Source organism: Triticum urartu, chromosome 2A (genome assembly GCF_056163025.1).
Source record: "Triticum urartu cultivar PI428250 chromosome 2A, HENAU_Tu73, whole genome shotgun sequence".
NCBI classification, from domain to species: Eukaryota; Viridiplantae; Streptophyta; class Magnoliopsida; order Poales; family Poaceae; genus Triticum; species Triticum urartu.
Window position 1 is genome coordinate 68971925 of NC_141874.1, and position 71545 is coordinate 69043469.

At 45.3% G+C, this 71545-nt stretch overlaps 4 protein-coding genes and 1 pseudogene across 11 annotated transcripts; 4 read left to right on the plus strand and 1 right to left on the minus strand.

The window, feature by feature from the left end:
- Positions 1–31770: 31770 nt before the first annotated feature.
- On the plus strand, positions 31771–33609 carry LOC125535658 (peroxidase 2-like). Its single transcript, XM_048698730.2, has 3 exons — positions 31771–32051; positions 32556–32747; positions 32840–33609. Exons 1-3 carry the CDS (start codon positions 31842–31844, stop codon positions 33395–33397), a joined length of 960 nt encoding a protein of 319 aa, XP_048554687.2. The 5' UTR covers positions 31771–31841; the 3' UTR covers positions 33398–33609.
- Positions 33610–34192: 583 nt separating this feature from the next.
- Positions 34193–34564, plus strand: LOC147983818 (uncharacterized). Its single transcript, XM_087540877.1, has one exon. It carries the CDS (start codon positions 34193–34195, stop codon positions 34562–34564), a length of 372 nt encoding a protein of 123 aa, XP_087397003.1.
- Positions 34565–37745: 3181 nt separating this feature from the next.
- LOC125535659 (peroxidase 2) lies at positions 37746–39635 on the plus strand. Its single transcript, XM_048698731.2, has 3 exons — positions 37746–38035; positions 38167–38343; positions 38856–39635. Exons 1-3 carry the CDS (start codon positions 37835–37837, stop codon positions 39417–39419), a joined length of 942 nt encoding a protein of 313 aa, XP_048554688.1. The 5' UTR covers positions 37746–37834; the 3' UTR covers positions 39420–39635.
- Positions 39636–41662: 2027 nt separating this feature from the next.
- On the minus strand, positions 41663–43211 carry LOC125540986 (peroxidase 1-like; annotated as a pseudogene).
- Positions 43212–46883: 3672 nt separating this feature from the next.
- On the plus strand, positions 46884–53449 carry LOC125535660 (uncharacterized). 8 transcript variants are annotated; one of them, XM_087543148.1, is made up of 7 exons: positions 46884–47511; positions 47596–47660; positions 48071–48305; positions 48395–48484; positions 48621–48694; positions 50353–50421; positions 52859–53448. In XM_087543148.1, exons 3-6 carry the CDS (start codon positions 48098–48100, stop codon positions 50395–50397), a joined length of 417 nt encoding a protein of 138 aa, XP_087399274.1. In that variant the 5' UTR covers positions 46884–47511; positions 47596–47660; positions 48071–48097; the 3' UTR covers positions 50398–50421; positions 52859–53448. The 8 variants fall into 8 exon arrangements, with proteins under 8 accessions (XP_087399274.1, XP_087399276.1, XP_087399278.1 ...); XM_087543150.1 differs by having other exon boundaries at positions 47599–47660; XM_087543152.1 differs by having other exon boundaries at positions 46884–47492.
- The last annotated feature ends 18096 nt before the right edge of the window (positions 53450–71545 follow it).

Genomic DNA, 71545 nt, shown 5'->3' on the forward strand with positions numbered 1-71545 from the left:
AAAATACTCATGTAATTTCGAAAAAATATATTCATTCAACAAGCAAGTGTTCACATATATTAAAAAATAATTATCTATTATGCTTAAATAAAACGGACTAGAAACCAGACAACAGCAAAGAAAAAACGTGCGAACTCAAAGTAATTAACGCTTGTGAAGCAGCAACAACGTTGAACTGGCGGCCCTTGACGGTGCAGTGTGCGTCACTGCTTCTATATAACGCCAAAAGCGTGATATAGGAGGAGACCTCCGCTCCGGCGCCTAAGGCGCAAACTGGAGAGCCAGAGCTCACGCGCGGTTGCTCGCAGGCTCAGTCTCCCGCAGGCCGCAGCCAACTGTCTTATCCTCGGTCGCTTGCAAGTTTTTCTTAACACAATATAGACGAGCGGATGCTTATATATACGCATATATGATTACCTCTATAAATGCATGCGCGCACGTGCTATGCCTGTAAGTATCTCTGAGAGACTGAGCCGGCATTTTATTTTAAAATTGTCGAAGTCGCTACTGATGCCTTCGTAGTCGACATGACCATCTTCTCCCACTGAATGAGATTGAGCATGCACGTTTTTTTCCTTACTCATAGGGCGCTCGTTATAGGTTGGTACATAGATTCTTTTATCCTTGGGAGCATGTGTGAAAAAACAAACTAGTTTTAAAAAAGCTCGGCTATGTTATTCTATAATTTAAACATTCATGATGTTTTAGGAAAACCATGAATTTGGGGGGATTTTTTTTAAAAAGTCATGAATTTCGAAATTTCACATTTTTTTGGAAAAAAATCTTGAATTTGATATGTTCATGAATTTGAAAAACTATTTTCAATTTTAGAAATCTCATGAATATGAAAAAGGTTTATGAATTTGAAAAGGTCATGAGTTCTAAAAAACTCATGAAATTTTCAAAATCATTAATTTGAAAAATGTTCATGGATTTTATTTTTTTTATAAAAGTTTTAAAAAAGGAAAAATAAAAAGAACTGAAAGCTGAAAATAAGAAAAACATAATAACCAACCATTGCTTCTAGAAACTATCCAAAACTGTTGAAAGCTTGCAACTTCCGAAAAACAGAAGCAGTTCAAAGCTATATTGGGCCGAGCCATGCACCGGTATAACGTTAGCGTTCACCGGATGTGCGCCCGTACCAAAACACTTCGTAACTGGCATAATAAGCACCTAATATGATCTTCACAACTTTTATGTTTTTCGCCATCGTCTAGTGATCATCATAGTTTTGTGAGAATAAATTTCCTCTCATTCTTTTGGCGGTGTCATGAGAATTGAGAGTTTTCTGTCCTCGCAGATCCGATTATTCAGATCTGATGAGTTTATATTGTTGTGTCATGCCTTTTTTTTTTTTGTTGTTCTGATTCTTTGTGGAGATGAAATCTTTTATCGACACCATGATGAAGATACAGTGATTCATGACCTGCACTTCTAGGAGATCATCCCCTGCCCAAGTACGTTCATCGATCAAGGCATTTCATCTTTTTGGATGGACGACTCAAGGCGCTTTCAGAAACCAGGTAATGTTCGTGCATGTGAAAGAGTGACAACATCGTTGCTCCAGTCCAATTACAACCTTTTTACCGAAGTTTTTGGAGTATTTATTCGAGCAGAGATTGACGCCGTGAAGAAGGTGTTTTCAAGAGATTTCATTGTAATTTTTAGTCATAGGAGTTACTTTGTATTTTCTTGAATCTTAGGTTCAAATCAGTGTACCTGCAATTGTTATGAGTATGAATAAAGGTACAAATGTTTTTTAAAAATATATAAAAAGTAAGCACCTAATAGGATTTGCCATAGGATGTCAGGAGCAACATATAGAGGGTACCCTCTGGTTTTGGATGCGAGCGGGCACCCGGGGGCGCACGGTGGTGCCCCCAGCTGCCGCCACATGTTGTGCACGGGCGCACCCATGAAAGCACTTTTTTTCTTCTTCTGCATGTGTTTTTGTTTTTTGGATTTTGCTTGTTTTTTCTTATTTTTTTTGTTTTCCTGGTGTGAAGCATATTTATGCTTCTTGGAAAGTGAACAGTATATATGTGCTTCACGGTGAAGCATAACTGTACTTTCGCGTAAAGCACAACTGTGCTTCCCGAAAAAAAGACGCAAGATATGCTTTCGATTTTTTTGTTTCTGATTTTTTTTTCTAGTTTCGAGTTCTGTTTGATTTTCATTTTTTTGGTTATCGGTTTTTTACGAGGACTACAGTTCGTCACACTTATTAACTAGTGATCTAATTTTGAAAATATTGACAAGATAAACACAACGGTGAAAATGGTTTGTGATTTAGACAAACGGTTCAAGAGAAAAGAATATTTTTGGAAAATGAATCTACAAATAAAAGCACAAAACATCCTGATTGTGACAAGTGTCGCAAATGCAGCGTACTACTTCTCACCATAAAAGAAGGTGGAAGTGACCTTTGTAAAGAGCACCCCTTAATTAGGGATTTCGTAGGAGATCTCCTTGTCCGCGTAATCAGTGTGAAGCGCCACCATACTCCCTCCAAAAGTACCAAATGCCTTTTTTTTGCGGAAATCATCAGATGTGTTATAAAAGTTCACTGGAAGTACAAAACATTTTTAACATAATAAAAAATTATATCAAGATTCCAAGACCATCGAATAAACACTACTGCCAGTAGAACGAGTCGCCGACGCGCCGCTGTCACAGCCCCCCTACCAGAATCGGGCTGACCTTCTCGGTGACAGCCGGGATGTCTTCGTGCATGTGCACCTAAGGACCAGCGCCGTGAAGCCACAATCGTCGCTATTGAACCCTTGCATAGATTTGAAGAATCTGGCACCAAATCTGGCCATATCACGAGAAGCCCTAACATGATTCAATGCCGGAGCTTCGTCGACGACATCCAAAGGGACGAAGTCGAGGAGGACCTGAGCCTGGAAGACATACTCAAAGAAGAAGCACCGTCGTCCGCCTGAGTGACACACCTGCGAGGACTAACAAATGTCAACCTAAACTACTAACTAGAGTGGAGGCACCAAGATTCCCCTTCTCTCCATCGGCCGCCGGAGCGGCAAGCAGAGGGAGGCGAATCCACGGGCTCACAGATGAAGTCTGGAGGGAAGAGTCGTTTGCCATAGCTGTCTAGGGTTAGGGTTAAGGACCAAATGCCTTCTTTCCTCGTGTCTACTTTTATTTTTCTCTTCTCCTATTCAAACTAGCCTCTATTTGTTTTACTCTCGATTTCAATTCATAGGATATCTGGAGGATTTAAACTCTTAGAAATTCATTTTATATATGTCCTTTGATTCGTATTCTTGGGAATTTTTTTTCCTGAAAATTGCATTTGCAGTATGTTTTAGATGAAAATTTCCACTATGACTTTACTTCAAAGGATTGCCCCTTTTTCTTTCTTTTTTTGTTTGCATGGTTTCAAAGGACTGCCTACAAGTGTAGATTGCTCGTGCAAATCCTCTCTTCCTCACTTGTTGGATGCTTGGGTCGTTGCTTTATAATATAAAGCGGGGAAAAACCCTTTTTCTTAATCCTATCTTCATCGGGCGAATAGTCATGCATGGTACCATACATTACCAGACAATCATGGGGCTCTCACTGACTAAATGACACACGGCCGGCACAAGCTCGGCATTGGCCACTCATTGCGACGGCTGAAAGATCGATCAGAGGCGGCAATCGAGCCAAACGACTCGGTTTGAATTCCTCAGTTGCTTCCGAAAGCGGCCACAAGATAACCACTTGCCGGCGGCCGGCCTCACGGGTGCCACCCTGAAACCGACGTGTGCCCAACCCACGCATGCACGCTCACCCGTAGTGCCACGCACACTAGCTAGCTCTCCTTCCATTCGTATATAGCTGCAGTTTGCCGGCGTGAATGGCGATAGGTCGATCCTTGGATCCATACGGCCCAGACAGGATCACCGGACGTCGCTGGTCGCCTTCCGCTCTCCGTTGAAAACTCAGCAGGAAGCTGCTGATTGGCATCCGATGAGAGGACGAAGCTACTGCTATTCATACGAAAATCCAAATACGTACAGATCAGGAACACCAAATACAAATAGGCCTACGGGGTTACAGCAAGAGGTGTATGGAATTTTCGAGACTGAAAAGTTGAACACATACGCACAATTGTTCGACCAGAAGCTCACGCACGGCTCAATTTTCAGAAGAAATATTAGCACTAGCATTTAGAAAGAAAGAGCTGATAAGTTCAGACTTGACAGATACCTGAATACATTCAGAATAGTTAACGTACCAAGTGGCCATATGTGCCAAGTAGCAGACGATGGAGGAGCCCCTTTTTGTTGCTGCGCGCGATATCACTGCCGCACTCACTATCCACCAGTCACGAGAGGATAATTCTATTTTTGACAAGATCTGACCCTTTTCGCGTCATGCCAACCGGGCCGTCGTCGTCGGTCGTTGCTGCTTCTGTCTGCTCCCGTGGAAAATTTAAGAACCGAAGAACGAGCAGGGCCGCGTGCTGAAAACGATCGGATTATGAATCCATGCATGCATGTTTGGTGCGAGATCGTCCTCCGTCGCCGTTGTTGAACGGATGGATTGTTCTGCAATGTTTGCATTTGCAAAGTGACAAAAAATATATTTTGAAACAGTTCTGCCAACTGATTATTGGAAAATGTAGTCGGCCGGCCAGCTGTGGCGACGGGTTTAGGGTTTGAAACTCGTTAAACTAGCGACACTCACTAACAAGCGTTACCCTATTTTGGTTAAGCTACGAAGTGTTGCATCCTGTGGGATGAGAGTCAGCCATTGGATCGGCAGGAGGGATAGTCACCGCTTGGGACGACAACCTCATGTCTTGCACTAAAATGGTTGCTAGCTCTTTTGCGTTAACCTGCTGGTTTGAGTCGCGTGCCGATGACCTCTTTTTTGCGGTCACAAACGTGTACGGCCCTTGCGACCACGCTTTGAAACCCACGTTCTTGCAATCGCTCATTGATCTTAAGACTGACATTTCCTGCCCCTGAACCATCATTGGTTTGAAAAAGGGTTTCCCCCCGCTTTATATTATAAAGTCATCGACCAAGCATCCAACATTGGACCATCATTGATGACTTCAACATCACGCTTCGGCCATCCGACAAATCCACCTCTCACTTCAATATGCCTGAAACGCATCTCTTCTCCTCAACCATAAATACTCTTCAGCTTCAGGACCTTCCTCTTCTCGATCGGCGCTACACCTGGTCAAACCAGCAGGAGGTGCCCATCCTCGTTCGGTTGGACCGGGCGCTCGCAAATGTGGCATGGGCTACAAAATTTCCGGACACCCCCCTTTCTTCAATCACCAAGACAACCTCCAACCACGTCCCTATTCGCTTATCGGCTACAACATCTATTCCTAAGTCTATGGTTTTCCGTCTGGATCGCTCAATCCTAAATGCTCCCCTCTTCAAGGAAAAGGTGGTTACTAACTGGAAAGTGTGGGCCCCCGCCATGCCCACCTGGGCTCTGCTGGCATGCTATCCTTAAAAATTAAACGTACGAGGGACATGGCCAAGAAGTGGATGTCCAACCGCCGATCTCCCAGGATCCTTGCCCTTAACTGTCACACCACTATTAATTTTCTTGATAAACTCGAGGAGGCCAGACCGCTGTCCCAGCTTGAAGCTGATCTCCGTATCGCCGTTAAGCTCTCTCTTCACCGACACAACGCTACCATTGCTGCTTATTGGAGGCAGCGGGCAAAAATTAAGGACTGCATTGTAGGAGATGAAAACTCGGCCTACCTGCATATTTGTGCGTTGGCTCGGCAGCGGAAAATCAAATTCAATCTCTCACCCATAATGGCATTACTTACTATGCGCATTCCGACAAGGAGGCTATTCTCCTTTAATTTTTCAAAAACCTGGTGGGTGTGAGCTCCCCCGTATCTACCTCTTTCGACCTCGACAACTTGCTGCTTCCTTCCTCTTTAAACACAGCCTAGACTACTGACCTCTCGAAACACTTTACCATGGACGAAATCAAAGATGCCCTTTGGGCCATGAAAGACGATGCCAATCCTGGCCGGATGGTTTTGGCCCAGCTTTCTTCAAATCCAATTGGGACCTAGTCAAAATGGACCTTCTAAATCTGCTAAATGATTTTCATGGCGGATCTCCAGCGCCTGAGCACTGCACACATCGTGCTTCTGCCCAAAAAAGTGGACGCGTCTAAACCTGAAAACTACCGCCCGGTTTCTCTCCAAAACTGCTCAGTCAAGCTGGCTTTGAAGTGCCTCTCTATACAGGCACAACCACTGATTGGTCAACTCATTCATTGTGAACAAACTGGTTTCATTAGGGGACGCGGGATTGTGGAAAATTTTGTCCATGCTTCTGACATCGTTCAAACATGCTTCAAGCGGCGGCTGCCGGCAATTGTTCTCAAACTCGATTTCCACAAGGCCTTGATTCGGTATCTTGGATAGCCCTTGCCAAGATCCTACGTGCCAAAGGGTTCCCGCCAATTTGGTGCCGCTGGGTTCAAAGTTTGAACACATCTGCCAGCTCTGCTGTTTTATTAAACGGTAAGCTTGGACCCTGGTTTCAGTGCCACCAAGGACTGAGGCAAGGAGACTCCCTCTCACCCTATCTCTTCATCATTGTGGCTGATGTCCTTAAACGACTTATTATCCAAGCTTCTGACAATGGGCTTCTTTCTCACCCAATTGCCAACGATATTCCATGCACTGTCTTACAGTATGCCGACGACACGTTAATTGTCATACCACCTGATGCTTCTCAACTCCTGACTCTCAAACATATCCTACATCAATTTTCCGAAGCAACTAGCCTCACTATCAATTTTCACAAAAGCACATTCACTCCGATCCATGTGGACCCTGATCTCTCGGCTAGCCTAGCAGCAATCCTGGGATGCCCGATTGCATCCTCCCACCAATCTTACTTGGGGCTTTCTCTTTCCACCCACAAACTTAACCTCAAAGATTTATTCTTCATCATTGACAAAGTTGATCGTCGCTTAGCTGGTTGGAGGGGCCTTCTTCTATCTCTAGCTGGAAGAGCTATTCTGGTTCGATCTGTTCTGCGTCCCCTGCCAATCTACGCCATGAGTGTCCTTCTCCTCCCTGCTGGAACCATCCAGGAAATCGAGAAACGTTGCAAGGCCTTCTTTTGGTCCGGCCAGGAAACGACATCTGGTGGCAATTGTAAGGTTGCCTGAGAAATTGCTTGTGCTCCCTTCGCCAATGGGGGCTTAGCTTTCTCTCTCTACCACACATGAACCTTTGCCTTCTCCTCAAGCACATCTCCAAGTTGCATGACGAGCAATCTTTGGGGGAGACTCCCTACATCGTCTCCAAATACGGCTGGTCGAACACAAATGATGTGGGCATGACAGATACCCTACAGACCCCTATTTGGCGGGACATCATGAAAGGTCTCGATTTCTTCCACGCCACGACTAGGGTGCATATTGGAAATGGAGCTACTTCCTCCTTTTGGCTCGATCTTTGGCTTCCCGACTCCTCCCAAACCCTCGCGCAACAATTCCCTGCCCTGTTTTCCCGCTCCAATCGTGCCCGCACTTTTGTGGCCCATGCTATGGCCTCGAACACCCTAACTTTGGACCTAACCCCTAGTTTGTCCCACGCAGCCGAATGCAACCTTACTGAACTACGCTCTATTTTGGCCACGGTTAACTTGAATATGCAGGTGGCTGATAGAAGAACTACCAGGCGGTTTGGCGGCCGAGGCCTACAGACACGCTCTCCCCGGCCATCTGGAGGAACTATGCACCGAATAAATGCAGAATCTTTCTATGGCTGGCCAACAAAGACCGCCTCTTCACAAATGAGCGGCGTCTCCGGCGGGGCATCGCCACATCAGCTGCATGCCCCTTCTGCAGCCACTGCGGATCCATCGCCCATCTTCTTTTCGGCTGCCAACATCTTGCTCCGCTATGGGCGGCCCTCGACAGTCTCTGCCCCGATGCTCCGCAGGGGATGTTCCAGGCCTGGGATGGAGAATGGAACAACAAAACCAGGTCAACAGTTCTGTTGGCTGTTCTCTGGAATATTTGGAAACGACGGAACGCAAAGGTTTTCCGGAACATGCACCTTGGGCTCCATGATATAGCGAGCTCCGTTGCGGACGATCTTAGACTCTGGTCACATCGCTGTAATAATATGCAAAAACAAATTAGGCTCCGTGATTGGGGCTCCATGTTGTTTCATCTAGGCGGGAGAATATAACCGCAACACAAGATGTAATTTTCCTTCTATGTTTTCTCTTTCGATACCCCATGTACTCTCTAGTGATCTTGGGATATGTACCACCCCTGACGGTTGGCAATAAAGGTTCAGGCAGGCGTAAGCCCGCCGTTGACGCGTCAAAAAAAAGTTTTACAAAGGGAGGACCATGAAGGATGTGTTCGAGTTGCTACATCCTATGGGCTGAATTTTGTCAAATAAATTGAATGGGTGGGTTTAACTATAATGGTATACTAGCACTTAAGATAAAAATCTTTGTTGCGTAAGGTATTAACGAGCTTAACAAGTTATCTTGAAACTTGTTAGCTTGTTTGTTAAGGCTATTAAGTTTAGTGAGCTGAAGACAATGATTGACCATGTTTATTAATAATCGAACTACAAGCTTAACCAGTCGCGCTATCAAGTGCTCATTTTTAACTCAAGAGCTACGGGTTTTTTGGTCCAGCCCTAAATGCAGAGACTGATGTAATTGATATCCCTGTGATATTTATATATTATTTATTAAAAAATGGAAATACATCTCTACCCTGCAATGAATCGGTTATAAACTTGTGATTCCAAGTTTCTAGCAGTCGACATACAGTCAATAAAAGTAGGATAAACACGTGCACGATATACGTCCCTGTAGATTAGTACCGATACTTCCTGCAAAAAAAAAGATTAGTACCGATACACAGTATATTACTTTTGTCTCCACCTGCATATCTCGATCACTCAAATCGGTTCTTGACCCTTCTCGAAGAAATCTAAACTCCCAGACAAATATTTCGCATGGCTGTCTGGCTGGCATGCCCTGCTAACAACCATATGTGTTGAGTGGAAGAACTGGGATTTTCTTTTGCTTATGATTCAGGATATGTTCCAAGTCCAGGTCCCTTACTGCAGCTTATTGGCCATCCCTAATTTACAAACATCTTAAATGCTGGGACTGTTCACTAACCCTAGTATGAATACCATTAGCAGTTGGTAGTCGATGTGTGACAGCAACACTGCATGCACACGGGGCAAAATTCAGGCTTGTTATGTAATCCCTCTGTTCCTAAATACTACTCCCTCCGTCCTATAATGTAAGATATTTTTTAATCTTACATTATGAAACGGGGGAGTATAAGTTTTTTTTAAAGGTTCCATGGATTATATACGAATGTATATAAACATATTTTAATGTGTAGATTTACATGAGTATTTAACAAAAAACTACCACAATTCACGAAACCGTGCCTATAAACTACCATTTTACAAATTTGTGCGAAAAACTACCACTTTTGTTCTAATCTTTGCCTAAAAACTACCAAGTCAAAAAAGTGGCCGATTCGACTCATTTAAGCGTGATTATGACAGGGTTGGCCCACACGTAAGCATTAACATGATAATAATAGTCAACCCCGCTAGATTAACCGTTATGACAGATGGGACCCACGTGTTCACTGGGACATTTCTACAAACACTTTGTATGCGTAGTGTCGCCGGGCCGGCTGTGGGCGAGCTGCCGCCCACCGCCGAGCAAGCTAGCCGCCGCGCTAGCTGGACTCCGCGTCGCCGGGCGAGCTCGCCGGCGACCGCCGCGCTCGAAGCTAGTCTCCGCGCGAGCTTCCATTTCGGGCGAGTTGGCCATGACTGCGTGCTGGCCTCCGCGACCTGGCCATGGCTGCCGCCGCGTGAGCTTCCATTCCAGGCGAGCTGGCCATGGCTGCGCGTTGGCCTCCGCGACTTGGCCATGGCTGCCGCCGCGCTCGAAGCTGGCATTCGCGCCTCTGGCCGAGCTGTCCTGGGTCGTGCCGGCGGTGGGTCCGTGGTCAACACATCTGCATGTTCAGCCACGATTTTATATCAAGGAAACTGGAGCTAGCTAGCAAGTCGATTGGAGTCTGGCTATTAGCTCAATTCGTCTTCCATTGAAAGCCACCGGAGATCTTCATGGGGAATTTTAGAAGAAGATAGGGAATTTTAGAGGAAGAAGGAAGAACTGACATGTGGGCCTCATATGTTAACGGACAAAGTAACGGGGTTGACTCTTTCAGCTCCGACGGGTGGGCCCAGCATGTTATAATCGCGCTTAAACGAGTCGAATCGGCCACTTTTCTGACTTGGTAGTTTTTAGGCAAAGATTAGAACAAAAGTGGTAGTTTTCCGCACAAATTTGTAAAGTGGTAGTTTTTAGGCACGATTCCATGAATTGTGGTAGTTTTTTGTTAAATACTCAGATTTACATATTTTGTCTCTTATTTAAATATCCAAAAAGATTTATATTTAAAAACGTAGGGAGTACGTAGCAAAGTGTCTAGCTGTCTAAACATTTGAGTAATAGGTGTGACCTTGCCTGTATTTCAGGAATTCAGGTGGTGCATTGACAGTACAAAATTCACTCTACCGCCGGGGGTCTAGAAACTAGAAACACAGTGAAATCCATCTTATTTCATTTTGCTTTGTATGTAGTCTTTTATTGAAATCTCTAAAAAGACTTATATTTAGAAACAAAGGGAGTATGGAGCAAAGTGTCTAGCTGTCTAAACATTTGAGTAATAGGTCTGACCTTGCCTGTATTTCAGGTGGTGCATTGACAGTACAAAATTCGCTCTACCGCCGGAGATCTAGAAACTAGAAACACAGTGACATCCATCTTATCTCATTTTGCTTCGTATGTAGTCTTTTATTGAAATCTCTAAAAAGACTTATATTTAGAAACGAAGGGAGTATGGAGCAAAGTGTTTAGCTGTCTAAACATTTGAGTAATAGGTCTGACCTTGCCTGTATTTCAGGTGGTGCATTGACAGTATAAAATTCGCTCTACCGTCGGAGATCTAGAAACTAGAAACACAGTGACATCCATCTTATCTCAGGATGTATGGCTGGAAATATGTTTGCTACAAGTGGTGTATCAGTATCCAGTGATCAATAGCAGTCAGACTTAACTGAGCACTTTGTCAAAAATAAATAAATTAAAATTGGTTATTGGACTATTAACTGACGGATGGGTACATGCAGTCAATTGAAGAAGGATAAACACATACTAGTACATCTGTATCTTTAAAAATCATGCATGGTACGTTTCTCTCAAGATTAGTACACCATGCAGTATACTCACTCCGTTCCTAAATACTTGTCTTTTTAGGCATTTCAACAAGTGACTACATACGGAGCAAAATAAGTGAATCTACACTCTAAAATATGTCTACATACATCCGTATGTAGTAGTCATTTGAAATGTCTAGAAAGACAAATATTTAGGAACGGATGGAGTAGTATTTTCTTTGTCTCCATTTACACATCTCAATCACTCAAAATCAATTATTGACCTTTCTTGCAGAATTTTGCATGGCTGGCATCCTACCTGTTAACAGCCACATGTATTGGGTGGAAGAACTTGAACTTGTTTTGCTCGGACACAGTAATGCTAGCTCACGATTAAGACAAATGCTCAGAACCTCAGACACGAAGTATTTCAGCTCGAGTACAAATGGGCTTGGGTGAACAGTAAAATAAAAAAATGAAGACAAATTCAAAAAATTCTGAAATATTTTTATGGTGAACATTGACAAAATGTTTTCAGTGCTTGCAGAATTTCATCATGGAGTAACATTTGTGGTAGTCCTGGCAAAAAAAAATTGATGGTCCGAAAAAGCTATTTTCGAAAGCATTTTGAAGCCCTGATTTTGTAATTTTTTGCCACCATTTCCACAAATACCATTCCAGGATGAAATTTGCAAGCTCTGAAAACATTTGTAAAAGAAAATTTCTGGATTTTACTGTTCATAACGAGCTCATTTGAGCTGGCCACCAGATGAGGACTTTCTCAAATGCTGTCCATTTCCCTACTAGTCATACTTTGTATTTCAAACATGCAATAGAGGTGCAGAATATGTTGTGTCATTGTGCAGAACATGTATTGGATGGTGCAGCATTGGTGCCTCTCACAACTACTCCCTTCGTTCCATAATATATGAGTGTTTTTGACACTGGTAGGCCTGCAAGGGGCATATGTATTGATGAACACTGCAAGGGCCAACCAACTAATATCCCGAACCATTTGGTGAGCTACAATAATTGTGAGCTTGTGGTGCGGCTACCACAACCCTAGCCTGCTAGCTAGCCAATTGCACCAGGAACACCATACCAACCGTACTATATCCATCTCCAACCAAAATAAACAGTACCGGTTGTCATGTTCACCAAATGGACTGTCACGGGCTGCACAATCAGGGCCGGCCCTGGCGTATGGCCGGAGAGGCGACCGCCTAGGGCCCCAGCCTGGGAGGGGCCCATGATCTAGTATATGTAGGCATAATTCGTTGAAATCACTAATTGAAAAGTACTCTTTGCAAAGATCACTCCTATCTTCTCAGGTTATGATAAGTGGCCGTTGCATGTGCGCTACTTGTCACAACTTGAGAGTTTTCCTTTTTTCGTAGATCTATTTATTCAAAATGTTTTTCTCTCTTAAACTATGCGTCCAAATCTTGAACCGTTTTCACCGTTGGATATCCTGCGTCGAAATCTTCAAAACTATATCTCATGTTGATAGATTTTGACAAACTTTTTTTCACGAAAAAATCCGATCGAAAAAAACAAACCGGCTTAACGATTTTTTCTTTTTTGTGAAAGAGGCACGACCGTGACTCTCGCGAAATCACAGCCGAGCCTCTCACGAAAGCAAAAGTGTGCCTCTCGCGGAAGGAAAAAACACAAAAAACACGAAAGAACAACCGTGCCTCTCGTGGAAGCAAAACCGTGCCTTTCGTGGGAGAAAAAAACTAAAAAAATATGTTTTTTTCGTTTCCGAAAGGTATGGTTGTGCCTCTCGCAGAAGCAAAACCGTGCCTCTGCGGAAAAAAATACGTTTTTTCCGCAGAATTATTTTGATCCAAAAGCTAAGAAAGACGGGTGAAAAACCAAAAAGTCAAAAGAAAACTTAAAAAATGTTTAAAAAGCCGAAAACGTGTATGAAAAAATAAAAAAAAATCAGAAGAAGCGCCTAGAGCACGACACGTGGCGGCGACTGAGAGCGCGTCAAGTGACGCTGATTGTTGCAAGACTGCTGAAGAAGCCCTCATCAACTAGTTGCTCCCATAATTCGTTCCTTGTCCCGCGTGCAGCTACGGCTCTTCACGGTCAAGCGCTCGAGGTCAATTCGCTCATAGGACGTCCGTATATGCATGCTTGCACGCGCTTGCAGCGATCGTATGTGCCGCGTGCAGCTAATTACGTGCCCGAACCGGAGTACTACTCCAGTATTAGTAGACTGCTCGTGTGTTGCCACGAGCCAATATATACATTTATAAACAATGCTTATTTTCCTCCCATAAACGAGTATTTTGCACATAATGTTCATCCACAACACAAATGAAAGCATCTTCTTCTCTCTTCTCTTACAAACACCATACACCCCTCTAGCCGCTCTTTTTCGTTGGACTTGTTGTCTAGCACCTTTTCTATCCTTATATACATCATTCATCCTCTCAATCTATTGCCCCTTGACTTTGCATGTAGCTTCCATGACGTTGTTTTGTTGTCTTAAAATAGTACAAAAACAACCTGACCACGTCACCTTGCTATTCTAATTCAAATCCAAGGTAAATCTAGTAGGATACATTACATTTTTTGTTGGGAGCTAGACTTTTTCCCCTTTGTTGGAGAGGAACCGGAAGCGGGCATTTGAGTTGTGACAACTCCTGCGTGGATCACCCATCCTGCATTCTACCAGACCGGGATTCGGGATCAAGATGCGGCAGATCACCTATCCAGGGCACACGCGCCTGCATGCATGGAGATAACAACTTGAGGATGGCTTATACGCGCGACGGGCTATGAGGGCGACTCCCCGGGCGACGGTGGAGGCGACCACCGAGGCGCGTCGCCCCGCGGCGGCGGACCGGGCAGGCGTCGGCGGCCGTTTCTGGGCTCTTCTGGATTCGGACGACGAGGATGCCGACGGGGACGGAGAGGATCCAGGGGGTTCACCGATGTCGCCTACTCCATCGGATTTGATTTTAGATTTATTTCACGCAGGTTACTCCGAGGATGATGTAGCCACAACCGTAGACTCGGTTTTGCCGGTGGAGGATCCGGCGTGGATCGGGCTACATCCGGACGAGAGGAAGGAGATGGTGCGCCGTGTCATTCACCGGAGAACGGCGGCGACGGCGGTCAGGCCCTGGAAGGGCCCCATACCTAAGGTACGCCTTCCAAACCTCACGCTTTTCGATTTAATTCATCTGGATTCGTGGACGGTGGTCAAGAAGAGAAGGGCTGATCGCCGGTCGAGAGCCGGATCGCTGCCGGAGGCGGCGGCTGTGGTGACGTCGAGGTTGCCGAGCGGGATCCGGGAGGCTCGCAGCGAGCGCTTGAACGAGCTCCTGGGCCGGTTTGGGCCGGATTCAACTTGCGTTGACGCCTTGCTAGGTGGGCCGGAGATGGCTGGGTATGAGGCCCAGGCCATACCGGGCGCCACATGCATAGCCGCTAGCGCTGCATGCACAGACGTGATTGATTCCTCCTACGCGTGCGTGTTTGCATCTTCGCCTAGGGTTCGTCGGCGCGGGACGCCTGTTCTACCTCCGTGCGGTCCTGGCCGTGCTCGCCGGATTCCTCCACTGCGTGCGATGGCCGGTCGAGGAGCGGGTGGGCCGCCGGCGGCGAAGCCCCAAGCGGCTGCGAGTAGGGCCGGGGCTGTCGTGCCGCCGCCGCCGTCTGGGAGTGCTGGTCAAGGGGCCCCCGGCGCGGGGCTTAGCGCAGCCGGTGCTGGGCTAGTTGTAGCCGGCGTCAGGCGAGGCGCTCCCGCCCCCTCGGGACGGGATAGCGGCAACCAAGGGACACGGCCGCCCGTGCCTGCGGCGGCCAGGCCGCCGGTGTTACCTACGGGAAGAGAAGGACCCGCTGGTCCCCGACCTACGGGGCCAACGCCTGCCAGGCCACCGGTGTTACTGTTGGAAATATGCCCTAGAGGCAATAATAAATTGATTATTATTATATTTCCTTGTTCATGATAATCGTTTATTATCCATGCTATAATTGTATTGATAGGAAACTCAGATACATGTGTGGATACATAGACAACACCATGTCCCTAGTGAGCCTCTAGTTGACTAGCTCGTTGATCAATAGATGGTTATGGTTTCCTAACCATGGACATTGGATGTTGTTGATAACGGGATCACATCATTAGGAGAATGATGTGATGGACAAGACCCAATCCTAAGCCTAGCACAAAGATCGTGTAGTTCGTATGCTAAAGCTTTTCTAATGTCAAGTATCATTTCCTTAGACCATGAGATTGTGCAACTCCCGGATACCGTAGGAATGCTTTGGGTGTATCAAACGTCACAACGTAACTGCGTGACTATAAAGGTGCACTACAGGTATCTCCGAAAGTGTCTGTTGGGTTGGCATGAATCGAGACTGGGATTTGTCACTCCGTGTAAGCGGAGAGGTATCTCTGGGCCCACTCGGTAGGACATCATCATATGCGCAATGTGACCAAGGAGTTGATCACGGGATGATGTGTTACGGAACGAGTAAAGAGACTTGCCGGTAACGAGATTGAACAAGGTATCGGGATGCCGACGATCGAATCTCGGGCAAGTACAAATACCGCTAGACAAAGGGAATTGAATACGGGATTGATTAAAGTCCTTGCCATCGTGGTTCATCCGATGAGATCATCGTGGAACATGTGGGAGCCAACATGGGTATCCATATCCCGCTGTTGGTTATTGACCGGAGAACGTCTCGGTCATGTCTGCATGTCTCCCGAACCCGTAGGGTCTACACACTTAAGGTTCGATGACGCTAGGGTTGTAAAGGAAGTTTGTATGTGGTTACCGAATGTTGTTCGGAGTCCCGGGTGAGATCCCGGACGTCACGAGGAGTTCCGGAATGGTCCGGAGGTAAAGATTTATATATAGGAAGTCCTATTTCGGCCATCGGGACAAGTTTCGGGGTCATCGGTATTATACCGGGACCACCGGAAGGGTCCCGGGGGCCCATCGGGTGGGGCCACCTATCCCGAAGGGTCCCATGGGCTGAAGTGGGAAGGGATCCAGCCCAAAGTGGGCTGGGGCGCCACTTCCCTTATGGCCCATGCGCCTAGGGTGAAGGGGGAACCCTAAGGAAGAGTCCCAAGGAGGGAAGGCACCTCCTAGGTGCCTCGGGGGGGAGGGAAACCTCCCCTGGCCGCCGCCCCCTAGGAGATTGGATCTCCTAGGGCTGGCGCACCCCCCTTGGGCTCCCTATATATAGTGAGGGTAGGAGGGCCTCTGGAGACACCCCTTATGCCTTTGGTGCAGCCCCTCCCTCTCTCCTAAGTCCTTCTCCTCTCCCGTGGTGCTTGGCGAAGCCCTGCAGGATTGCCACGCTCCTCCACCACCACCACGCCGTTGTGCTGCTGCTGGATGGAGTCTTCCTCAACCTCTCCCTCTCTCCTTGCTGGATCAAGGCGTGGGAGACGTCACCGGGCTGTACGTGTGTTGAACGCGGAGGTGCCGTGCGTTCGGCACTTGATCATCGGTGATATGGATCACGACGAGTACGACTCCATCAACCCTGTTCTCTTGAACGCTTCCGCTTAGCGATCAACAAGGGTATGTAGATGCACTCTCCTTCCCCTCGTTGCTGGTTTCTCCATAGATAGATCTTGGTGATACGTAGGAAAATTTTGAATTTCTGCTACGTTCCCCAACAGTGGTATCAGAGCTAGGTCTATGCGTAGTTTCTATGCACGAGTAGAACACAAAGTAGTTGTGGGCGTTGATTTTGTTCAATATGCTTGCCGTTACTAGTCTTATCTTGATTCGGCGGCATCGTGGGATGAAGCGGCCCGGACCGACCTTACACGTACTCTTACGTGAGACTGGTTCCACCGACTGACATGCACTAGATGCATAAGGTGGCTAGCGGGTGCCTGTCTCTCCTACTTTAGTCGGATCGGATTCGATGAAAAGGGTCCTTATGAAGGGTAAATAGAAATTGGCATATCACGTTGTGGTTTTGCGTAGGTAAGAAACGTTCTTGCTAGAAACCAATAGCAGCCACGTAAAACATGCAAACAACAATTAGAGGACGTCTAACTTGTTTTTGCAGGGTATGCTATGTGATGTGATATGGCCAAAAGGATGTGATGAATGATATATGTGATGTATGAGATTGATCATGTTCTTGTCAAGGGAATCACGAATTGCATGTCGATGACGAGACAACTTCAAGAAGACACGATGATGGAGATCATGATGATGGAGATCATGATGATGAAGATCATGGTGTCATACCGGTGACAAGATGATCATGGAGCCCCAAGATGGAGATCAAAGGAGCTATATGATATTGGCCATATCATGTCACTATTATTTGATTGCATACGATGTTTATCATATTTATACATCTTATTTGCTTAGAACGACGGTAGTAAATAAGATGATCCCTTACAACAATTTCAAGAAGTGTTCTCCCCTAACTGTGCACCGTTGCTACAGTTCGTCGTTTCTAAGCACCACGTGTTAATCGGGTGTGATGGATCCTTACGTTCACATACAACGGGTGTAAGACAGTTTTACACATGCAAAAACACTTAGGGTTAACTTGACGAGCCTAGCATGTACAGACATGGCCTCGGAACACAGAAGACCGAAAGGTCGAGCATGAGTCGTATAGAAGATACGATCAACATGAAGATGTTCACCGACGTTGACTAGTCCGTCTCACGCACAGATCGGACACGGCCTAGTTGACTCGGATCATGTAATCACTTAGATGACTAGAGGGATGTCTATCTGAGTGGGAGTTCATAAGATGAACTTAATTATCCTGAACATAGTCAAAAAGGATTTTGCAAATTATGTCGTAGCTCGCGTTTCAGTTCTACTGTTTAGATATGTTCCTAGAGAAAAATTAGTTGAAAGTTGATAGTAGCAATTATGCGGACTAGGTCCGTAAACTGAGGATTGTCCTCATTGCTTCTTAGAAGGCTTATGTCCTTAATGCACCGCTCAGTGTGCTAAACCTCGAACGTTGTCTGTGGATGTTGCGAACATCTGACATACACGTTTTGATAACTACATGATAGTTCAGTTAAACGGTTTAGAGTTGAGGCACCAAAGACGTTTTTGAAACGTCATGAAACATATGAGATGTTTTGAGGGCTGAAATTGGAATTTCAGGCTCGTGCCCACGTCAAGAGGTATAAGACCTCCGACGATTTTCTTAACCTGCAAACTAAGGAGAAAATCTCAATTGTTGAGCTTGTGCTCGGATTGTCTGAGTACAACAATCATTTGAATCAAGTGGGAGTTGATCTTCCAGATAAGATAGTGATGTTTCTCCGAAGTCATTGCCACCAAGCTGCTAGAGCTTCGTGATGAACTATAATATATCAGGGACATATATGATGATCCTTGAGATATTTGCGATGTTTGACACCACAAAAGTAGAAATCAAGGAGCATCAATTGTTGATGGTTGGTGAAACCACTAGTTTCAAGAAGGGCAAGGGAACAAAGGGATACTTCATGAAATGGCAATTCAGCTGCTGCTCTAGTGAAGAAACCCAAGGTTGAACCCAAACCCGAGACTGAGTGCTTCTGTAATAAGGGGAACAGCCACTGGAGCAGAATTACCCTAGATACTTGGTACATGAGAAGGCTGGCAAGGTCGATAGAAGTATATTGGATATACATTGTGTTGATGTGTACTTTACTAGTACTCCTAGTAGCACCAGGGTATTAGATACCGGTTCGGTTGCTAAGTGTTAGTAACTCGAAATAAAAGCTACGGAATAAACGGAGACTAGTTAAAGGTGAGCTGACGATATGTGTTGGAAGTGTTTCCAATGTTGATATGATCAAGCATCGCACGCTCCCTCTACAATCGAGATTGGTGTTTGCGTTGAGCATAGACATGATTGGATTATGTCTATCGCAATACGATTATTCATTTAAAGAGAATAATGGCTACTCTGTTTATTTGAATAATACCTTCAAATGGTCTTACACCAGAAATGAATGGTTTATTGAATCTCGATCATAGTGATACACATGTTCATGCCAAAAGATATAAGATAGTAATGATAGTACCACCTACTTGTGGCACTGCCACGTAAGTCATATCGGTATAAAACGCATGAAGAAGCTCCATGTTGATGGATCTTTTGGGCTCACTCGTTTTTGAAAAGTTTGAGACATGCGAACCATGTCTATTGGTGTATATGCATGAAGAAACTCCATGCAAATGGACCGTTTGGACTCACTTGATTTTTGAATCACTTGAGACATGCAAATCATACCACATGGGCAAAATGACTGAAAGCCTCGGTTTCAGTAAAATGGAACTAGAAAGCAACTTGTTGGAAGTAATACATATTAATGTGTGCAGTCCAATGAGTGCTGAGGCATGTAGTGGATATCGTTATGTTCTTACTTCACAGATGATTTGAGTAGATGTTGAGTATATTTACTTGATGAATCACGAGTCTGAATTATTGAAAGGTTCAAGTAATTTCAGGGTGAAGTTGAAAGATCATCGTGACAAGAGGATAAAAGATCTATGATATAATCATAGAGATGAATATCTGAATTATGAGTTTGGCACAAAATTAAGACATTGTGGAAATTGTTTCACAACTAATACAGCCTGGAACACCATAGTGTGATGGTGTGTCCGAACATCATAACTGCACCCTATTGGATATGATGCATACCATGATGTCTCTTATCAAATTACCACAATAGTTTATGGGTTAGGCATTAGAGACAACCACATTCACTTTAAATAGGGCACCACGTAATTCCGATGAGGTGACACCGTATGAACTATGGTTTAGAGAAACCTAAGCTGTCATTTCTTAAAACTTTGGGACTGCGACGCTTATGTGAAAAAGTTTCAGGCTGATAAGCTCGAACCTAAAGCGGATAAATGCATCTTCATAGGACACCCGAAACAGTTGGGTATACCTCCTGTCTCAGATTCGAAAGCAATAAGGGATTGTTTCTAGAATCAGGTCCTTCCTCGAGGAAAAGTTTCTCTCGAAAGAATTGAGTGGGAGGATGGTGGAGACTTGATGAGGTTATTGAACCGTTACTTCAACTAGTGTATAGCAGGGCACAAAGAGTTGTTCCTGTGGCACCTACACCAATTGAAGTGGAAGCTTATGATATTGATCATGAGACTTCAGAACAAGTCACTACCAAACATCGTAGGATGACAAGGATGCGTGCTACTTCAGAGTGGTACGTAACCCTGTCTTGGAAGTCATGTTGCTAGAAAACAATGAACCTACAAGCTATGGAGAAGCGATGGTGGGCCCGGATTCCGATAAATGGATCGAGGCCATATAATCCGAGAGAGGATCCATATATGAAAACAAAGTGTAGACTTTGGAAGAACTACTTGATGGTCGTAAGGCTGTTAGGTACATATGGATTTTAAAAGGAAGACGGACAATGATGGTAAGTATCACCGTTAAGAAAGCTCGACTTATCGTTAAGATGTTTTCTGACAAGTTCAAGGAGTTGACTACGGTGAGATTTTCTCACTCGTAGCGATGCTAAGAGTCTGTTGGAATTATGTTAGTGATCACTGCATTATTTATGAAATCTTGCAGATAGGATGTCAAAACATTGTTTCCTCGACGATTTTTGAGGAAAGGTTGTATGTGATACAACCGGAAGGTTTTGTCAATCCTGAAAGATGCTAATAAGTATGCAAAGCTCCAGCAATCCTTCTGAGGACTGGAGTAAGCATCTCGGAGTTGGAATGTCTGCTTTGATGAGATGATCAAAGATTTTGGGTGTATACAAAGTTTATGAGAAACTGGTATTTCCAAAGAAGTGAGTGGGAGCACTATAGAATTTCTGATGAATATATATGTTGTTGATCGGAAATGACGTAGAATTTCTGGAAAGCATATAGGGTTATTTGGAAAGTGTTTTTCAATAGAAAGCCTGGATTAAGCTACTTGAGCATTGAGCATCAAGATCTATAAGGATAGATCAAAACGCTTAATAGTACTTTCAAATGAGCACATGCCTTGACGTGATCTTGAAGGTGTTCAAGATGGATCAGTCAAAGAAGGAGTTCTTGCCTGAGTTGTAAAGTATGAAGTTAAGACTTAAAGCTCGACCGCGGCAGAATAGAGAGAAAGGACGAAGGTCGTCCCCTATGCTTAAGACGTAGGCTCTACAGTATGCTATGCTGTGTACCGCACCTGAAGTGTGCCTTGCCATGAGTCAGTCAAGGGGTACAAGAGTGATCCATGAATGGATCACAGGACAGCGGTCAAAGTTATCCTTAGTAACTAGTGGACTAAGGAAGTTTCTCGGTTATGGAGGTGGTAAAAAGAGTTCGTCATAAAGGGTTACGTCGATGCAAGCTTAACACCTATCCGGATAGCTCTGAGTAGAGATACCGGATGCATATAATGGAGCAACAATTTAGAATAGATCCAAGTAGAACAGTTATTTGGAATAGCTCCAAATAGAGCGTGGTAGCTACATCTAGGAGATGACATAGAGATTTGTAAAGCACACACGGATCTGAAAGGTTCGGACCCGTTGACTAAAACCTCTCTCACAAGCAACATGATCAAACCCAGAACTCATTGAGTGTTAATCACATAGTGATGTGAACTAGATTATTGACTCTAGTAAACTCTTTGGATGTTGGTCACATGGCGATGCGACCTGTGAGTGTTAATCACATGGCAATGTGAACTAGATTATTGACTCTAGTGCAAGTGGGAGAATGTTGGAAATATGCCCTAGAGGCAATAATAAATTGATTATTATTATATTTCCTTGTTCATGATAATCGTTTATTATCCATGCTATAATTGTATTGATAGGAAACTCAGATACATGTGTGGATACATAGGCAACACCATGTCCCCAGTGAGCCTCTAGTTGACTAGCTCGTTGATCAATAGATGGTTATGGTTTCCTAACCATGGACATTGGATGTCGTTGATAACGGGATCACATCATTAGGAGAATGATGTGATGGACAAGACCCAATCCTAAGCCTAGCACAAAGATCGTGTAGTTCGTATGCTAAAGCTTTTCTAATGTCAAGTATCATTTCCTTAGACCATGAGATTGTGCAACTCCCGGATACCGTAGGAATGCTTTGGGTGTATCAAACGTCACAACGTAACTGGGTGACTATAAAGGTGCACTACAGGTATCTCCGAAAGTGTCTGTTGGGTTGGCATGAATCGAGACTGGGATTTGTCACTCCGTGTAAGCGGAGAGGTATCTCTGGGCCCACTCGGTAGGACATCATCATATGCGCAATGTGACCAAGGAGTTGATCACGGGATGATGTGTTACGGAACGAGTAAAGAGACTTGCCGGTAACGAGATTGAACAAGGTATCGGGATGCCGACGATCGAATCTCGGGCAAGTACAAATACCGCTAGACAAAGGGAATTGAATACGGGATTGATTAAAGTCCTTGCCATCGTGGTTCATCCGATGAGATCATCGTGGAACATGTGGGAGCCAACATGGGTATCCAGATCCCGCTGTTGGTTATTGACCGGAGAACGTCTCGGTCATGTCTGCATGTCTCCCGAACCCGTAGGGTCTACACACTTAAGGTTCGATGACGCTAGGGTTGTAAAGGAAGTTTGTATGTGGTTACCGAATGTTGTTCGGAGTCCCGGGTGAGATCCTGGACATCACGAGGAGTTCCGGAATGGTCCGGAGGTAAAGATTTATATATAGGAAGTCCTATTTCGGCCATCGGGACAAGTTTCGGGGTCATCGGTATTATACCGGGACCACCGGAAGGGTCCCGGGGGCCCACCGGGTGGGGCCACCTATCCCGAAGGGTCCCATGGGCTGAAGTGGGAAGGGATCCAGCCCAAAGTGGGCTGGGGCGCCACTTCCCTTATGGCCCATGCGCCTAGGGTGAAGGGGGAACCCTAAGGAAGAGTCCCAAGGAGGGAAGGCACCTCCTAGGTGCCTCGGGGGGGGAGGGAAACCTCCCCTGGCCGCCGCCCCCTAGGAGATTGGATCTCCTAGGGCTGGCGCACCCCCCCTTGGGCTCCCTATATATAGTGAGGGTAGGAGGGCCTCTGGAGACACCCCTTATGCCTTTGGTGCAGCCCCTCCCTCTCTCCTAAGTCCTTCTCCTCTCCCGTGGTGCTTGGCGAAGCCCTGCAGGATTGCCACGCTCCTCCACCACCACCACGCCGTTGTGCTGCTGCTGGATGGAGTCTTCCTCAACCTCTCCCTCTCTCCTTGCTGGATCAAGGCGTGGGAGACGTCACCGGGCTGTACGTGTGTTGAACGCGGAGGTGCCGTGCGTTCGGCACTTGATCATCGGTGATATGGATCACGACGAGTACGACTCCATCAACCCCGTTCTCTTGAACGCTTCCGCTTAGCGATCTACAAGGGTATGTAGATGCACTCTCCTTCCCCTCGTTGCTGGTTTCTCCATAGATAGATCTTGGTGATACGTAGGAAAATTTTGAATTTCTGCTATGTTCCCCAACAGTTACCCGCGGGAAGAGGGGGCCCAATAGGGCCGCGGCCTCCGGGGCCATTGCCTTCGGTGGCTACTGCCATGGGTCGTGGCGGCGGGTCTGGCCCAAGACCTGTGGTGCCGGTCCCGGGTGGTGCTCCGCCTCTGGCTGCTCCACCACCGCACTATGCCGCAAGGCCGGCTCAGTATCGGTCGGGGCCTTCGCAGCCTAGGAAAGATTCGACAGTTCGACAGTCTTTTGAGTCGCCCCGAGGTCAGTGGGGTGATGATGGTGTTGATGCATATGGAGACGGACAGCACCGCGGTTCCTCGTCTACCGGTGGAGGCCGAGGCTATACTTGGCAGAGTAACGGGTCTGCTGAGAGACCATTCCTCGGACCTCCTGGTGGCTTTGTCGAGGGGGCATCCGGTCCGGATCACCGCTAGAGAGGTGGCTACCGTGGACATCGGGGTGGTCGGGGCGGTGGCCGTGGGAGGTATCGTCGGCAGCCTCCGCCCCCGGCTGCTGTTGACCATGCGGCTACCGCTGCTGAGACAGATAACACTCAGCCTACTGATCTTACTAGTTAGGCGATGGAGGTGGTAACGGCCCTGGCCAAGGTTGATGTTCCTGTGCCTGGGGCTATGGGTGAGGCGTCTGACAGATCTGATTTAGAGAGCGCATCCAAGTGGGCGCGCAAGAAGGAAAGGATGCTCTGTTACCGATGTGGTGAGAAGGGCCATTTTATTGCAGAGTGTGTGGCAGAGCTGTGTGACTCGTGTGGCAAGCAAGCACATGATTCGGGACAATGCCCGTTAGTGCGTGACCAGGCTCCATCTCTAACTGTGTATGGGCTTTACTGTGCGGAGCTTTTGTTCTTCGAGTCCCCGGCCGCGAGGGAGATTCCAGAGGAGACACAGTGCTTGACTACCGGAATTGTGAAAGCAACTCAGGGCGAGGTGACCGAGGCTCAGATTATCCGGAGGCTTCAGGAGTTGGCACCGGGTGACTTCCAGTGGGAGCTGGTCAGTCTCGAAGCTAATGTATTCAAGGTGGATTTCCCTTCTGTGGAGGATTTGCAGAAACTGCTGAGCTTTGGCTTGTGTAGAGTTCCTGGTACTACGTGTATTTTGGAGTTTCACGAGTGGACGAAGGTGGAGCCTAAAGGAAAGCCCCTTACACAGGTTTGGTTGAGGCTTTCTGGGGCCCCATCTAAGCCTTTGCAGGATGTTCGAGTTGTGGCCAGTATGGGTATCATGGTGGGGAAGACAGAGAGAGTGGATATGACTTTCACTCGGGCGCATGGAGTGGCTCGGATCTTGGTGAGTGTTTTGAATGTTGATTTCGTGCCTGATGTGGTACACTGGACATATAGGGGAGAGGTATTCCCGCTCAACATTGAGTTTGAGGACGTTGAGATATTTGCTGAGGAGGGTACTGGGGATGATGTTGATATGCACGAGAGTGACGGCGGTGCAGGAAACACGGGGGCGCCGACCGAGTCCGCTCGAGAGGGGTCGACCAGGTCTCGCCCAGATGATCAGTTGCCTGTGGAGGGGACCGGGGTTGAGCCGGCACCGTCACTTTCGGTGCCTGCGACGTCGTTGCCTTTTGGGTCCTTTGCGCCTGCTTCTGCGCCTCCTAGACTTTGGAGTGATAGGATGGAGACTGAGGATGTGTTTGAACACACGCTTCCTTTGTTGGACTTTGAGGGGGTTGCAGTTCGGGAAGTGGAGCCGGAGGTCGCTCCTATTTCCCTTGCTTCACCGGTTGACGCGGTTCCGGTGATATCTTCTACATTCAAGGTGGGCCTTGGGGGAGGGGGTCAGGGCAGGTGGCCTTGACCTCTCCCCTACCTATACAGACGCTGGTGATGCCGGTCGCGTCGGGGCCAGCCAGCGCTGGGAGTGGGAGCCCGAGGCAGGTGGCCTCGGCTCTTCTTCCTCAGGTCCTGGCAGTGGCACCCGGGTCTCCCGTGGCGCTGGGGGAGGGGGGGCTGGGGCAGGTGACCCTAGACCTCCCTTCCTCGTCTGCGGTCAGGAGGACCGCGCCTTCTGCGACTTCGACGCTTCGCTCTGAGCCGGTGGGTGGGGCAAGAGGAGGGAGTGGGCAGGTGGCCCCAGCTGTCCTGTCTCTTATCCTACCCACTTGTCCGAGGGCCTTGGGAGCCCGCAGTCGCCTCCTCTGTTCACTAGAGAGGAGGTTGTTGCCTTTGGCGGGATCCCGGACCCAGTCTCGACGGGGAGACGGATGAGTGCTCGCGTTCTGGACCTTCCGGAGGTGGACGATATGCAGCAGCGGTGCGCTATGAGGGCGGCCAAGCTTCACGATGCTGCGATATCTTCTGGTATGTCCGTTAACATATCTAATTCTTTATTGCATTTTCCTCCTGAGAAGATTATTAGTAATGCAAACCAATTAGGAGTTTCACTAGGTGCCACTGATAATGAAATCTCCAATTCGGTGAATGATATGTTAGATTTAGAGGCGGAGCGGGCCTTAGAGACTATTCGTAATCTTGCTGCGGTTAAACCCATGAATGATGAGGAGATTGATGCGTTAGGGGTTAGAGTGCTAGATAATCTGTGTGCGGATCTAGCACCTTCTAATCAGGAGTCTGAGGACGATGATGTGCCCTTAGATGTTGCAGTTGTTAGTTCCGTTCAACCCGGTTATGAGGATCGGGTGACAGAGCCCACTAAGCCAAAGCGTAAGTGGAAACGAAATATTTATCCCGATTCTGCAGTTCGTAGGAGTGCTAGGATTCGGACTGCTAAAAAATTCCATGATGAATAATGAAAGGAATCTTTTGGAATAGCAGAGGTCTGAAGGACTTGGCTAAAAGAAGGTTTCTTGCTGAGGCTTCTCTGGAACATCGGTTAGATTTCATTGCTCTATCGGAAACTGGTAGAGAGAATTTTGCACCGCAGTTTCTATCCTCTCTTGTGGGTGGTATTGATTTCGACTGGCATTGCCTCCCGCCACGAGGTAGATCGGGCGGTATCTTACTGGGTGTGAGATGCGACTCCCTTGAAGTCCGGAGTGTAGTAATGGGCGACTTTGCGGTCAAGTTTCGAGTTAGGTCTAAAGTTGATGGGTTCAACTGGGCTTTGGTGGCGGTTTATGGTGCTGCACAACCCGAGCTTAAACCGGAGTTTCTGGCGGACCTTGTTCGGATCTGTGGGTCCGAACAGCTTCCGATTTTGGTCGGGGGTGATCTCAATATCATTAGGAGGAGAGAGGAGAAAAATAATGATAACTTTGACGGCAGGTGGTCGTTTATGTTCAATACCATTATTGAAAGCTTGGATCTGAGGGAGATAGAGCTTTCTGGTAGAAAGTTTACCTGGGTTAATGCTCTGCCAAACCCGACATATGAAAAGCTTGATCGAGTTCTTGCCAGCGTGGAGTGGGAACAGAAGTTTCCTCTTGTTACGGTGCAAGCTCTCACGCGGGGAATTTCAGATCACACACCATTATTCGTAGACTCAGGGGAGCCGAACCATATGGGAAACAAAAACACCTTCTCATTCGAGATGGCCTGGTTCGAATGCGAGGGGTTCCTAGACCTCATAGCGAGGGAATGGGCAAAGGGTGTAGGAGGAAGGACGGCGGTCGAGCGCTGGCAGAATAAAATTAGGCATTTGAGAAGTTTCTTACGGGGTTGGGCTAAGCACCTCAGTGGGGTGTATAAGATCGAGAAGGATAGGCTCCTCTCTCTTGTACAGGCCCTGGACATAAAAACCGAATCCGCGATTTTGCTGCCTCCTGAGCTCCAGGTCAAAAATGAGGCGGAGAAGAGGCTGAAAGAACTTCTTCGCGAAGAAGAATTGAAGTGGGCTTTGCGAGCTAAGGTCCGCAAAGTGGTCCAAGGGGACGCGAATACTCAATTCTTTCACCTCATTGCTAATGGCAAGCACAGAAAGAAGCGGATCTTTCAGCTTGAACAAGATGAGGGTACTATTTTAGGTCAGGATAATCTCAAAACCTATATTACCGAGTATTATAGATAGTTATTTGGACCTCCGGAGGACAATTGTGTGTCCCTCGATGAGTCTAGGATTGAGGAATTGCCTCAATTATCTGCTGCTGATAATGATATCCTGGTTGCCCCGTTCTCAGAAAAGGAGGTGTTTGATGCTATTGCACAAATGAAAAACAATAAGGCCCCCGGTCCGGATGGGTTCCCGGCCGAGTTCTATAAAAAGTGCTGGCACATTATTAAGGGGGATTTACTACCTATGTTTCATGATCTATTCTCTGGACAGCTTCAATTATTTCACTTGAATTTTGGAACTATCACATTGCTCCCTAAGAAAGCGGATGTTGCGAGGATTGAGCAGTTCAGACCGATCTGCCTCCTCAATGTTAGTTTCAAAATCTTCACCAAGGTCGGGACCAATAGGCTCTCACAGATTGCGCAGTCTGTGGTGCAACAATCCCAAACTGCTTTCATGCCGGACAGGAACATCCTTGAAGGGGTGGTGGTTCTTCATGAAACGCTCCATGAAATCCATTCCAAAAAATTAGATGGAGTAATTTTTAAGGTGGATTTCGAAAAAGTGTACGATAAGGTTAAGTGGCCATTCCTCCAACATGCATTGCGTATGAAAGGTTTTGATAAAGCCTAGCGCCGACAGGTCGAATCCTTTACGCAAAAAGGGAGTGTGGGAATTAAAGTGAATGACGATATAGGTCATTACTTCCAGACACATAAAGGCCTCAGACAAGGAGATCCGATGTCCCCTATCCTGTTTAACATTGTGGTGGATATGTTAGCAATTTTGGTAGGAAGGGCTAAGGAGAAAGGTCAAGTAGGTGGTTTGGTACCTCATCTCGTTGATGGAGGTGTATCCATCCTTCAATACGCAGATGATACAATCATCTTTATGAAGCATGATTTGGCCAAGGCGAGAAATATGAAGCTAGTGTTATGCCTTTCTGAACAATTGACCGGGTTAAAGATTAACTTTCATAAGAGCGAGTTGTTTTGTTTTGGTAGAGCCAAAGAAGACCAGGATTCTTATAGGCAATTGTTTGGGTGCGAGTTGGGGAGTTTACCCTTCTCCTACCTTGGTATTCCGATACACCATCGTAGGCTAACAAACAGAGAATGGAAGTGCATCGAGGATCGCTTTGAGAAAAAACTGAGCTGTTGGAAGGGTAAGCTCATGTCATACGGAGGCCGTTTGATATTGATTAATTCGGTGCTCACGAGTATGCCTATGTTTCTCTTATCGTTCTTTGAGGTCCCAATTGGTGTTAGGAAACGACTGGACTTCTATCGGTCACGTTTCTTTTGGCAGGGTGATGAACTTAAAAGAAAATACCGGCTTGCTAAATGGGACATCATCTGTAGACCGAAAGACCAAGGGGGCCTTGGTATTGAAAATCTTGAAGTTAAGAATAGATGCCTTCTTAGTAAGTGGTTGTGGAAGCTTTCTTCCGGAACTGAGGCCATGTGGGCGCAGATCCTCCGCAACAAGTACCTCCAGACTAAAACATTGTCCCAGGTCGCAGTCAGGCCGACTGGTTCGCCTTTCTGGAAAGGACTAATGAAAGTCAAACAATCAATGTTCAATAGGACGAGATTTGTTATTGGAAATGGTACAAGTACACGTTTCTGGGAGGATACTTGGCTTGGAGACGCACCTTTAGCCATTCAATATCCGTCTTTATATCGGATTACTCAACGACGTGAGGTGTTCGTGGCAACGGTATTTCAATCTGTCCCCCTTAATATTCAGTTTAGACGGTCGCTAGCGGGCAATTGTTGGGAAGAATGGCTCCATCTAGTTAGGAGACTGATGGAGGTTCAACTTTCTCACCAACCCGATGTATTACGCTGGAAGTTGACTGGTTCTGGAGTATTTACAGTCAAATCAATGTATATTGATGTTATTAATTCGAATGCTATTCCAACTTCCAAGTATGTTTGGGCTGTCAAAGTTCCTTTAAAAATTAAAGTGTTTATGTGGTTTGTCCATAAACAAGTTATTTTAACAAAGGACAACTTGATCAAGCATAATTGGACAGGACCTACTAGGTGTAGTTTCTGTGATCGGGATGAGACGATTAAGCATTTATTCTTTGATTGCCCGTTGGCCAAAGTTCTTCGGCGGACGGTCCATATTGCTTTTAATATCACTCCACCGACTTCGGTCAATGCATTATTTGGGACATGGCTTAATGGGGTTGAGCCAGACTTAGCAAGACATATTCGGGTTGGAGTTTGCGCTCTGTTGTGGACCATCTGAAATTGCAGAAATGATTTGGTTTTTAACAGAACATCACGGTTTCATTTCTTGCAGGTTATTTTCTGAGCTACGGCACTAATCCGTTCGTGGTCGCTACTCACTCCGATGGAGGCCAGGGAGCATTTGGTTACTGGATCTATCCGTTGGGAGATGGTAGCTCGGGATATCTTCAACCGGTTTGGATGGCGGTCATGTAATAAGATAGGCAATTAGTTTTCCTATCTTTTTTAGCCAGTCGGTTGTGGCACCTTTCCCTGGCTAGTCTGTGTGTCTAGCCTCTTTTAGCTCTGTGTGAGTTGCATTTATCTTTTTTCTTTCATTAAGCTGGAGACTTTGGAACCTTGTTGGCACATTTTGTTATTTGGTTAATAAGATGGCCGTATGCATCACTCTGATGCAGAGGCCGGGGAGCCCCCCCTTTTCGAAAAAAGGTAAATCTAGTTGAATGCCCTTGCGTTGCCATGAAAGAACACTTATCTATGGAAACATATATCGAAATGTGATTATATGCAGAGTGTACATCACATGCATATCACTATGTTGTGACAAATAGTTCTTGTCTATCTCTCGCTTTTCTCTAAATATGTTTTTCCAAGCATGCATTTCAATTTCCGCCCTCAAAAAAATATCTAATTTCATGTGCTCCTTCAACCCCACAAATATGTTTTGTTCGCCCCCTCCACGAAATTCCCTTTGCATAGTTGTGTTGCACATGTGATCTTTAAAAACATGGCAAGTGAGTGGCAGCATTAGTCATCTGCATTGGGCAATCAGGAAGAAGGTACAATAGGCTTCTCCGAACAGATTTGATTATGTCCAGGTGTTACTCTTCTATATTGACGATTTCCGTCTCTGAAGCGAATTCTAGGCTTCCCCTTGTTCAACACAAGTACTAAAATTGAGATGGAAAACTTCAAGACATACATAGTTTCTTGCACAAATAATCTTGCCAAATCATGGAGCTTCAAATTTCCTACCGACAAAATCATCTGAGTGCAGTGTATTGCAATGCCTGAGTAATACTGGATATCGAAATAGTGTCACCAAGTGTAGAAACAGACACTTAAGTTGGTAGCATGAGATATATTAGCATACATAAATTATTTTTCTACCCCACACTATTTATAGTAACTACTTATCGAGCAGCTTTGATTCGCACACTATCCATAGTGAGTAGGGTTTATAGTCAATGCAAGAATAAACAATTGAGAAACATATGGCTAAATCAAGCACCGCTAAAGAAAACATAGTATGACCCCTCCTATGTTAGCAACCTAGTAAAAAAATTACGTAAAGAAGGAAGCTTCTAAAATGTGATAAGTATCTACTACTTCAAATGACACAATCAGTTGAACTAACTAATTTAAACCTTAGTTCTTAATATTTTTAGCAAAAAGGAGTAGAACATAATCCTGACATTTGAACCATGTATACGTTACACATAAGAATTGCCAGACAACTGATAATACCAATAAATTTAGACATCAATTTGAAAGAACCCAAACCCGATAGCTCACTTGGTAAATAACTGATATTATTTACCTCGAGGAATGTATATCAAGTCATTTTTCCTTAACAGAAGTATGACACAATTTGGTGAGCTACGATAATTCTGAGCTTGTGGTACCGCTACCACAACCCTAGCCTACTAGCTAGCCAATAGATTTCCCATTGTTCATTGTTGCGTTGCACTAGGAACACCATACCAACCGTACTATATCCATTCTCCAACCAAAATAGACAGTACCGGTTGTCATATTACACCAAATGGACTGTCACGGGCTGCACAATCGCTTGAAATTTGTCAGCTATATAAACGGATGTATGTAGTCATGGTAATGCAGGCCATTGCATAGAGCTTTCATCTCAACAGGATTAGTGCCTGCTTGCATACGGAAGTACACTGATGACAATGGCAATGGCCTCTTCTCTGTCGGTGCTGTTGCTCCTGTGCCTGGCGGCATCGTCCTCAGCGCAGCTTTCGCCTAGGTTCTACGCGACGTCGTGCCCCAGGGCGCTGGCCATCATCAGGAGGGGTGTGGCGGCCGCCGTGAGGAGTGAGCGCCGCATGGGAGCGTCGCTGCTCCGGCTGCATTTCCACGACTGCTTTGTCCAAGCAAGTCCCTCACGCCTTCTCTCTTTACTTACTGTAGTTTCTACTGCATACACTGCTGCTAATCTCTCCAATTCATATTAATTGTCGTTGATTTAGTGGATTAGAGGGAGTACTTAATTTAGAAGGTCTCAGTTTAAACTGTAGTCAAAGTCATTACACTATCAATAAGTTAGTGGCGTGGATCACTACATGTGTACCTAACTAGTGATAAGTTGACACTCTTTAGATCGATAATCCTAGATCTAAGAATGACTCACCTACCTACAGGTTAACATACCTTCCTATATGTTCTTGTTGCCCCGCTACGTAAATCACGTAAGTTGTTTTACGCAGATGTAGCATTACTCCTCTTTAGACTCTTCACTTGACAGTGACTTTCCAATTTATTTTTTTCTTGGCACTTTGACAGTGACTTTTCAGTTCAAATCAACTAAGGGAATTAGAATGTACTGAATTTATGTTGACGGAGGTAATTTCTTATGTGTGTGACAATCGATGCATCAGGGCTGCGACGCGTCCGTACTGCTGAGCGACACTGCCAGCTTCACCGGCGAGCAGGGGGCAGCTCCGAACGCCGGCTCAATTCGTGGCATGAACGTCGTCGACAACATCAAGGCGCAGGTCGAGGCCGTGTGCACGCAGACTGTCTCGTGCGCCGACATCCTCGCCGTGGCCGCCCGCGACTCCGTCGTCACCGTAAGATCGATCCGGCGCCGCTGCAGTCAATTTGCTGAACGCATGCGACAGTAAATTAAGCAACTTATTAGTTCTTTATTATTTGCTTGCAGTTGGGAGGGCCTTCGTGGACCGTTCCTCTGGGAAGGAGGGACTCGACGACGGCGAGCTTGTCTCTGGCCAACAGCGACCTTCCGCCGCCATCCTTCGACGTGGCCAACCTCACGGCCAACTTCGCCGCCAAGGGGCTCAGCGTGACCGACATGGTCGCCCTCTCTGGCGCCCACACCATCGGTCAGGCACAGTGCCAGAACTTCCGGGACAGGCTCTACAACGAGACCAACATCGATACGGCCTTCGCAACATCTCTCAAGGCCAACTGTCCCCGGCCGACCGGGTCCGGCGACAGCAGCCTGGCACCGCTGGACACGACGACGCCCAACGCGTTCGACAACGCGTACTACCGCAACTTGATGTCACAGAAGGGGCTCCTGCACTCTGACCAGGTTCTGATCAACGACGGACGCACCGCGGGCCTGGTCCGGACGTACTCGTCGGGGTCGGCGCAGTTTAACAGGGACTTCAGGGCGGCCATGGTGAGGATGGGGAACATCAGCCCGCTCACCGGGACGCAGGGGCAGGTCAGGCTCAGCTGCTCCAGGGTGAACTAAGCTACCGGCCTAAAATCCGGGGCGATCAAAGGCGGACATAATAAGGCTGTGGAGTTATTGTACTTGTACTGATCATGTGCAAGAACGTTGTGCCATTTCTAGGATCATCATCAAGTGTGGGAAGATGGAGTGTCATGTGATGTATCCGAGTATCTCAAGGGGCCGTCGTGCAAATGGACGAGTTGCATACGTATTTTTCCTTTGCTTATTAATCATGCCCACTTGCACATAAGCACTTTTGTTTCTGACGAACTCTACACTTTTAGTTAGAAAAGTCATGGGTTTTCATCGGTGCACACCACCATGCGGCAGATCATATGGAATGATTTCAACGCTTAGAGCATGCATCTCCAACAGCCGCGTCAAAAGACGCGTGCGTGGTAAATTGGCATTTTAGCCCACACGGGACGTTTTCACGCGCTACAGCGATAGCGGTAAACTAGCGCGCGGAAAACGATTGCGCGTGCAGGGAAAAGGCAGCAACTCGCGCGCTACATTTAACGCGCCACGTTGGGCGCGTCTATAAATTGCAGCACCCTCCGCCGCTCTCTCCATCTCTCCATTGCCCTCTACCACCCTTTGCCGCCGGCACGCCATCACCGCGCCGCCATGCCGCCTCACTGCCGGGGAGTTTCGGGCTACCGCGGCGTCCGCGTGCGTCCGTCCGGCACCTACTCCGTCGAGATTCGGTCGGGCGGCGGCATGCTCCTCCGCCTCGGAACCTTCGACACCGCCCAAGAAGGCGCCCGCGCATACTACGCTGCGGCGTGGCGCCTCCTGTGGCCCCGTTAGGACATGAACTTCGCCGACGTGGCGACGTGGGAGCAGGCACGAGAGTTGATGCCTTTCCCACGGCTTCTCACCGACGAGGATCGTTGCAAGCACCGGAGGCGGGAGCGTCGTCTCAGGCTGGCCGAGATGGACGAGCAAGCCATGGCGCTGTGGAGCCATCGCTTCCCGGAAGACACCAACGAGGAACAGTTTTTCGCCCAGAGGAGGGCGAAGAGGAGGGAAGAGCGAGCCGCGTATCGCGAGGACAAGCGAACACGAAGGGTGGTAGCTAAATACAACATCGTGCTAGGAGACGCGTCCTCCTGGGACTCTGGCGACGAGCGGTTCCTTGACACCTACGCACATACGTCGGACGAGGACATCACCGAGACATAGTCCGAGTCGGACGAATAATACTAGTTTTTCGTTTTATTTTGTAGGGTGTCTAGGGCACATTTAGATGAATTTTAGTTATTGCACATCTAAGTGAGTGAATCAAGAATAAAGAGAAAAAGAAAATATTCACATGAATCTCAATGTAAAATCAATGACATATGACTTAGATGTGCAATACTTATGGCACATCTAGATGTGCTTTAGCAAAACTGATTTTGTATCGTAGAAGTAGACTATTGTAGAAGCAGACAGAGTCCGAGTCGGACAAACTATGAACTATCAAATCGTAGTAGGAAAAAACAGATGAAATATAGCGCGCCTACTGGAGCGGCTCGGGCGTGTTTTAATTTGCAGCGGCCGCTGAAGCCAGCGCACCGTCGCGCGTAAAAGCTGGCTAACCCCGCGCTGTATTCTGACTTTTAAGACGCGGCGCGTTGCGCGGCTGTTGGAGATGCTCTTAAGAGCGACTCTAATCCATCCTAAAAAAGACATTGAATGGTCAACTCTTCAGGGAATTAGAGCACTTATAGCCTGGTGCCTCAAACCGCTTTGAAACGCACACTCGATCGGCCTGCTCATTGACCGGTCAAAACATAATAATTCATTCAGGTGTCTCAAACTGGCCTTAAACTTCGGGCTGATCGTACTCCTTATATCTAGCATATTAAATAATGAAGGGCGGATATGAGACAGTTTGAACTCGTCCGACCTGTCATGCTGACGGCGGGTTCCCACACGTAAATACCCATCGGTCTGGTGGGCGTCTCTTCCAGTGAGGGTGCGACTGTGGCGTGGCGCCGCTCCGCCTCGTTGCCCGAGGAGAAGCGCCGAGCACGAACTCTTGGAGAACCCAGTCAACAAAACACGACTAAACACATGCAGCATCCATATCTGAGGACTAGCAGCCGGCACCGTTCGGTTTCCACTTGTATGTGCATGCATGTCGTGGTCATTTGATTAACGAAATCAGCTACCAGTCCATGTACAGAGTTTCGAGCCAAGACCAATCCCTTGCTGAATGGCTGGCATGCAATACGGGGTGTCTAGTGGACAAAACTATTTGTTTTCTCTTGCTCGCGTGCATAAAATTGCTTACTTGCTGACTTAAATATCTTGGATTCAGAGTACCCGGCCCAACCATCTTATCCTATTGAATTTTGAAGGACGATGGATATCGTCTGAGAGGGGAAGATAGATGAGGGATTTTTGCACGACCAGCCACTTGCTGCAACCGTCAGCAAAAATCTCAACCCATGATCGACGGATATTGGAAATACCACATACATTTTCTGACATCTACTCCCTCCGTTTCTAAATACTTGTCTTTCTAGGCATTTTAACAAGTGACTACATACAGAGTAAAATGAATGAATCTACACTCTAAAATATGTCTACATACATCCATATGTAGTAGTCATTTAAAATGTCTACAAAGACAAATATTTAGGAACGGAAGGAGTATATCGCATGCATTAAAGTACTACCAGTAAAAAGCACCAGTGCACCACGTAGGTGCACGAAGAACCATGATCTCGTTTCGCGCTCAATTTGGGCTCATATCTAGCCATGAACTGCGGCGACCTAGAGCATCGATCAATGAATATCATGTGTGGCCATGTGCATAGCAGAAAAAATAGCAGTCATGTGTTAGAAAAAAAGCTGCACACACGAGCGTCAAGCTATATACTAGCTCTAGCTCATGCTCTATCATAGTGAGTTATTTACCCAAAACCATCACACTTGGGGCTAGGGTAATCACTTGGTACCACATTGAAGGCAGATCACAAAAAAACCACCAGAAATGTGCCTAATGCGTAACGCGCACTGATAGTCAGATAACCTCGCGAAAACAGTCAAACTGACTGGTTGGGCCCACCTGTAAGCCTGACGTGGAATGCCTATGTGGAAATTTTGCTGAGTTGGACCTAGGTCCCACCTGTCATCCATCCATTGTCTTCTTCCTCCCCATCTCTTCAATCGGTCAAGCAGATGACGGGAGCTCCGGTGGAGAGGTGTTCGCCGGCGGCAGCCTGGAGCGGTGCAGGCCACCGCCCTCCCATAACTGAAAAAAGCAGGCCACTCTGGTGATGGAGTGGTGCTCGTCCGCGTCACCCCCTTGGCCAGAAGAGAAATAGTAGGGCAGGCGCATGGCGGCGGCGCTCCGGTCACTGAACGGCGGCGGCGGTCGGTGTTGGTGGCCTGGAGCTCTGCGGCGGCGACGACGCTCAGGAGTGGGAGCGAGGAGGCAGGGTCGCGCGGCAGGGAGAGCGCGATGCGAGCGCGGAGCAAGCTCGCACGTCCTGCTGCCGGCGCTGCTCCCGCTTGCTGTGTCTCTGCCTCGTCCCTTCATTCCGTGCCGGCGGCGGCGGCCGGTGTTGGCAGCGTGGAGCTCCGCAGCAGCAGCGGCGCTCGGGAGTGGAAGCGAGGAGGCGGGGTCGTACGCTGAGCTCGGGCGAGATCCCGCCCCAGCCATGTCCGCATCCACCGGAGGACGAGCGACCACGCTTCCACGACGCGGCCCGCGGACGCGAGCTGGTCTCCTGGAGGAGCTCGCCGGCGGCAACCAGGAGTGGTGCTGGCCAGGCATTACCGCTGCACATGTCCTCTGTGGTGGCGGCGCCGGTGATGTCCGTGTCCAGTGCTCGCCCACAACCTGTTCGGTCAAATGCCCACAGAGAAAAGGAGAGAGAAATAGAAAAGAAAAGGTGAAAAAAATAAACACTTTAGTCATTAACAGGTGGGACCTAGGTCCAACTCAGCAAAATTCCCACATAGGCAATCCACGTCAGCCTTACAGGTGGGCCCAACCAGTCAGTTTGACTGTTTTCGCGAGGTTATCCGACTATCAGTGCTCTGCGTTACGCATTAGGCACATTTTCGGTGGTTTTTTATGATCTGCCTTCAATGTGGTACCAAGTGGTTACCCTAGCTTCAAGTGTGATGGTTTTAGATAAATAACTCTACCATACTAGAAGAACTTAGTCACCCGAATATCCCTCTGATGAGTGATGATTGTGACTTTGCAGTATCATTCCATGCATGCACCAAGTTGCACCATAACGGCCCCGTAAAAGAGGAAAATTTTGCAACCCAACGGCAGAAGTGGGCGTGTGGCCACTACAATCGCCATGTGCCAGAATTGCCAAGCCTGCGAGCGGCTATATATATATCTGCATGGAATGCAGGGCATTGCATTGCATCCAGTACAAGCGCCTCTTCCTATCACAATTAAGCTAGTGTCTCTCACTAGACGTTGGCTAGCAAGAAGCCATGGCCCATTCGTCTCTATCAACCGTGTTGCTCTTGTGCCTGGCCATGGCGGCGTCGGCGCAGTTGTCGCCGACGTTCTACCAAACGTCGTGCCCGAACGCTCTGTCCACTATCAAGGCCGCCGTGACGGCTGCCGTCAACAAGGAGAACCGCATGGGCGCGTCGCTGCTCCGGCTGCACTTCCACGACTGCTTCGTCCAAGTAAGCTCTTCAAATACATAACCTGATAGTCGGCACGCTCCCTGTTTTCATTCCGGTTTTGTTTGTTAAACACTAGGGTCCATAGTTATCCATGCATGCTTCCTGATTATGCTGCTTAACTACATGTGCAGGGTTGTGACGCGTCTGTTCTGCTGTCTGGCATGGAACAAAACGCTTTCCCGAACGTGATGTCGCTGCGAGGCTTCGAAGTCATCGACAGCATCAAGGCGAAGCTCGAGACCATGTGCAAGCAGACCGTCTCCTGCGCCGACATCCTCACCGTCGCTGCCCGCGACTCTGTCGTCGCCGTAAGACCTCCAACCTGTGTCACCACCAAGTAGACCGGCTAATTTATTGGAATTCTGCCCACAGAATCGATCACATCAAAATAGACGAAGAACACGCACACGAAAAACTTTGGCCAAAGGCACGTGTCGTGCCTCTTCTTTTTATTCCTTTTTCTGTTTTCCACTACCTGATACAATCAACCGGCCGTGCCGTGCATATAAATATGCAGAACCAACCGACCCAACACAAAGCCTATCTTACACGGGCTTGCTTTTGGACTCCAAAAGCATACACCGACACGCTAAACAATACCAATAACTTGTACTCCTAATCTCCTACACGTACCAGACTCATGAGCTGACTCACGGCAACTTGCAGGACTAGTACATAGCAATAGCCACGTACGTAACCCACTAGTACTCCAACTGGACTTTGACTCTTAGCACTAAGCGCATGCTAAACACAACTTAATCATCAAGATTACTCTAACATAATTTGCTCACCCTGGATATTGTTTTGTCCTCTGGTACAGTTAGGAGGACCTTCGTGGACGGTTCCTCTTGGAAGGAGGGACTCCACCAATGCAAACGAAGCCGCGGCGAACTCCGACCTACCTCCCCCATTCTTTGACCTCGTTAACCTCACCCAATCCTTCGGCGACAAAGGCTTCACCGTGACCGACATGGTCGCCCTCTCGGGCGCCCACACCATCGGGCAGGCGCAGTGCCAGAACTTCAGGGACAGACTCTACAACGAGACCAACATCAACTCCGGCTTCGCGACGTCGCTCAAGGCCAACTGCCCCCAGCCGACCGGCTCCGGCGACCGCAACCTGGCCAATCTGGACGTGTCGACCCCGTACTCCTTCGACAACGCCTACTACAGCAACCTCAAGTCCCAGAAGGGTCTCCTGCACTCCGACCAGGTGCTCTTCACTGGCACCGGCGGCGGCACCGACAACACCGTCAACAACTTCGCAAGCAACCCAGCGGCGTTCAGCAGCGCCTTCACCTCAGCCATGGTGAAGATGGGGAACCTCAGCCCATTGACTGGCTCTCAGGGGCAGGTCAGGCTCAGCTGCTCAAAGGTGAATTAATTGCTAAAAAATGGTCATATATGTGAGATTAATAAGGCTAGCAATGGCCATTATACAACATCCAAAATGTACTTGGGCGCCCTTTCTTGGACCATAAGCTTCTGAAAACAGGAGATGTGTCATATATGTATGTCAAGGCCTCGTGCAAAGGCATGAAGGTTTCCCTTGCGTCAGTTACTTGTTGACTTCTATACTATATGAATTATTGCTGCTTCATCCTTTTTTTCCCTGAAAGGAGGAAAAATCCCCCTGACCAACACCCGTAGTATTTTAGAACAAAGTCCGAAGCAGGAGAAAAGTTCAAATACATGGGCCGAACTAGAACAACGAAAACAGAAAGTATTACATCGTCCACTTGTTCCCCTAATCTCCAGCTATCCTATCACCAGATCGTCATCCAAAATGGACGAATAAAGCCCTGACGATAATCTCCCAACAGGTGCACCCAAAGCCATGGACTCCCACGCATCCACATCCTGGAGAGAGCATCTTGTACTGACCCAAAAACTGGTGGCTCGGAAGATGACTTGTAAAAAAATTTGAAACTTTTGCCTAGTTAAAAGCATGATCATTCACATCTCCATATTGCCCAAAGAAAAATGCACACAGCAACACGGATGTGCACTTTGAGCCAAGGATGAATTTCTTTCAACAAATTACCAAACATATTCCTTATTGATGTCGGCCGTGATAGATGGAAAGCAATATGGATGGCTCACTGGAGGAGCATTTCAAGTGTGTAAGAGAGGAGCAAGTGTCGAATTAATTCATTGTGATCACAAAAGGCGATATCTACTGCAACTTGTCCATCCACGGTTCGAAGTTGTCTTTCGTTAAGACTACTACTCTTTGTCCATACCACATGGATATCTTGATTTTAACAAGACTGTACAATTCAGGCCTTCATTCATGATATACTAGATGATACCCTGCGCGTTGCTGCGAAGATTTCTTGCAATATTTTTTATGAAATTTAAAATAACTATGATACATGTACAAATTTAACAGAAAATGCCCTGGGCAAATGGAGTTTCCAGGGAAAGCCGTTTGGGCCCTGCAATAATTTGTCCCCCATCAACCAAGCAGAGTCATGCTGTCCATTTTCCCCGTCAGGGTCTGTTGGAACACGACATTCAATCACACATGACTTAATACCGAGGCTATGGAAATATTTTAAGAGCTAATGCAATCATATTATAGAAGTATAAATTTAATCACGAAAATTGAAATATAATAATAACAATTTTCTTAGTGCCTCGACATATTTCCAACATATATTTTGGCCTATGTTACCCTCAACTTTGATAACTGCCCATGACCTCTCATGGTGCATTGGCCTCCAGAGGACACTAAGGAAAGGCTACAAGTGGCAGGAGAGAGGACATTGAGGAGGGTGAGGAGATGTGATGAGGTAGGGTCGTCTTTCATAACAGGCGCTCCAGGATGCCTCGGTGTAGTTACAACGTAAACTGGGGGGGGGGGGGGGGGGATATTTGCGTTGATCTGTCTGAGGTGCCGTAATGCTAGCAAGCGTCACAGTCAGCATTTTTAACAATGGGCGTATATGGCAGCGATGTAACGGGTTGTCATATACTTGTGAGAGTCACACAACGTTATTGTTTTGACCGTGTTCGGTGACGACTGCATGTTGAGTGTGGCATAGCCACTTCGAGGGATGTATCCCCGATCACAATTTGTCAACCTAGAACCGTGTCGGTAAACGATCTGTCGACATGATACAACTTCAATGGTGATCCTTTTTTTTTTCGAGCGAGGCGATCGGTGAAAACATACCTGAACCCACTATCCAAATAGAAGTATGAAACTCGTCATTCACCTGAGACTGTTTTCAACTACTCTCTCCGTTTCTAAATATTTGTCTTTCTAGAGATTTTAACAAGTGACTACATACGAAGCAAAATGAGTGAATCTACACTCTAAAATATGTCTACATACATCCGTATGTTGTGTCCATTTGAAATGTCTAGAAAAACAAATATTTTGGAACGGAGGGAGTAGAAACCTAAACCTCAGAGATAACCTTCACGAGAGCATGCATCGGAATTGGATAATTTCTTTGCATAATTCTTTTCATATGAAAATCATTAGATGCCCTATGCACCTGGACATAGGAAGTGGTATAAGTAGGATCGATAGCAATTATCCATGCCTTTGCATGAGAAAGTGGGAATGCGATCGTTACATATATATGTAGATGCATGCATGATTTGCTGCTGCTCGTACATAAAATACAAGTTTTCAAAGAGCTGGTATTCATATTGGCCACTGGTTCTGTGGTCTTATTCATTCACGTGTGGTGCTGACTAGTAGACAGTAACTCGTCTGTCAATTATGAGTTCACCCTGGAGCAGCTGAGCCTGATCTGGCCCTGCGTCCCTGTCTTCGGCGCGATGTTGCCCATCTTGATCATGGCGGTCGTGAAGGCGCTGCTGAACGCTGCCGGGTTCGAAGCGAAGTTCCGGACAGTGTTGTCAGTGGTGTCGTTGTTGAACAGCACCTGGTCCGAGTGCAGGAGCCCCCTCTGTGACATGAGGTTGGTGTAGTAGGCGTTGTCGAACGTGTTGGGGGTCGTCGTGTCCAGGTTCGCCAGGCTGCCGTCACCGGAGCCCACTGTCTGGGGCAGTTGGCCCTAAGCGACGCCGCATAGGCCGCACTGATGTTGGTGTCACCGCCGTAGATCCGAGCCCGGAAGGTCGAGCACTGCGCCTGGCCGATGGTGTGCGCGCCTGAGGGGGCCACCATGTCGACCGTATTGAGTCCGCCCTTCCTGAGGAATGCTGCCTCGAGCTCTGAGCGGCTAGAATTAAAGCCTGGAAGTTCGCTGTTTGCCTCTGCCTCGTTTGCATCTATGGAATCTCTTCTCCCCAAAGGGACTGTCCATGACGGCCCCCCGAGCTGCACGCGAAGAATTCAAATAGAAGGCAAACAAACGGTTGGCCTTCAGCTTGGCGCCACCCCTCCCCCCACCATTCCCGGAGCCAGACTAGATGTTGTGCCGCACCCTCCGCGTGCGCGCCTTTCTTTTTTTGTCTTTCAGGGCTTGTTGAGCTATGCCCTCAGCATTAACCTTTCGACTTCTTGTGGTGCTAGACCTTTGTGTGCGTGTGTGTTGTTGAACCTTGTCATGGTGCTTGGCTTTATCTATAAAACGGGGTGGAAGCCTTTTTCGATAACGATGGTGTAAAAGATGCCGAGCATCCAGTCGATGATCTACATGATCGTAAGATGATATTCTTACAGCGATGACGGAGTCGCGGGCGGCGACGGTGAGGATGTCAGCGCAAGAGACGGTCTGATTACAGATGGCCTCGATCTGCGTCTTGATGCTGTCGATGACGCCGAAGCCCCTCAGCGACCCCGCGTTCGGGATAGCGTTTTGTTCCATGCCAGACAGCAGAACAGACGCGTCGCAGCCCTGCACATCACATACGCATAGTGTTCAGCATTCAGCAAGCAAAACCGATAGAAAACCGGGTACGTGACGGCTATCAGGCCATGCATGCATGTGGCCAACTTACTTGGACGAAGCAGTCGTGGAAGTGCAGCCGGAGCAGTGACGCGCCCATCCGAGGGTCGCTGCTCACGGCGGCCATGACGCCGCTCTTGATGGTGGCCAGAGCCCTGGGGCACGACGTGTCATAGAACGTCGGCGACAACTGCCCCGACGCCGCCGTGGCCAGAGCCACGAGCACCACCAGAGAAATGCAGGACGCTGAGGCGGCCATGGTTAGCTAACTAGCTACAAGAGCTGAAGAGCAAAGCCACGCCTGCTTACTAGCTACCTGCACTTCTTACTGGAGCGGTGGTGACTTGGTGGCTTGTGCAAGAGAGTAGTGCATCGCATGCATATTTATAGCCAAAGATTCAGCTCACGTGCATATGCAGATCGCCCACCGTCTCCTACTAGGGATAGAGCTTCCAACATTCACTTTATGCATGCATGCATTGTAATTAATGCATTCGTAAACATAATTTTTTGAGAAAAACAAGAACATTAATTAGGTGTTTTTACAAACTACAAAAAATATTCCACCACTCATCGTTTATCTTGGTTGGTGAGATTTTTGAATTGAGCCTTATAAATAGGAAAGGAGGGAGTAGATGGCATATTGGCATCGATCAAGCTTATTTGGAAGGAAGGGTCGCGCATGCATCCAAGGCTTAGGCTGCGGCAGCTTCCAGCTTGAGTCGCTACTCGCTACCGCTAACACCAACCTGGCCAACTTGAGCGATCTCTCTTGGAGTTTATCGCGCAGATATATGCAAAACATTGAACGATCTCTCTTTTTTCATCAGTTCCATGCTCACGGACGCCTGGAGCCATGTGTGCGTGGACGCCAACCGTTTGGCCTTACGTACATACGAATAGTAGAGTCAGCCTTGTTCCAAGGCGATTCACCCTCGTTTTGACCGGTGCGCAGTCATCTTGCGCTCCCGTCGCCTTCGGCCAACACGAGACAATTCTGCAGCTGGGACGCTGAGAGGTGAGCCTAGCTTCTCAAACGCACGGAGGGAATGGTGAGGCAGAACTGAGGCCGCACAGCCGTAGACCGGCACCGACGGATGTTTAGGCCGGCCCTAACGTGGCCCGGTCTACAGGCCGGACGAATTTTCTTAGGCTTCCTTGCCTCCGAAGAATTGCTGGTTAGATTTGAGTTTCTGAAGCATGGGGGAGATGGACACCGGAAGATTAAGGCGCCATCGGCCGTGTGCATTTTTTTTTGTCTAGAAACTGTAACTACCATTGGTCGAACTTTGCTTGCTAAGTCGGTCGATTCCTCCTAAGCAGTGTACTCCATCACGCCTCTCATCGTCCCGCTGAGCACGCTCTAAAACCTCAACAAAATTGAGCGGGCTTTTCTTTGGTCTGGCTCCAACAAGACCACCAGCGCTAAGCACAATGTCAAATGGGAGATTGTATGCTGCCCGAGTGAGTACGGTGGCCTTGGCGTTCTAAACACTCAAATTTGTGAGAGCTCAGCGTCTTCATTGGCCATGGTATGAATGGAAAGGGCCCAACAAGCTGTGTGTGAGGCTTGGAAATTCGTGCACCAAGAAGGACCTAGATTTTTTATATGCTTCCACCACTATCACCGTGGGCAATGGCGCAAAGACACCATTTTAGGACTTCCCATGTCTCCTTGGCCGTAAGCCAAAGGACATCACACCTTATCTTTAAAGCTTCGAGAAGGAAGAATTTAAATGAGAGTGAAGCCCTTAAAGATAACGCTTAGATCCTCGAGATCAAACAAAACACTATCGTCTCCGTTGCCCACATCTGGGAGTTTTTTACTCTTTAGACGCCTGTGCATGACTTCCCTCTTGATGATCTCGTGGAGGATGACATTCTCTGAAAGCACTCTAATGATTAGATCTATTGGGCAGTCATCTTGCGCTCCCGTCGCCTTCAGTGAGCACGAGATAATACCTCAGCTGGGACGCTGAGAGGTGAGCCTGGCTTCTTATTCTTCTTTTTTTGGAGGGGAAGGTGAGCCTGGCTTCTCAAATGCACGGTGGGTAATGGTGAGGCAGAACTAAGGCCGCACAGCCATAGGCCAGCACCGACGGATGTTTAGGCCCGATCTGTAGGCCGGACGAATTTTCTTAGGCTTCCTTGCCTCCGAACAAGTGCTGGTTAGATTTGAGTTTCTGATGCATGGGGGAGATGGACACCGAAAGATTGAGGCGGCATCGACCGTGTGTATTTCTGTAACTACCACTGGTTGAACTTTGCTTGTTAAGTTTGTGGTTTCCTCCCAAGTTGACCGGTGTACTCCATCATGCCTCTCACCGTCCTGCTGAGCACACGCTCCAAAACCTGAACAAAATTGAGCGGGTTTTTTTTTGGTCCGGCTTCAACAAGACGAAGCGCAACGTCAACTGCGAGATTGTATGCTGCCCCAGTGAGTACGGTGATCTTGGCGTATGTCCTAAACACTAACAAATTTGTGAGAGCTCTACGTCTTCGTTGGTCATGGTATGAATGGAAAGAACCCAACAAGTTGTGTGTGGGGCTTGAAAATCCGTGCACTGACGAGGACCTAAATTTTTTATATGCTTCCACCACTATCACCGTGGGCAATGGCACAAAGACATCATTTTGGGACTTCTCATGGCTCCTTGGGCGTAAGCCTAAGGACATTGCATCGCATCTTTGAAGCCTCAAGAAGTAAGAATTGAAAGGTGCATGAAGCCCTTAAAGATAACGCTTGGATCCTTAAGACCAAACAGAACACTATCATCTCGGCTGCCCACATTGGGAGTTTTTTTCCCTTTGGAGTTTGGATGCTTGTGCATGGCTTCCTTCTTGATGAACTTGTGGAGGATGACATTCTCTGGAAGCACTCCAATGATGAAATCCACCCGGCGTCCACCGCATATAAAAGCATAATTTCTTGGGAGGACTCTTTCCCCGATGGATCCCGTGACATGAAAGGCTTGGGCTCCACCAAAAGTCAATTTCTTTTCTCGGCTCGCGATCCAACACCGGATTTGTCTTGAATGTTTTGCACTACCTCCGTCCTACTTTATTCGTCACCTTCATGTTTTGTGCCAAATTTTGACTTTGAATTTAACTAACAAAATATTAATGCATGTCACTAAAAATAGCAACATTGAAAACTATGTACAAATACGAATCAAAGGATGTAATTTTTTAATTATGGCATGCATTCATATTTTGTTAGTTAAATTTCTGATCAAAATTTGACACAAAATATAAAAGGGGCCTGTAAACCAGGACAGAGGTAGTACATAGATAAGAGTCAATTACACCAGTGGTGCTAGAACTTGGCGCAAACGGTCACTTTAGTGCTAGAACTTGCGGGATACATTAAAGTGGTGCAAAAACTTGGTTCGGACATGCAAATACGGTGCAAATCTTGTTTGTATACGGCCGCAACACTGACGAGGCATGGCATCGTGGCATAGGGCCCGCTGTCAGTGACTGCATAGTGAAGGCTGGGCATGTGGCGTGCTCTTTTTGCAAAAGCACCCTCAGTTTTTTATTTATTTTTTCTCACGAAAAGGCACCTGTTAGACGTGTGGCATCTGGTGGGTCTCACTTCTCAGTAAAACATCGCAATTTTTGTTAGAATGAAAAATATGATGCAGAGGGATTCATACTAGTGACCGTGGTCTAACCATAGCGCGCGGCTAACCATCCGCCCAGAGTTCACTTGCGGATGTATAAGCATACACAAGTTTTATATCTTTGAATTAAGTAATATAAATCAACAATTTTAATCTGTAAAAGTTTCGCCCGTGGGGTTTCGAACGAACTACCCATAAAACCCATTAACAGTCACGTAAATGGCGATCCATGGAGTGGGCCACGTCAGGCGAACTGTTGTGGGAGGCCAATCAGGAGAGAGCTTTGTGCCTGGCCAATTGCGTTATCATGCGTGAGAAGAAGAAAAAAACGATAGAAAAAATGCCGCTAGATAGCACCTCCCCATGTAGGAGCAATAGGGGTTCGTCATTGTGATTGGGCACAATGCCTTTGTAGGGAAGCAAACTCTTTTCCTCCGATCCTGCAGCCTTCCTCATCCCTCTTCCTCGATCCTCCCTCCACCACCAGCCGCTGCTACCGCTCCTCCATGGCTCAACCCCTCCTCTTCGTCCGATGGAGGTGACCGACTTTGCTCCTTCTCGAGCTGCTCGTTCTCTCCTCTCCCCCGACGACCAGTGCAGGAGAGAGAAGATGAGAGAGGAGGGAGAGAGAAGGAAGGAGAGGAGGGATAAAGAGATAGGAAAGAGAAAAGGGAGGTACGACGGCGGACGGGGTAGGTTCACCGGTCGGCGCCGGCAAGGTCGGGCGTGGTCTCGGGGTCGGTGGTGGCTTGATCCGCTCTTGGATCGGGGGCCTCCCGTCCGCGCCGCAGCGTCGCTGGCATGGAGGCCCGGGCTCGGGCAGCCACTGTCGTGTCGGGCGTGCTGGTGAGGTCTCTAGGGACACCATGGCCCCAATGTAAACGGCATCGCGGCCGCCCCAGAGGAAGTCAAAGACGAAGGATCACTGGCAGTTTGATCGAGTTCATCTTCATCCTACAGGTGGATCCAACAAGTTTGAGTGAGTAATGCTACTATTCTTCTCTTGGCTGGTGTTCGTGCTCTGCTTTTGGGCATTATTGTTTCTCATTTGATGCTGATGCAGCAGCTGGAGACACAGAAGAAGGGAGGCAGGTGGAGCAGTTGATGGAACAGGAAGAGGACATCATGGTATTTTCAATCAGCATCTGCACTTCTCCTTTTTCTTCTTTGTTTAGGTGTTTCAAATCTCAATTCATCGGTTTGGAACTTGGACCCTCGGAACTCATTTTTCAGTTCTTACTAAAATCCCAATTTGGTTGTCTTATAATATTTTACTTCTCTGAATTTTCTCTTTTGCCTGTTGGTTTAGTTGTTCTGCATGCACTTGGCCCCAAATCTTTTAACTTAGTTGGTCACAACTCACAACTGGTGTTTATCTTCTTAGGATCTACTCCCTCCGTTCCTAAATATTTGTCTTTCTAGAGATTTTAATAAATGACTACATACGGAGCAAAATGAGTGAATCTACACTCTAAAATATGTCTATATACATCCGTATGTGGTAGTCCATTTGAAATCTCTAAAAAACAAATATTTAGGAACGGAGGGAGTAGCTGAGGATTGGCATGCTGGCACAACAACATGGTCCTATTGGGGATGGTGAAGAAACAAACCCCACTGTCAGTTCTCCAAACCCTACTGGGGATGATGCGCCTCCTGCTCTCGTCCTCTGTTCGTCCGTCCACCTCGCTCCAGCCGCCGCCTCTCGTCCTCGGTTCGTCGTTCCGCCTCTCTCCACCCGTCGTTGCACTGCTTCTGTAGACCACCATGAAGGTGAGATTGCCCCTCCCTTACCCGACATTCTTCCCTTTTCGGATCTATTGCTGCTGTGCTTACTGGTCGTGGATGTTCTGTCGTTGTAGGTGGTTGTTGGTTGAGTGTGAGAGCTGTAGTTCTTCGTCGATCGCTGATCTTGTTCGTCAATGAATTCTGCGGCTGTCATCGTCACCAAGGTATGGTTTGTGGTCTACTGATGCGTATCCATGGATGTTTCTGTGTCGATTTTTGGTTCGTGCCTGTGTAACTCATGAACTGTTTGATCTTATGTCCTCTCACTGTGAGACGTTAAATTTGTTTTTCTTTTTTCAGAAATCGCACTAATTGGTTCGTCGTCAGATTTGCCTTGCTGTTTCATCTGCTCAAACGATCATCTTTGTGTTGAGGTTCGATTTTCAGCACTTTTCCTTGCCGCTTCAATTTATTGTGCTTTTTCTTGTATGAGATTTCAAGCAAGCTTGTTGAGTTTGTCCTTCTTCTTCTTCTTAGAGAATCTGAGGAGAATTGTTATGTGCGAGTGTACAAACATAGATTTGAAATCAATTCTGCTGTGTTATATGCCTTAAAACGAGATGTACCTAACTGAACTTGTTTGTGCCGTTTAAAATTCAGTTATGTGCAAAGAAACAGCAAATAGCGGTTTACTGTAACTTTTCTTGTATGAGATTTCAAGTGAGATTGTTCAGTTCGTTATTCTTTTTGTTCATAGAGATTCTGAGAAAGATTGTTATGTGCCACTGTATAAAGATGAATTTGAAATCAATTGAGCTGTGTTGTATGCTTTAGTAGGAAATGAACTTAACTGAACTTGTTGCTGGCGTTTAGAATTCAGTTATCTACAGAGATACAACAAATACCAGTGTAGTGTAGCTTTTCTTGTATAAGGTTCCAAGCAATATAGTTCGGTTAGTTCTTATTTTTCTTCTTAGAGATTTTGAGCAAGATTTTTATGTGTGATTGTGTGAAGGTGGATTTCAAATCAATTCTGCTGCGGTGTGCACTTTAAAACAAGAACTGAACTTGCTTGTGCCATTCAAAATACTGATCTACAAAGAAACAACAAATAAGTTGCCAGTTTTAGAAGTGGTGCAACAGATAGTTTGTTAGATGATTGAGACAGCTACAAGGTCATTTGACTCTCCAATCGTTCAAATTTTCATCCAAAAGTACAGATTCGCTGCTCATAGACCACATGAATCGATTGACGTTTCGTATGTGCTAAATGCACATTAAGATTCAGTTTCGCGTACTGTTTCAGTTACATGAATATCTTTGTCATCAATACATCCATTATATATTAATCTACTCCCTCCGTCTCAAAATAAGTGACTCAACTTTGTACTAACTTTTCCATTTTGCCTTCCTGATTGTACTCTGCTCTATCCATTTTGGCTTACATTTTGCCTTCCCGGTTGATCACGTACATGCTTACCTGTACACATAATTCTCATCACTCTTTTTCATGATTCTCGACATCGCAAAAAATAATAAAGAGCAAGTAATTTGATAATAATATGTACCCTGAAAGCCACTCTTCTTCATGACTATATCGTTGTCATCGGATATTATATAGATATTAAGACTTTTGTTCTTAGAGATTTTGAGCAAGAGCAAGTAATTTCATAATAATATGTACCCTGAAAGCCACTCTTCTTCATGACTATATCGTTGTCATCGGATATTATATGGAGATTAAGACTTTTGTTCTTAGAGATTTTGAACAAGAGCAAGTAATCTGATAATAATATGTACCCTAAAAGCCTTGTCATCAGATATTATATACAGATTAAGACTGCATATCGAGGTCATTTTATAAGATTTTGAGTTCCATCTTTAAGGACAATTTGCAATATCATGTTTACTACGTCTGTAATACTCTTACTGCTGTATTGGGTGTTGAAATGAACTAACTGATATTGAATGTAATGTAGAATCTTAGTTATCATAGTTATACTATGGAATTAGGTCATTGTTGCTGAATATGGTATGTGCTTCTCATGAGTTGGTTGCTTTCAATCACTTAAGTTACGGTATCTTTTCTCAGGAATTGGCGTCATCAATTGATACTCGAGTTTACCTTGTTATTTGATCTGCTGGGCATATCGACTCTGCGGTAAGGTGTGCTTGCCACTCATTTTATCTGGGTTGAGTTACTTGTGCTTGGATTGTGTGTGCTTACTCGCACTTTTTTTCTTTCACCGGCTGTGATATTTATATGCATAAAAAACAGAGAACATGAATTCCACTGATCCTGATTTCGATCATGCTGCTGCACGTAGTCGAACTGTTTCCCAACACCATAACAGAGTGGCAGCAAGTCTTGCCCTATTCCAAAGTGCGCTATGGTTTGACATGATCATAGGTTATTCTTGTCCTTATAATATTACGTTCTGTGTGATGTGAACTTATGTGCAAATGACTTGTTTAGGCGCCTTGAATTCTGTACCCGGATCATTGTCCTCTGGTGCAAATGGTGCATTTATGGGTATGGATCATCAACATTCTAATTCAAGCCTATTATGGTAGTGCCCTTTTAACGTATATTACGCCATAGGAGGTGGTTTCTTTCCGGTTGTCTCGCATACATACATACAGCTAGTTAAGGCGCCGTCAGCAAATGCAAAAGAGAAAAATGCGTATCTGGCATCGAACAGGTCTGTCCTGCTTGTGTCGCCTTGCGATCAATTGTAAAAACAACACCTAGGTCATTATCGAACTGTGCTAAATTAGTTCTTCCGTTTGTTTGAAAGTTACCCTACCAGACTACATCTACCACACGCTCTGTTTTCTTCTGATTACACAGAGTTTTTAAAGGTATTTTTGTAGTCAAGGTCATATACCTTAGAAACTTTCTGAAAACATCTAATGCATTCTCTCTACAGCATCGTATAAAAGGAGGTCGTATCTGGGAGCGCCTGAGTACACATGCCAATTCTATGGCGCCGTGTTTTGGTTCCGCGAGAGATGTAAGAAAGAAACGTGTGTGCCTGAGCATCGTATCATATATAACCTATGCTGCAAGGGCGGTAAAGTGTCAATGCCTGCTTTCAGAAACCCACCACTTTTTCTGTCAGAACTACTTAGGTTTGATGGTGATTCACGTTCTAAGCAATTCTTGGATAAAATCAGACAATACAATTCCCTTTTTGCTTTCACCTCCATGGGAGCAGGTATTGATAAACATATTAACGAAGGTGGTGGTCCATATGTATTTAAAATTCATGGTCAGGTATATCACCGTATTGGATCGCTTCTGCCAAATAGAGGTGCGACTCCAAAATTTGCCGAGCTATATATTCATGACACACAAAATGAGGTCTCAAATCGAATTAATGCCGTGATGAATGAAGATAGTGAAAAAGACAGTGGTATTGATAGAGACATAGCTGATGGTTTGATGAAGATGCTTGATGAGTTTAATCCTCTTGTAAGGACATTTAGAATGGCTAGAGATTGACTTGAAAACCAAGGCGAGGAAAGAATTGCTATTAGAATAGTTGGTGCGGAAAAAATGATTCGGTGCAATATAATCTCCCTGCATGCACAATCAACAAGACGTTTGCCAAACCATGCCAGCTCATGGTATGCTCAAATGCACAGCCTATTCAATATTTACTAAGTTCATAGTATACCAAATTGTATCTCCATACTGTACAAGTCCCACTTTTTATTGTCTTTTTAACAGAAAAGATGCTGCTTGATTTTAACCGAGCATCTCTGCTTTTAACTTTATCTTTTCAACAACACTACTAATGCTTTAATGGCACGCGCACACTGTATATGAAAATGACAAATTTGCCTTGTGTAAGCCCAATTTTCTTTCATCGCCATTCTTTCCCACTCTCATACTTTGTTATACTCAATGAGATTCATTCAACTCACTTTTAAAATATTACTCTGTAGTCGACCATTCAATTACAAGCACATTTATTTTTACTTCTTCATCTTCCTTTACTTCTTCACTCTTTTCATGTGCTTCATCAGCCATTTTACAGAATATACAATGTTGTTTTGTTATGCATTTTAATTACCTTAACTGTTGTAAGTTTGTGATGATACAAAGGGAAGTTGCATACATATTTTCTTATTTATACTATTCTTCTATCCATGCTTAAGATATAAAAAATCTTGTTCTGTTCATACTACTTAACAGTCAGCACTTTAGTCATCTTACAAATACCAATTATGTTCCCCTTCTCACTGTATATCAGATAGATCAACACCTGGTCTGTTGTTATTTTTCTCCTGCCCCTTTTGAAATTTCTACTTTATCTTTTCTAGCTTACCATTTTTCATTCCTTTGTTATCTATTCATACACTAGGCTGTACATACTCAAATCATCAATTGGACACCAGAAATATTGACTTCTCTTTGCTCTTTCATCAGCCATTTTACTTGAGCATTCATAAATGTGGGTCCTCAAGATATGTACTCACTAACGATACTTTCCTATCACCATTAATATCCATAGAACACGCTCCTATCTTCCATATCACACAACAATTTCTGTCCATGTAAATAACTTGCTTTCTTTTACCAATATTTTCAGGTTAACTATACTGAAGAGAACCTGCTCGACTACATTGATCCAAACAATGATACACTCATGGTCAGACTTGCAGACGACCATCTGCTCACCGAATGTCGCATCATGCTAGGAACTGACAAGAGGGCCACTACAACCACCAACATTCGTGAAGGAGACATCTGTGCATTTCGTTTCAGGATCACTTCAAAGGGCCGCCTGGTTCTCACCGTGCACTGCCTCTAGATGCACCATCGAAGACGCTGCAGCCCATGTGTGACTGTGTCAATATAATATAATATAATTCTATGATAACCTATGGTTCGCTTTTGGGCATCATGGTTGTCACTATTCTTTATAGTATATATTTCTATTTCTCATATTAATTTTTTGTTAACTAAAGCAATCATCCCAAACGCTAATTAGAATAGAAAAGAGTGTTAAAGGGGCGAGTACAACCAGGCACCGCCCAGCTCCCCCTCAAGAGGCGCGCCACGGGCGCGCCCCAACACCTAGTGTAAAACAAGTAGGAGGGCGTGCCACTCCAACTATGGACTCTCACATGTTTTTTTGAGACAAATGGATTCTGATGTGTCAATTTTTTTGGGAGGAGTGTAAATATAATTGTTACAGTACATGTCTATAACAGAACGTGCTCCTGGGCTACAATTTACCTGTATATTATTACAATTTACCTGTCTATAACAGAATATGTATAAAATTTGTAATTATAAATAATATACATATAAATAAATATATAAACCAAAAAATGCTCACCTATTAATTTAAAATCCATCAAATTAAATTATGATTTTTTTATAATTTTAATTTTTTGCATATGAATTGAATATCAAAGTAATTTTAGAAAATATTTGTATTAAATAAATTATGCTATAAGTTAAAAAAACTATTTTTTATAAAATAACTATGTTGTATATAAAATTGTCCAAGATTTAATCTGTTTATTTTGTTTTATAAGTGTCCATGCATTTTTTATAAATTTTGTGTGTTTCTATAAATTATATTTGCATTTCTAGATTAATTTAGATATATGTATGAAGAAAATTTAGCCAAGTGTGCCTCAGACTGCAGATTCTCAAATGAATACGTATTTACAATACAATTTACATTTTTGAGGCTAAAAAATGAAAAAGAAAAAAACTAACATGTTTAAGGCACGAAATGCTAGTGGTTGTATTGCTAGGTCCTGCTGGTGGTAATTGTCAGGCCGCTAGTACGAAATCCCACGGCGGTATCTTCTTTTTCTTTTCAAATTTACATTTCTTATTTTATGTTCCCTGTTTTTTTTTTCCTTCTTCTTATTTTACAATATTTTAGGTCAGGATGTAAAAGGCTTAATATCATTATATGACATCGATTGTTATTTGCTGGGTTGGCTACCCGCCACACTCCGTTTGACCCAAGCGTCACTGGTTCGAGTAATGCGTATAGAAACGATATTTGCACCGTATTTGCACATTCGAGCCAAGTTTTTGCACCACTTCGATGTATGCCACAAGTTCTAGCACTAAGGTGATCATTTACGCCAAGTTCTAATACCACCGGTGTAATTGACTCATACCTGCCCAGCTCGGCACGATGCTAGAGTCCTTTTTTTTGGGGTTGGGTTTGCCAAAATAATTAACTGCTCTTGGTGTACCTACTTGCATGATTACCAAGAGAACCCTTTCATACAGCTAGTCGACAAAAGGCAGTAATGCTACATTCATGGGGAGGTTTTTTACAGACTTCACGTGGTAGCAAACGTGAAGGCTGAAGGCTTAAGATTGGGTTTAACGGGTGGGAAGAGGCCCACCCCTGGTGAAAATCAGGGGGAGGGGGGCTAGTTTGATTAGATGGAACAACCCCGTATTAGTCCCCTAAAGGCCCATGAGTCTAGCATTCTTGCGACAAAATGTATTACGGCAGTTGTCTTTTTGCTTGTCCCATGCTGGATATGACGGCCAATTTAATTTCTTGGACTACAGAGTAGTGTTCTCGATGGCCAACTCTTGATGGTCCTCAAGCTTTTGGTTTTGCAACTAGACCTAATAATATATAGAAATATGAGTAATTTCAATTTTCGCCCTGTCAGCTTTTACTCCGTTTAGGAAAGGTTTTCTACTACCTCTATAAAATTTTATAAGTCGTTTTAGCTCATTTAATGAGTTAAATGACTAATAAAAATTTACAAAGGGAGTAGCTTTTACATCACTTAGTAATCTATGAGGTGGGTCTTAAAACGTGTGTGAAAAACAAATTGTAACAATATCTTTTTTCAAAATCTTCTTAGTTGAGACGAACAACTCAACTAAAAAATACTTTTTACGTTACATCGTACTACCTAATATGATGGGTAGTATTTAATTGATCAAATGATCAACATAGGCTGACTCGGGATTTGGCTCAAGGACATATTGATAATTCTTTGTGTGGCACCGCTCCTGTATGATGCCAAAAGCGTGAGCAATATAAGAGGAGATCTCCGCTTCGGCGCCTAGGGCATCTCCGACAATGTTCTGCAAATTTGCTCCGGCATTCATCCACAGTAATGGGACCAGTCCGCTTAGGGCATTGTAATTAATGGTAGAAAAAATCCAGTCATTATGCACCCAACATTAGGTACACACAATGCATTAGCATGACAACAGTGCTCTCAGGTTCTGACGGTTATTTTAGAGGATGATGATACAACATAAAAGTAAATAGATAGTTCCTTCGCAGAGGGAAGCAGTGATTTGCAGCTATGCCAGAGCTCAAATTTTTTAAAACAGATGTAAATGATATTTTGAGACATGCACCCTTCTCATTTACTTCACGACTATCAGTTATCAATATCTTCCATACTAAGCACGCTAGTGGTGGTTCCCAAGCGATAAAAGTAAATGTTTTGACTTCATTGGGAGTTTTTGTTTGATTATTTGTAAGCTTTTTCTGTTTGCAGTTTGGGTCTGGCCATCTCTATTGCCGTCATTTTCTCGTGCGATGGCGAGTGAATAAACACTCGACCTGAGAATAATTCGCTTAGCATGGAAGATACCGACCACCTCCTGTCGTTCCATGAACGATCCAGACACACAAAAAAGGATATTTATTTGAAGTTTATAGAGGTGGCACATGCAAATTTACTTAGGACGGCAGGGTAATACCGCATATAGGTAGGTATGGTGGACTCATCTGGAATAATTTGGGTTCAAGGTTTTAGATGTACAAGCAGAATTCCCACTTAGTACAGGTGAAGGCTAGCTAATAGATTGAGAAGCGGCCAGCTAGAGAGCAACAACGGTCATGAACATGCATCATGCATAAGTAACATTGGACACTAGCATGAGTAGGATATGAACACCAAGAACATAAATATCATAGTTGCTATGTTGGTTTTAATTCGACTACATGCATGAACATGTGCCAAGTCAAGCCACTCAAACATTTAGAGGAGGATACCATATCGTCATACTACATCACAATTATTTTAACGCAATGTTGATATCCAAAATAAATCATTATCCACTCCCAACTACTTATGCATGGCATGAGAAACTATAATATCTAATTGTTATTGAAAACATGTTTAATCATAATGGGCTGAATCATAAATACTAGGTTAAACATATTTACAAAAGCAGAACAAGTCGAGTTCATACCAGTTTCTCTCTGCCACATCCAGTTCATCAAATATTGTCATTATTGCCTTTCACTTCCATGACCGAACGATGTGAAAATAATAATAGTACAAGAGTGCCATGGACTAAGCTGGAATCTGTAAACATTTTATTCAACAAGAGAAGACAAGGTAAAATGAGCTCTTTGTTAGATCAACAATAATGCATATGAGAGCCACTCAACATTTTCATCCTGGTCTTCTCCTCGATATGACTCAAAAGATGGAAAAATAAATTCAGAGAAACACACTGAAATATTTTTGAAGTTTTTGGTTTTCTTGAACAAGCAAATAAAAGGGAAAAGCAAAAACGAGAGAAACTATTTACACGGAAAAGCTCCCAAGAAGCAAAAGAAGAGCAATGAAATCTTTTGGGGTTTTCTTTTTAGTACTACTCACTACAACTAATTTTTTTATTTTTTCTAAGGTTTTTCAAACACACAATAAGAAAGCAAGAAAATAAATCCAACATGGATGGTACAATGAAAAAGTGTGGACACCGACAACTGGAATGAAATATAAAAATATGAATGTAATGTTGGTGGAAAACACGTACTCCCCCAAGTTTAGGCTTTTGGCCTAACTTGGTAATCAGTCAGTAGCCTGGATAGTAGTCAGAGTGGTAGCTCACGAAGGCTCTCGGTGCGGACACCTCGGCCTGTCGTGCTGCCTCAACCGCCTCATTGTGGGCTCGGGCCTCGCTCTCAAGAACAGAATACCTCCCCTTGTTGTGATAATCAAAGAGAGCGGGCGTAGGCAAATATGTGTATACCACAGATGCTTGGTTAAACAACAATTTATAGGTGAAATTATGAATATCTCCTTTAAGGATCTTATGATGTTTCATAGCATCAAAATCTAAATACTGCGTGGGTAGGATATGGTCAAAGGGCAAAGGTGAAACACCCAGCTCTCTTGCTAAACGCATGGCATAAATTCCATCATAGAAATAGACACTATTAGCCTTGTGTTGCAGTCTGCGTGCAACAATCGCTCTAAGATTATAACTCCTATCACCGATGAGAGCGATGCGTAAAAGGCTCAAGTCTGGAGCACAAAGTGTACTACAATCTTGTTTGCCTACAATACATTTCGCATTGAATAAAGCAAAGTACTGAATTGCGAGAAAATGAATACTCTTTATTCTACCTTGCGTCACTCCCCTCGTCTCATCGTACCAAAGACTAGTTAAGAATGATTGGTACTCAGCCCTTGACGGTTCGTCAAGCGAACCCCACAATGGGAGTTTGCAGTGGTGAGCAAATATCTCTTGTGATATGATAAATGAATTTTCATACAGTTTAAATGACACCCTAGACTCACAAGAATGAAATTTAAATCCTTTGACAAATGATTCAGTGAGGGTGTGGTGTTGATCGCACTTATCTGAAATGTAGGGACCGTGACCGGCATTGTGAACATATTGCTCAAATTCCTCCTTAATGCCCACACGCACCATATAATCATCGCATGGCCATAGGCATGTTTTGGTGGCGGCATCTCGAATGGAACTTTCACTCGGTTTAACATAAGATCGACGAGTGGAGTTGTCACTAGAAGCTGCCCTCGAGGATCTCCTCCTCGAAGAACTCCTTCCAAATAGGTTCATCATGTTCGCATACAATTTTCTGAAATTTTTTGGGGTGACAAAAATTCATCAACAAAACTTTACAAGATTGATAGCGACTACTCATAGGGATACATAGAAGCCATAGCAAGCATTCAAACTACTTAGAACTATAAGAATTCAACATGCAAGCTCATCTACATAAGCACCAAGAGTAGATAATTATTCAAAATTTAAACCATTAAAGCAAAAACTAATTGGAAAAACGGAGGAGTCACATACCAAGCTACAATCCCCCGAAACAGTTTTGGAAACGGAGCTTCGAGCAAAGAGATTGAAATCCACGGGTTTGAGAGCAAGAACACGAGAGAGAGCAATGTTGAATTTTTTTGGAGGTAGGTGATGATGTGGTGTGAAGAGATAAGTGAGGGGGGGCCACGTGGGGACCACAACCCACCAGGGCGCGCCTGGGGTCCTGGCGCGCCCAGGTGGGTTGTGCCCACCTGGTGCACCTCCCTCTGATATTATTTGCACCAAAAATTCTTAAATATTCAAAAAAATCGTATTAAATTTTCAGAGCATTCTGAGAACTTTTATTTTTGGGTCTTTTTTTATTGCACGGGAAATTCAGAAAACAAACAAAACATAGAATTTTATTTTATTTAACTAATAAAAACAGAAAACAAAAGGTAGGGACAAAAGGTAGTGCTTACTAAATTCATCAACTTCATACCTCTCAAAAATGATCCATCAATATGGTTGATCAAGTCTTGTTAACAACTACTTTCGATTAGCATGAAACCGAAGAACTTTCATAAATCACTAAGTTACCTCAACGGGGATATGAATGTCCCCAAAAATAAGCATTTCATATTTCTTTTTGGCAGTAGGTAGAGGTAGTTGAAAACTTCCAATATTGATTTTTCAATCAGGGGGTTCTGGTAACCTCCCGGTACTCCGAAAAATACCTGAATCACTTCGGAACCATTCTGGTGTCCGAATATAACCTTCCAATATATCGATCTTTACCTATCGACCATTTCGAGACTCCTCGTCATGTCTGTGGTCTCATCCGGGACTCCGAACAAACTTCGGTCATCAAATCACATAACTCATAATACAAATCGTCATCGAACGTTAAGCGCGCGTACCCTACGGGTTTGAGAACTATGTAGACATGACCGAGACACATCTCCGATCAATAACCAATAGCGGAACCTAGATGCTCATATTGGCTCCTACATATTCCACGAAGATCTTTATCGGTCAAACCGCATAACAACATGCGTTTATTCCCTTTGTCATCGGTATGTTAAATTACTTGCCCGAGATTCGATCGTCGGTATCATCATACCTAGTTCAATCTCGTTATCGGCAAGTCTCTTTACTCATTCTGTAATGCATCATCCCGTAACTAACTCATTAATCACATTGTTTGCAAGGCTGATAGTGATGTGCATTACCGAGAGGGCCTAGAGATACCTCTCTGATACTCGAAGTGACAAATCCTAATCTCGATCTATGCCAAAACAAACACCATCGGAGACACCTGTGGAGCATCTTTATTATCACCCAGTTACATTGTGATGTTTGATAGCACACAAAGTGTTCTTCTGGTATTCGGGAGTTGCATAATCTTATAGTCAGAGGAACATGTATAAGTCATGAAGAAAGCAATAGCAATAAAACTAAACGATCATAATGCTAAGCTAACGGATGGGTCTTGTCCCATCACAACATTCTCTAATGATGTGATACCATTCATCAAATGACAACACATGTCTATGGTTAGGAAACTCAACCATCTTTGATTAACGAGCTAGTCAAGTAGAGGCATACTAGGGACACTCTGTTTGTCTATGTATTCACACATGTACTAAGTTTCCGGTTAATACAATTCTAGCATGAATAATAAACATTTATCATGATATAAGGAAATTAATATAAATAACAACTTTATTATTGCCTCTAGGGCATATTTCCTTCAGCTGGATATGATGAAAGCCCATGACCGGGTCAAATGGATATTTCTGAAGCAAATGCTTGGGAAATGCGGCTTTTAACCAGCCTGGATTGAGATGATCATGAGATGTGTGACAACAGCAAGTTTTAGGGTTAAATTAAATGAGACCTCTCAAGGTGTTTTTCTCCCTCGAGGGGTCTGAGGCAAGGTGATCCTCTATCCCCTTACCTGTTCCTCTTCTCTGTGGAGGGTTTCTCAGCTCTCTTAAGAAGGCACAAAGAGAAAGAAAGATAAAAGGGGTGAACTTTGGGGGCACTGGCCCTCATGTGACACACCTCCTTTTTGCTGATGATAGCATTGTATTTCTTGAGGGAACCAAAGAAAATATGGACACACTCAAGGATATATTACAGCAATACGAGAGAGCCTTCGGACAAAGTGTCAATATGCAAAAATCATCTATCTTCTTAGGGAAGGGGTGTCAAGAAGACAAAAAAGCGGAGTTGAAAACTGCTCTCGGGGTACAATCTGAAGCTTTGAGTGAAAGGTACTTGGGTCTACCAACACTGGTTGGAAGATCAAAAGATGGAACCTTCAAGTATTTGACCGAGACATTGAAAGGAAAGGTGAGTGGGTGGAAGGGGCAAGGTTTGTCCAAGGCTGCAAGGGAGGTTCTTGTCAAGTCCGGCCTCCAAGCAGTACCCGCTTTCACCATGAGCTGCTTTCGCTTCACAAAGAAGATGTGCGGGAACCTGACATCCATCTCTTCGAAATTCTAGTGGGGCGTGGCTAATGGTGAGAGGAAGGTACATTGGATCTCCTGGCAAAAGATGTGTGCAGCAAAAAGGGATGGCGGAATGGGGTTTAGGGATCTCAAAGTTTTCAACCAAGATTTGCCTGCAAAACATGCTTGGCGAATTCTCCATACCCCTACCTCTCTTTGTGCAGGGGTTCTCAATGCAAGGTATTTCAATGAGGACTCGATTCTCACAGCATCCTGCTCCCCAATGGCGTCGTATACTTTCAGAAGCATATTACATGGGAGGGATCTGCTTAGAGAGGGGTTGATATGGCGCATAGGCGATGGAACACAGGTCCGCATTCATCATACAAATTGGATCCCGAGGAGCAGCAGCATGAAGCCGTTGCGGCAGATTTATATGTCGGGTGTAACAAGAGTTTCCCACCTTCTCTCTGCTGATGGGAAGAGCTGGAATGTGGGCAGACTAGAAACAATGTTCTCACTAGATGATGGGAAAGACATCAAGCAAATTGCGGTGGGAGGACCGGGCCATGACGATTACCTAGCGTGGAACTTTACAAAGAACGGGTGCTTCACGGTGAAGTCTGCATATCACATGAAAATGGCTATGCTAAGGGCGGGGACCGGACAACCGGAACCCTCATCTTCAGTTGCAAAGCATCGTGGCTTCATGTCTTTATGGGATACTCAAGCGCCGACAAAAGCAAAAATCCATATGTGGAGACTCATCAAAAATGGCTTGGCCATCGGAGCCGAACTGCATCGTCGTCGGATAAAACCCTGAGTTTTTTGTGTTGCCTGCGGCCGAGAGGGAATAGTCCATCACATGTTTTGGTCGTGTCAGCATTCAGTAGAATTTTGGCAGCTCCTACAATTGGAGATGGGAGTATCGGTGGCGATCCCACCGGTCCAGATAGGCTCCCAGAGTGAATTGGCTAGCTGGCTTATTGACTAGTTTTCCGGCGCTTCGGGTGATGAGAGGGAGGTGATGATACATGCGACTTATGTATTATGGCTGGCACGGAACGAGGCGAGAGATGGGAGAAGGATTGCAGCCCCACATGAAATCATAGCTACGGTTGTAGCTCACGTGCAGGAGTGGAAGGAGGTGCACTCAAATCAGAGACAACCTGCGATGCTGACGCCCCGTCCAAGATGGCAGGCACATGAAGATGGTTGGTTCAAAGTCAATGCAGATGGTGCAGTGTCAAAGAATGGAGACAAGGGAGGAGGTGGAGCGGTGGTGAGAGATCACTAGGGTGCTTTCAGGGCGGGCATGAGCCACTTTTTCCTGAGTATCACTGACCCAGAAGCTACGGAGATTATGGCGTGTAAAAGGGCACTGGAGCTTGCAAGGGAGGTGGTGCCAGGAAGAGTTCATGTAGAACTAGATAGCCAGAATGTGGTGCACATGCTAAATCAACCATCAAAGAACCTGGGAGCTGCTGGACCCTGGGTGGAGGAGATTAAAAGCCTCTTATGTTCTTTTGAGAGTTTTAAAGTGTCTTGGATTGGAAGATCCGCTAATGTTGCCGCGCATAAATTTGCTGGAGATGAACTAAATAAGATTTGGTTGGGGGCTTCCTCCGATTTTGTTCTTGATGTAATCTCGGAATACATTCCGAGCTTCGTTGGTTAAATAAAGCGGCAGTATTACCCTAAAAAAGATCATTCTATTTTTGACCATAATGTCTAGCTACCTTTGTATACACAAGCTGTATGTATGCGTACACAAACCGATCAGCCAGAGCGCACAGCCCCTCCATCTTGAGCTGGCTCATTTTTTCCTTTTTTATTTTTAACCTTCAAAAAATAGTTAAAGGAGATAGGATTCAAACTCCCAACCTCTTAGTTTAATCTTTCCCTAATATTAAAGGGAGGATTGTTTCTCCACCTTTTTTGTCCATGGTGGGGCCATCAGTTTTTTCGTCCGTCTTGGGTGCCTATATGTCCCTAGCCTTGGTTGGTCCTCCGTTTTTATAAAAAGAAAAAAAGTCTGAACTGGAAAAAACAAACATGCAAGGCGGGATTCAATCCCTGGACTGCTTGGTTGGTACTCGCGCTGCCAACCAGCTCAGCTGTGCTGCTGTTTATGCTTAAATTAAACACCTCTACCTTTTGATAGAGGAGTGGGCGTGCGGAAATAAGGTACTACAAAAGTCATGCGAGGAGGGTTACATAATTTTTTTGAGGGGCGGATTAGGTACTTAATATCGTTCACTACAATGAGGCCAGCCCAACTAATCAACCACTTGGCCTTAACCTGTTTAACAATGCAGCCGCATTTAATTGATTATTGGCCTCAAATTATTAAATAGTCCCATCTTGTTTTCTTATATTCAGTCCTTCTAATTTATATATCTCTTTCAAGTTCCTAGGTATTAAGGAAGTGTCCCGGGAATCAGTAAGGTTGAATGACAAGGGATGAGGAATGGAAAAAACTTTGGCCCAGCCACGTGATGCAACCATTCGGAAGGCGGCCGTTTGGTCATTTACTACCACTGTCGTTATTTGGCAGTCTTTACGAGATATGAGATTTCGTTCGAGTCCAAACTGTTACTTTCTTTGGTAGATTTATTCATTATTCTGATCCGTGCTTGACTCTTTCAAATGAAGTGCACTAAAGTGGTTGTACTAGCTATGTGGTTTGTTTTCACTAATGTGTATTTGAACCATTGAATATGTTTAACTATAACAGTTGCGGTATGAGAAAGACATGCATAAAAAAGTGATTGATTAAATGGTCTATGTTGTTCTTCTCACTAATTTGACTTTTTGTTTATTTAAATCCTTCATTTTTAGAAGAGAATTAAATAGATGTTTCACTTGATTTTATGTGTTATTATTGGGCTAGGGTCATATGATATTTTATGTAGTTTTCTTATAAAGAATGCTTTTATATTTTTTCCTTCTTTCCACCGTCACTCTGAATATTTGGATGTACTGAATAATACGTCTTTTAGTTTCAAACTTTTTGTCTCAGTGGTAACAGCTAATCAAACTTTTGCTCACTTTAAGAATAATTATATTATTATTTCTCAATTCAACCATAGCTGACATAATTTGCATTGTTCACTGTAGCAAAAAAAAAAAATTAGGTAGATATTTATCAGTTTAGATGTATTCTGTTCTTTAAGATGAGGCTGGGTATGGGGATAACTTTTTCCATTGCGACACACCGTAAGGTCTTTCGAAAGTAGCATGCTAGACTCTGATGATGTAGCTCGTTGCCTTGAGATTGTCATGTTTGTTGTCATGTTTTTCGTGAGGTGGACAATGTGACCATGATGGCCAAGAGAGTGGTAACATGGATAGGTCACTTGGAGCGTGCGGGGATTTTCTTTTGTCCCGTTGCAACGCACGGGCATATGTGCTAGTTCCACACAATGTAACCAACTGGGAAAGCTAAGTTGTCATGCGTAGGTACTTCTCTTACCCTTTTTGTTGTCCATCTTCTCAGTCGTTTTTTTGTTTTGTTTGGCCATTTTATTCTTTGGTTTTATTCTTTTTTTATTTTTCTTTGTAAAACACGCTCGTCCCCGTGTTAACAAAACGAGTCACACGCGTGACGTTAAACACACACAGTTGACACAAAAAAAATATTAAATACAAAAGGTGAGCGCGTTTCAGTAAATCAATGAAGGAAAAGTCCGCATGCATAAGATGGATGGATGATCCATTCCATGTTGTCTATACACATGACGTACAGGTTCTCATCGCATCAGTTGCCATATCGGTCCTCAGAAAAAGAATTAAATTAAACGCAAAACAAATAATAAGACGTGTTTGAAGGAACGAACGAAAACGTATACTGACTGGGCAGTGCTTGGTTTCAATGTAGATTTTACTAATTTAAATGCTTTGGTTATTTGCAATTTTTGTTATTATCAACCAACATTAACATTTTTTATGTCCTAATCATTTCTTGAAATTTGTCAACAATTTTAGAATTTTAAATTGTGTATAATTTTTTTGTAAACTTGAACACTTATTCTAGATTAATTAACAAATTCGCAACAATTTTAGAATTTTGCGTGTGGAACTGCCAAGGGCATGCCCACATGCTGGCAAAATTTGATGTCATTTCGTGTGTCAACAAATACACCATGTTCTACCGGGACCGTTCAGGTCTGCCGGTAGGGCAAGTCTCACAACACTTTTTTCACCTCACCAAACATAACCAATTTTCCCCCACACAATTGCATCACCATGGCCAGCGGGCATGCAAACTTTCGTTCATTTCCGGCATTCTATGCATTTTCTATGGATTTTCCCTGTGAAAAATCCCTAAACACAGGGCGGATGTGACACAACGTGCGTTCAATGTCCGAAATCGTTCATTTTTTTTGCGTTGGGGGCTTCTCACATGCTGGCAAAATTTGGTGTCATTTTGTGCAGGGCAACAAATACACCATGTTCAACCGGGATCGTTCGGGTATGCCAGTAGGGCAAGTCTCGAATCAGTTTTTTCTCCTCCACCAAACGTACCTAAAACTCTTCCACACAATGACATCACCATGCCCAACATGCATGCCAAGTTTTGTTTCTGACATTCTATGCATTTTCTAATATTTTCCCGGTGAAAACCCCTAAAACAAAGGGCGGACGTGACCCAACATGCGTTCGCTGTCCGAATTCGTTCATTTTTTGCGCGGGGGGCTGCCATGGGCATGCGCACATGCTGGCAAATTCCGGTACCATTTTGTGCATGGAAACAACTACACCATGTTCAACCGGGACAACTGGGGTCTGTCGGTAGGACAAGTCTCGAAGCACATTTTTTCACCTTCACCAAACATACCCAAATTGTTTCCACACAATGGCATCACCATGGCCAACATGCATGCCAAGTTTCGTTCATTTATGGCATTGTATGCATTTTCTATGGTTTTTTCAGTGAAAAAACCTTAAATAAAGAGGTTGGACGTGTTGCAAAGTGCTCAGCGTTAGAACTTGTTCATTTTTTCGTGGGAGTGGAGCTGATCCGGTGTTGCGCGGGGTCCCAACATCACATATCCGTTGGTGGTGATGTGCCAATCCTTCGGCAACCACGCCGACGGTGGAGCGAGCAACCCGCAGTGGCTCAACTTCGCCTGCAGCCACGAGAGAGTCGACGACCAAGATCAGTTGTCGCCACTATCAGATCCGGAGAGAGCCATCGAGAACAGAAGGGGCGACTGGGGAGGACCGGGGCGACAGTGGAAAACCAGGGCGATGGGGGACCGAGGAGGAGGAGGAGGAGGGGGCGATGTTTGACGGTTGGCTGGCCCCGGCTTTTTATAGACGGCGGCCGTGATGGCAATAGGTTGGTAGGCGCTGCATCGGTGGGAACGCGGGGCCAGGCGGCGCGACGCAACGACTTAATGGCGGGGCGGGCGAGGTGGCATGCGGCAGTGAAAGTGGCGCGGTAGGCGAGGCAGGTGTCGTGGATCTAAGACTGACAGTAGAATGGGGGTAGGTATGAGGAGGCAAGATCCTAGCTATGGCGAAGTTGTACACACGAGTTTTACGAGTTCAGACCATTCGTGGAGGAAGTAACAGCCCTACGTCTCGGTGCCCATAGGCGGTCGACTGGATTATGTATGTGTGTGTTTACAGGGGGTGCGAACCCTTGTGCCAGTGGAGGGGGGTGGCTTATATAGAGTGCGCCAGGACCCAACCAGCCCATGTTACAAGGGGTTTAAGGTACATCAAGAGGGGGGCGTTACTGGTAACGCTAGCAATTAAGTGACATAAATGCCTATTAAGTCTATGGAGTAAACGTCCGACCGTTGTCGTGCAGAGTGACTTTAGGTCTTTTGTCTGTCGAGTGATAATTGTTGTGGTCTAGTGACTTTGAATCTTCCGAGTGGAATGCCTTGTAGTCGAGTGGATGATGCTATCCCTTGAATGCTTCTGGTTTTAAGATGGTGTCCTAGGGGAGGGTGTCTAGGTCAGGCCTATGACCCTACCCTAGGTACATAGCTTCATCATTAGCCCCCGAATGGATCAGGGTTTGAGTGGAGAAGGAGTTGAGAACACCTCTGATTCAATTTTCGCGCTTCAGAAGCGTCTTATTGGGACCAAATGAGCAATCATGATGACTTCAACTTCTTTTTCAGTCGCCTGGATCCATTCTTGGTTCTTCCGAGTGAACTTTTACTATGATGCTTCGAGTACTGATATGAGAAAAATCTTTCGTCTGACAGGTTGCTCTGCTGCTCGCGGATATTGTGGGATTCGAATTTTGGGGAAGCGCGCGGGGTGGAGGAGGTCGCAGTAATCGGACGGGATTAGGCAGGGCCGCCCCGATCATCGCGCCACCTTTTTCGCCACGTATCTCGCGCGCGACTGTTGCGGGATTTGATAGGATCGTCCGAACCCACACACTACTAGGGAAAAGCCTATACACAGAATCTTACCAGCAGCGCGCTTTAAAATCAGGCGCTACTGCTAAGTAGCAGTAGCGCGGGCCATGGAAACTCGCTGCTGAAACAAGTTTATCAGTAGCGCGTGCACTCCAAGAAGCGCTACTGCTAAAATTCCCACGACGCCGCCGCGAGGCCAGTTATAGCAGCAGCGCGTTAAAATAAACAGCGCTACTGCTACGTAACGTAGCAGCAGCGCATTCGGGCAATAATCGCTACTGCTAAATTAACTACAAAAATCAATGAGCATTCAGCGCATTCAGCGCATTCAGCGTAACGTAGCAGCAGCGTATTTTTTTATGTCTATGTCTATTTTTACATACTGACACATAGCAGTAGCGCGTTCAGGCCGAAAGGCGCTACTGATAGGTAGTTTAGCAGTAGCGCGTTTACCTATAGCGCACTACTGCTATTCCATTCCATCTCCCCCACTCACTAGCCTCATCCACAGATGACACTCACACACACTCACGGTCTCCTCCTCATCCCCCGCGCCGCCGGTCCTCCCCCGTCGCCCCTCCCCCGATCTGCGCCGCTGTCGCCTCATCCTCCTCGCTGGACTCGGTACCGGCCTCCTCCTCCGTCCTCCCTCCACTCGCCGCTGGCCGCCCCCTCCTCGCTCCGCCTTCCTCCTCGATCCGTCCTCCCTCCACTCGCCGCCGGCCGGCCCCTCCTCGCTCCGCCTTCCTCCTCCGTCCTACTATCTTCTCCCTCCTCGAGTCGCCCCTCCTTGTCCCTCCTCCCTGATACATTTTGATTTAGTAGGCTTTCATATGTAACATTTTGATTTAGTTGATATGACTCAGTTGATTAGTAGGCTAGTTGATTTAGTTGATTTAGAACATTTTGATTTAGTTTATTTAGTAGGCTAGTTGATTTAGAACATTTTGATTTAGTTGATTTAGTATGCTATTGGATTTAGTATGCTAGTGGATTTAGTATGCTAGTTGATTTAGTTGATTTAGTATGCTCGATTTAGTTTTTTTGTAATAAGTTATTTTTTGGCAAAATGTAGGTGCCAATTTAGTTAAATTTGCCACTTGTTTCCTGTGAAGTGAATCGTTAATCATTTGCTCATATTGCTTTAGGAAAATGGCGCCACCACCAGCACCACTATGTCGACTGTGCAAGTCAAGGTGCGCCAGCAGCCTTGCAACTGGCAAGCTGTTCGGCATCTACTTCCATCCGAGTTTTCGTCATGCGGCGGTAAGAAATTAGATGAAATGTAACAACTATTTTATTTTTAGTGTTGGCATTATTGCATTGTATCATTTTGCTTTTGTTACACAGATCGTCCCATGCAATGTGAGGTTGAAATTCAACAAGCTGATAGGAGACACTGTGATATTTGAGGCTCCTGGGGGGCCGTACACTATGGAGGTCGAGAAAGGATCCAATATGTCGCAGATTGGAGGAGATGGATGGGCCTGTTTCCTCGCTCGCATGCGTCTTACTGGTGGTGAGTTGATCAGATTCTCCTTCAGAGCAGAAAGACCCAAGCTGGTTGTCATTTATATCAACCTGGTGGAAGATGATGAAGATGACGAAGATGATGAAGATAATGAGGACCCACTCAATGAAGATGACGAGAACCCACTTCATGAAGCCATCATAGCTCAAAGAATGAGGCTGAGCGAGGAGGAGGTGTGCAATCTATGGGACATAATTCCGCCACGTGATGACTTTGTCGGGGTGCCATTCGTAACCCGCCTGACAAGTACCATGGTCGATCGGCATGAAATGGTATGTTATACGTACTGCATGTAGTAATTTGATGATATATATATGCTTTATTGTTATACTTACAAATGCAAATTATCCGATTATATGCTTAGTGAATCCGATGATATGCTTAGTGTAGAGTCCAATGATATGCTTTGTGGAATCTAGTTGATGATATACTTTAGTGTAGAGTCTGATCACATGCTTATTAGTGTAGAATCCAAGGAACTATTAATAGTGTAGATAATCCATATATATACTTATTAGTAGAATTCATGATTAATTAGTACAAATGCGTAGTACTGTGTCTTTTGATAGTGTAGAAATCTAGACTTAATAGAAATATATTTGCAAGAGTATGTGTGAGGCTATTTATTAATTGATATGTTTTTCTTATTCAGAGATTGCCAAAGAACCTATCTGTGAGTTGTGGTATCGAGCCTGATGAAGAAGGCTCAGTTGGACTACCCTTACCGCAAGGGGCTCCGTCACCACATGTACTTACCGCATGGGCACAGATGTTCGCACACACTTGAACTCGGTTGGGTGGAAGAGATTCCTCGTTGGCAAGAATCTTCGTGCTGGACAGGCCATCCTAATTACTATCAGGAACACCCACCGCCCAGGCTTGAGGATGATGATCGTCGTCAATATCATCTAGAACTACATATGTGTGTGTGGCTATATCATCTAGAACTACATATGATGATCATCGTCGATATCATGTAGAACTACATATGATGATCGTCGTCGATATCATCTAGAACTAAATATGATGATTGTCGTCGATGTCACCTTGTACTGCTTGAGGATGCATGTTGAGTATATATGAAATTGTTATCTAGTACTCCCTCGGTTCCAAATTACTCGTCGTGGTTTGAGTTCAAATTTGAACTAAAACCAGGACGAGTAATTTCGAACCGAGGAAGTACTACCTAGTACCTATAATGCTTTATGAAATTGATATCTAGTAGTACCTAGTATCTGGAAATTGTAGTGTATCGAAGCTGGAATGGGAAATGGTGAAAGATATAACAGTAGCGCTGGACCGGGAAATCGCTACAGCTAAGTAATAGCAGCGCGTTCCTGAAAAGCGCTGCTGCTATAGTCAATAGTGGTAGCGCGGGTACAGGCAGCGCTACTAATAAGAGTTAGCTGTAGCGCCTTATTGGTAGCGCGGGCACCCGCGCTGCTGCTAGCCTTTTCCCTAGTAGTGACAGGTCAGCCACTCGGAAACGGCCTCATATAAGGTGCCGGATTGGGGTTTTTTTGCACAGTGCGTTCCCATTCTCCCCCTCCTTCTCCACCTCATCCAACTCTGCTCCCGGCGCCACCGCTCTGCTCGAGCTCCGCCCGCTGCAATGGGGAAGTGATGTCTACTGCACAACCTTCTTCTTGTAGACGTTGTTGGGCCTCCAAGTGCAGAGGTTTGAAGGACAGTAGAAAATTTCCCTCAAGTGGATGACCTAAGGTTTATCCATCCGTGGGAGGCGTAGGATGAAGATGGTCTCTCTCAACCAACCCTACAACCAAATAACAGAGTCTCTTGTGTCCTCAACACACCCAATACAATGGTAAATTGTATAGGTGCACTAGTTCGGTGAAGAGATGGTGATACAAGTGCAGTATGGATGGTAGATAGAGGTTTTTGAAATCTGAAAAATATAAAAACAGCAAGGTAACTAATGATAAAAGTGAGCACAAATGGTATTGCAATGCGTTGAAACAAGGCCTAGGGTTCATACTTTCACTAGTGCAGGTTCTCTCAACAATAATAACATAATTGGATCATATAACTTTCCATCAACATGCAACAAAGAGTCACTCCAAAGTCACTAATAGCGGAGAACAAATGAAGAGATTATGGTAGGGTACGAAACCACCTCAAAGTTATCCTTTCTGATCGATCTATTCAAGAGTCCGTAGTAAAATAACATGAAGCTATTCTTTCCGTTCAATCTATCATAGAGTTCGTACTATAATAACACCTTAAGACACAAATCAATCAAAACCCTAATGTCACCTAGATACTCCAATGTCACCTCAAGTATCCGTGGGTATGGTTATACGATATGCATCACACAATCTCAGATTCATCTATTCAACCAACACAAAGAACTTCAAAGAGTGCCCCAAAGTTTCTACCGGAGAGTCAAGACGAAAACATGTGCCACCCCCTATGCATAGGTTCATGGGCGGAACCCGCAAATTGATCACCAAAACATACATCAAGTGGATCATGTGATATCCCATTGTCACCACAGATAAGCACGTGCAAGACATACATCAAGTGTTCTCAAATCCTTAAAGACTCAATCCACAGAATAGTGGGAGTATCATAAGAGACTTGAATACTATAAATTGTTTCCACATTAAAAGAGTAATGTTCAAAAAAGGGGTAATCATAATCATGACAAGTTTTGTAAATATAATCATCACTACTTTTTATAGCATACATGTCATCACAATAATCATCATAAGTAGCAACTTTGTTCTCATCATAATCAATTGAAACCTCTTGCAAGATAGTGGAATCATTACTAAATAAAGTCATGACCTCTCTAAATCCACTTTGATAATTATCACAATAAGATTCAACATCCTCCAGAATAGTGGGATCATTACTTC

What these genes read in the sequence shown, in the direction of transcription:
- LOC147983818 (XM_087540877.1), top strand. Translation starts at nt 34,193, where the DNA reads ATGAACTTCGCCGACGTGGCGACGTGGGAGCAGGCACGAGAGTTGATG.
- LOC125535659 (XM_048698731.2), top strand. Translation starts at nt 37,835, where the DNA reads ATGGCCCATTCGTCTCTATCAACCGTGTTGCTCTTGTGCCTGGCCATG. An exon ending in TCCACGACTGCTTCGTCCAA is followed by an intron (nt 38,036 to 38,166) that starts GTAAGCTCTTCA and finishes CTACATGTGCAG; the next exon opens with GGTTGTGACGCGTCTGTTCT. An exon ending in CCCGCGACTCTGTCGTCGCC is followed by an intron (nt 38,344 to 38,855) that starts GTAAGACCTCCA and finishes CCTCTGGTACAG; the next exon opens with TTAGGAGGACCTTCGTGGAC.
- LOC125535660 (XM_087543146.1), top strand. Translation starts at nt 48,098, where the DNA reads ATGCTGGCACAACAACATGGTCCTATTGGGGATGGTGAAGAAACAAAC. An exon ending in TTCTGTAGACCACCATGAAG is followed by an intron (nt 48,306 to 48,394) that starts GTGAGATTGCCC and finishes CTGTCGTTGTAG; the next exon opens with GTGGTTGTTGGTTGAGTGTG. An exon ending in CGGCTGTCATCGTCACCAAG is followed by an intron (nt 48,485 to 48,620) that starts GTATGGTTTGTG and finishes TTCTTTTTTCAG; the next exon opens with AAATCGCACTAATTGGTTCG.
- LOC125535658 (XM_048698730.2), top strand. Translation starts at nt 31,842, where the DNA reads ATGACAATGGCAATGGCCTCTTCTCTGTCGGTGCTGTTGCTCCTGTGC. An exon ending in TCCACGACTGCTTTGTCCAA is followed by an intron (nt 32,052 to 32,555) that starts GCAAGTCCCTCA and finishes TCGATGCATCAG; the next exon opens with GGCTGCGACGCGTCCGTACT. An exon ending in CCCGCGACTCCGTCGTCACC is followed by an intron (nt 32,748 to 32,839) that starts GTAAGATCGATC and finishes ATTTGCTTGCAG; the next exon opens with TTGGGAGGGCCTTCGTGGAC.